This window comes from Thermobia domestica, chromosome 8, assembly GCF_964235325.1.
Source record: "Thermobia domestica chromosome 8, izTheDome1.hap1.1, whole genome shotgun sequence".
NCBI classification, from domain to species: domain Eukaryota; kingdom Metazoa; phylum Arthropoda; class Insecta; order Zygentoma; family Lepismatidae; genus Thermobia; species Thermobia domestica.
The window spans coordinates 26498574-26570662 of NC_137461.1; the positions used below are offsets into that span (position 1 = coordinate 26498574).

Here is a 72089-nt window from a genome sequence, read left to right on the forward strand (position 1 = left end):
ACAGTATTTTCCATAAATCTCCAAATATTGCATTCTTACTAAAGTAAAAATTGCTTTTCGCTTAAATTAGACCAAGAACACCCAAGAGTTGTCAATGAGAGTAAACTGTTAACACTTTCTTGACTTGGTACTGATGGAGCAGACATTTCAGCACTATTCTGTGAATATCTTTATTTCTCCAGGTAGAGCCCAAGTATCCAGTATCCATTTTAAAAAGATGAGGACTACATTGCAACGATGGTAGAACAAGAAAAAATACTTCCCCATCACAAATCCAACCACAGCATCTCAGTAGAAAGACAAATCGCTAGCATATCTTCAATATTACTATCTTCTTTGAAAGCAGGTAACTTCTAGTAAACATTCAGTAATAATAGAAAAATATATGTGTATCTGTCTCCTTTTTTGTGTGTATAGAAATGAGGAAACTACAGAAAGCAAATTTGGCAAATATATATGTCAAATCTAATCGCCTTCGAACCCCGTTTTTGAATATTTGCACGTGGTAGAAATAGAGGAGTGTTCATATTGTATGTATAAAAGAAAATAATAAATTCTCGGGATACCGAATATTAGTGTCAAATTCATAGTTCTCTAGGTTGTTGAGACGAGTACTAACACTCCAGACTCTGTTCAAGTCCTATTTTAGCCGCCATCGTCACAGTGATTTAGGTGGACGTGAAAACTAACATGTCAAAAATGACGAATACCAGTGTCAAATCGATGGCTTTTGGGATCGCTATGCTGTTGATGATAGATCCCATGATATTTGAGCCCAAATTCAGGCACGAAAGGGTAAGGCATCTGGTCAAGAAACTGATCGGGACAACGAATAAGGCGTTGTATTTCGGTATTTACCTATTTACCTGATAATGATAGGACTAAAGCCAAAGGCATTGCTTTTCCTTGTTTATTTATTGTACTCATGTAATTACTTGCAAATATGACATATTCAATAAACCTTATCCTCCCAATGCTAACAAAGCGTATTTCAATTACTAGTATATATAAAGGCAATCAAGGAAGTTCTGCCGCTTTCTCACCCACCACATTCCAACATCGATATGTCTCTTAAGACATAAATGGAAGATCAAAAATTGTTCTCATCAGCATCGACAACCTTCTTCCAACGTTCGGAAGGCTAAACCTAAGGTGATTGTTCAAGGAATGCAACAGATGATAATCTGACGGTGCAATGTTCGGGGAGTATGGCGGACGCAATAGTATTTCCCATCAAATTCGTAGAATGGTGTCCCGGGTCAATCTAGCAAAGTAGGCTTAACTTTGTTCTGTAACAGGAGGAAACCTTTGAGATTCAGAAGTGCTGGCTCCAGAATTTTGAGTTTTTCTTGAACACTGTTCAACTGCTGACAGTACATAGTTGGATTGATGCTCTGACACGCTGATAGCAGTTCCCAATGCACGATGCCGCGAGCAGTCTACCAAACGCACAGGAGGGCCTTATTCTGGTGCAGTGTTAGTTTTGGCTTCCTTTGAAACCCTTCATGGGATGACCAATGATGGCGAAGTGTAGTTTCGTACAGGTATCACTTCTCATCACATATCAACAACCTGTCCAGAAATAGCTCCTTCCTCAGACGAGACAGCAAAGAAACACAGGTGTCTGCTCGCGTTGCCTTCTGGCTCGGAGTCAAATTACGTGTGACCCATTGACCCAAGTTGATGGAGGTGCTGCCGAATGGTTCCTCCACTCACATTGACTTGTATTCCCAGCTTTCCCTGTTCACCTCAATTGCTGCTTGAAGATCATTTTATACATTTGTTGGTGTTCTGGCACGTGGTGCGTCTTCGAATGTTTCATCACCATCCTTAAACTTGTTAAACGACCACTGCACTGTATGGGTGGGTAGTCATGACATCCTCACCAAAGGCTTGGCATATCTTCCTTCCCACTGCAGCGGCGTTTGACGCAGTATGAACTCGTACAGCATATACGCCCTTACGACGCCGTTTGGAGGTCCCATGTTCACTCTGTCCTTACGCAAGTTCACCGTGTAACTTAAGTGCCACAACCAGGTAGTATGTTGGGTATACCCATACCAACAACTGACCTTCGCCTTATCTCCATTCGCATTCAACTCACGGTGTGAGAGCCAATTGAACACAGACCCTCACGAAAAGCGACAGAACTTTTTTGTTACCTTTACAAAAATAATTATTTAAACATGGAATAATAAAGTACTTAGCTATAAAATTAAATAATCTTTATTATTTTTAATTACAAAAACATCATACAATAAAATGATAATGATAACATTCGCAAAGGATAATACACTAACTCAGTGACAAAGCTGTGCTGGTCTACTATTAAGTCATTGGCCTAAAGACCCTCTAATAGTTTAGAATATTTTAATTCAGGATTATTAGGTAATACAATGATAGCATTTGGTGCATACTAAGGTTTCTCAAACTCTACTTTGTGTTTATTATAACTGTTGTCATATCAGTTCCATCAGAAACATAATATTGGTGTATAAGTGAAAAAGATAAAATAGTAAAAATGAAAGAAATTCTTACGAATATTCCAATTCAAATACATATAATCCTAATTCCTTATCGTTATGGTCTCCACGTACTGTATTTTATTCTTTTGCCAAGTATATAGAAGTAAATGTGACGATATTCTGTGTGCTAAATACCATGCATATTCACTAAATATTGAGATATCCACCAATACGTGCAACTAATTATTTTTTTTTTCAAATCATACTTCTGGTATTAATATAAAGCACTTTCCTCTGACATTCTTATTAGTAGTGCAGATTGTTCAAATCGACATAGAACTTCATTATCAGTGCAACTTGAAAATTCATTCTTCCGTCAGTCTATTTATAAACTATATGTTTTGCCAATCAGTAATTTGGTACGAGTTTCAAGGAAGTTCTTTCGATACACACCTATCTTGTTAGTTGCTAGTGTTTTAACTTTATGCCAAAATTTTAGATATTGTATCAGTCGTTTCTGTTTGATTTCAGTCCTATTTATTGTTTATTTCAATGAAATTACTGTTAGAAATAAGGCTATAAGGCTGCGGATACATAATGTTACGGAATAATGACACGTGTCTATATAATGCGTGATCAAAAAGTGAGATGAATGTAGTTACACAGCTTCACCTATCGACGTTTTACCTATTTTAACTAGTCAGCCCAATACCCTGAATCTTTGTAACACTCAGTGCGAAGTTTGAACGAGTTTCGACATGTGAGTTGACTTCAAGAAACACAATGAAAACGTCTTAAGAGTGTCTGTCCCGCGTCAACGTTGTTTTGTTTTAGAATGGAAAAAACTGGCAAAGAAGCTCACAAAATGTTAAAAATCAGTGTATGGCAATGAAGCGGTGACATGGAAGACTGCTTACAAATGGTATGAGCAAATCAAAAGTGGTAATTAGTCGGTTGAAGACAAGTAACAATCCGGACGTCCTTAGACGTCTCAACAGAAGAAAACGTGCAGAAAATGGCACAAAGGTCAATTCAAACAATTCATTCATTTCATTCAAACAGGTGAATCACTATTCGAGAGCTTTCGGAAGATCTAAACATTTCGCACGGATCCGTGCAAAACACTTTAACGGCCAACTTGAAAACAACAAGAGTTAATGCGAAATTTTTTTTCCACGACTTTTGACTGACAAACAGTAGGCACAAATGATTCATTCAAACAGGTGAATGATTATTTGAGAGCTTTCCGAAGAACTAAACATCTCGTGCAAATCCGTGAAAAGCACTTTAACCTCCGACTTGCAAATGACAAGAGTTAGCGTGAAATTCGTTCCACGATTTTTCACTAAAGAACAGGAGTTAGTAAGTTTTTCGCCGAAAAAAAGAAGATGCTAGGCACAATGACAGCAGTGGCGCTTCAAGCATTAAATCCATTAGAAAGAACGATGAAAGACCTTTGAATCTATTAAGAGAATGTTAGTGATACAAATGATCATGGCACAGGTGGAATGTCCCGAAGACATACAAGGAACTGTCTAGTTCCAAATCCTCTCAAACGAAAAGTGAGCCATTGGTAAGCAACAAGGAAAACTTAGAGGATGTGAACCGTCTCTGGAAATTTGAAAATGAAATGAAATCTTTGAGTTTTACGTCCCACGCTTATGCCGGTTAGGCTAAAGGAGACGGTGATAATGAGTAATGAATGAAATGGTGGAATGGTGAAGGAAGTGGGAGAAAACGGGAGAACCCCAAGAAAACCCACGCACACGCAATTTGTCCACCACAAAGTTCACTTGGCGGGGGCTGGGGTCGAAGCTGGGACCCCAAGCACCAGAGGTGAACGCTCTACCACTGGGCCACCGCGGACCACTCTCTGAAAAGTTGTGCCAAGAGTCTACAAAGGACGAAATGCGCCGAGAATTTTGATAAAAATTAGAGTAACCAAGAAGACAACTACATCCTCCTGAAAAATTACAATTCTTACATTTAAACATGATACGGGTTTAGACAGAAGAGTTTGTATTACAGATGTATGTTATCTCGATGACGACGGGAAAAAAGAATTCTTAATTGTGCGGATAACATCCCTTGTGTATACACCAAGTACTAAAGAGGCATCATATACATAATTCTTTTATTGTTGTTAACCTTCGATATATCTACTGAAAACTACTTCTTTCCGTATCCACCAGCTCCATAACCAGGACCTCCTGCATAGTTACCGTTATAAACGGGCCCACCTCCATAACCAGGCCCACCTGCTCCATAACCGCCTCCGTAACCACCTCCGTAACTGCCTCCACCTTGGCGATAACCTTGGCTTCCGGAAGAGTGACCTCCTCGGGAATGACCGCCTTCTTCATGGATAACTGTTCTCCTATAACCACCCTGGTTATGGCCTCCCTGGCTGTAACCATGACCACCGCCTTGTTGGTAGCCTCCGGTACCGTAATATTGAGGACTCCTCTTCACCTATGTAAACACAAAGTAAGAAAATACATAGAAAAAGAGTATTAATATACTGGGACAAGATAAAACAGTTTTACTTGCATATCATTTGAACTAAAGGATACAATAAATATTATAAAATTTGATGCGTTGTAATCCAATATGTAAATCAAATCGAATGTGTAATGTATTTATTCTAAGTTGTTATGGCTGCTACGAAAATATTTTATGCAAGTTACTTAGTGACTATCTAAACAAAAAATCCTCTCTTTATGATCTTGAAGCTTTGCTGGCGTCTACTATTAATCCAATGTTCTTGGGATTGCTGCCAGAGTGAGTGTTGCTGTGCTGAGCTTTCGCTACCATAAGATGTTGCCGCTGTATGGTAACGAGAGCTCAGCACAGCAACACTCATTCTGGCAGCGATCCCGAGAACATTGGATTAATCCTCTCTTTTCTTCTCTCGATCTCGATTGAAGTACAAGACCAAGTACTTATCCACACTTTCGCCATAATTCTCTTTAGTTGATGTGAACTTCACTTCACACCCGCATATTATAATGTTGTGAGTTTAATCTTAAATGCTGCAGTTCTCTTTCTTGTGTTGCAAAGAGAACAGAAACACTCCGCTTCCAGTCTGTACCAAGGAAGAAGAAAGGACACTGTTTCAATTTATTTTGTCTGATGGTGTATCAGAAGCTAAAATTCGTCGTGGATTTTTAACAAAATATTGGGACAGTGCTGTACTCCATAAATACTAGTGGATAGAGAAATTTAATAAGTCTCGAACAAGAATGATGCACAAAGAGACAGGAAATTCGCTTTAACACGTACTTGACAATGAAAGACAATTTAGACAATAGTCACGGAGAGTGAAAAATGGAATAATCATTATGAGTCTGAATACAAAAACCAAAGTATAGAATATACACCAGGACTACTAATGAAAAAAATATTCAAGACTCAAACTCTTGTGAGAAATGTCTTGCTAATCGTGTTGGGTGACTGAAAATGGCCTACACTAGAAACCTATTTGTAAACCTGAGTAAGGTCAACTGCTAGGTACAGTGATTTGCTTGTCAAGAATGTGAAGCCAGCAATTTGCACCAAACTACAAGTTCCACTTAACCTAATGGGATATGAAAGCAATGTTTCTCTTTATTAGGGTCAAGTAGGAGGTTCGCCAAATGCAAATACTGGTGTTCTTTTTAGTATTGCTAACCTTTTGTGCGAATATTTATGATGTGTTTAAACTCATATAAAAAAAAAGATGACTATATCATTCACAATAGCACTAATTATTATTTTAAAGATCTTGTAAGTTTGAGTATATTCGTGAACTCACTAATACATCTCTCTAGTATAATTTAAAAATTTGATTCAGTACTACTCGTCCATTTAGTAATCATTTTATATTAAAAATGACAATTTTATATTAAAATCCATTTGTATTACAAAGTTTTCCTAAACTCCGTAAGCATTTCTCTGAAAGAAAACAGTAAATTTAATAATCAAAATAGTGCGCAATCCTACACTCACCTTAGTTGATTTCAACATAACATTAATCCACGCCGAAATACAGACCCCATTGTTTCGTTGTCGGACGAAGCGTAAATCATCGCATAGCATATGAATTGTGAAAGGTCAGTTGCGTTCATGATATAATTCCACGATTCAGGTATATAACTCACTTCCTTTGTGAGAACTTTGACCTTTATGAATGTCCAACTGAAAAATTTTAAAGATGTAATTTTTCGGAAAACGGGAAGGTCATACTAGTAGTGATATTGTGCTTACCATTTTATGTGTAAAGGTAGTGTTCAGGTATTCTTAGACAGTAACTGCAAAAGGTGAAGCTCGTCTTGTTAAGAGGCAATGCTTTCCAATGTTCCTGTTTATGGAGTACTTCTATACAGTATGCGTAAAGAACTGTAAGTTCGTCCATACTGCTTATATGGTTACTTTTTTTCAGAAATTGACAATTATATGCTTTTGTTGAATAGTTTCCGGAATTTATAGGCAAATTAGCTTTGACGCTGTCTTATTATAATACATGTAACCGAGCAATAAATAATGGTAATACGATGCTTGACAATTAAACGCACATTAGACGCATATTCCACCTTGCCTTGTTGATCTGGCATGTTAAATATCTCCTTTCAACCAAGGGAATAATAGTGTTTGTTTTCATTGCCTATCATCTTGAATATTAAAACCAGATCAAGCGAAGAATTCTGTCCTTTCTACAGTAGATTCAGGGTTATCCAAGTCCCGGTTAACTGCGGCTCAGCGGGGTAGTCTAAAAGATTTGTTAATTCAAAATTTACAGCGTTCATTGGAAATCTCAACATCAAAGAGGCCAAGGAATATCCCGCAAAACAATCACTGATTTTCTCAAAGGAACCTTTTTATAGTATTGTATTGTAAAGGAATCAGTGTGTTTGTGTCGGGGCTCACATCGAAGACTGTTATTATTGATTTATTGATTTTATGCGTATGTCTTTTATCATCGAACAATGATGTGGGCTACCTGTTTTTGTGTATTTTATTTGTGTTTTGTGAAGTTTCGGTGTGTTTCTGAAAAGGACAGAGACCTTCTATTATACGATTATAATTACAAATGAGAAATAAGTGTGTTACGAACTTGCGCTCTAAAAAGCCAGTAACCTGCTGATTGATGTTTTGCTGTATCAGCATTTTGTGGACGTAATGTGTTTTATGAAATTGTGTTCACTGTTTTCTAATAAAGTTACGAGAGACATCATTTTGACTCCTCCCAACACTTAAACCACATCTTTCGTGATGTCTGGGACTCGCTTCTGAGGTTATCTAGATTAGTCGCCGAGCCCGGGGGCTTTCCTTAAATAGGCCATGTTACTTCCGCATTTGGGATTTGGAGTTGTGATAGAGAATTGGAGTTGCTTTGGAGTCCTACTTCGAACCGGCAGATGGCCGTTGCATCTTGCCAGTAGACCAGAACCTGACCAGAGAGAAAGAGAGACGCCCAAGATCAGGACACCAAGGAGAATCTGACGCACAACCTGACGCCATAATGAAGGTATTCCTTTCTTTACCCAATATTCCTATCCCAAACCTTGTATCTCTTCTTTTTATAGATATTCCTCGTAAATTTCTCTTGTATCCCCAATGATCTTATACTTCAAAGGACAGCCGTCCGAGCCCAGTACCTGTCTTACGAGCTGAATTCCCCACTTTTACTCTTCTGACAGCTTGTGTGTAGGTGGAGTTTCTCTTCATTTTTCCTCCCCCACACACCGTTAACATTTAATATACTGTAATACACAATTTATGTATAAAATATTTTGTCGTTTACATTACGCAATTCTGTACTTAATAACAATTGATCTACATATTATCCGAGTTGTTGGGCATCCGAGGTTAATTCGGTCCCAATTACCTCGGATAGTCGCGAGTCTATTGCATTTCGAAGTATACTATTTCGATTTGTTTAAGACTGGGAAATATGATGTTTTCGTCTCTCCTAGTCTAGTTTCAAGTGTAATTTCAGTCCTAGTCGACCTTCTAGTACAAATTCCTTCCCGTCTTAAAATATCTATTATAACCTGGAACCTGTAGTTTTACGTTCAACTTAGTTAAACATATACTTTCTAAAAAATAAAATTAAAAGGCATATGTTTCAGTAGCATGGATGTACGAATTATGAATCAAGGCGTGTTGAAATATTTCAAAAGTACTTATTATTAGTGTAGGTATAAAGTGAATTAATATCAACGTAAGGGGAAAATTGACTTTTTCCATGTATATTTTGACAATTATTGTCGTATTTCTCAGAATACGAGATAATCACTTCCCTGAGTGATAGTCTTAAAATAGAGCTGCACTTTCAAAATGGAAACGGAAATTGCAATATAAATCTACTTACCAGATTCCTTTTACCATATAATTCGTTACTGTTGGCTTTTAGCAAATTAATTATCATTTGAAATTCAGGATGTTTTCCGTTTGACTTGTAACACTTTGTTATTTGTTTTTTGAAGTTTAGCGTCAATTTTCAGCACTCAGATTATACAGAGTTTGACTTAAAGCTGTTAATACTAAACCTCAAATGTAAAATAAAAGGAACTTGAGTAATATATAGAGTATGCCTTTCAAGATTATTACTAAAGATGAAGAAAGATTATCAGAATGCTTGTTGGATCAAGAGATCCAGTATATTTCAATCAAAAACATTTGTAGACCTTATATCTGTAGGACTACATATAGTGTAGCAAAGCCAAAACTATAATTAACTTAGTATATTGTGCTTATTCCGTAGGACATATGAAAACTCTATTTAAAGTTCTTTAAAAAATTTTGTGGTCTCTGATCCAAAAACTAATTATTGGCCAAGATTGTAATCTTTTGATGAATTTTTTGATCATTCGTAAAATCCTTGCCCAAGATCAAGATGGATCTTTTGATCCATTTTTGATCTATCCTAAAATTCTTGTTTTTCTTGTGTTATTGCCATATTTACGTAAACACATGAGTAATTTACATTGATAATTACTGTGCTAATTTACATAATTTTTATTTAAGTGGTAACATCCTTGTGACATATATTAACAAATTTTGCTTTTATGAACTGATTAGCAATTCCCTGTAACTAAAACTACATACAGTAATTATCTTTATCTCCACGAATGATTTTCTTCCTTTGATTTTGTTTCTAGATGTCGCAATGTGAGGTATTCTGAGTTTTCATGCGCCATCTTTGATTTTGTTAGTCATTTGTTTGTCAAGGGAATTATTTCTTCTCTATTCTTTAAAGCAAATTGAAATTTTAATGGTTTTATTTTGCTGATTTCTTCTTCAGATCTCTTTCTATGCCCACAATTCACGTAAATTCGGTTTTGTTATCCATAATATCAATATTCAATAGTCAAAATTAATTTAAAACAATAACATATCAAACTCAGTATCAGATTCAACTTATGATACTAAGAGATCATAAATATACACTATCCAACTTTAAGCATTGTTTAATTTACAATCAGTTAATAATATAAAAAATAAGAATAAAAGAACAATACATTTAATACGAACAAGTTTACATAACTATAACATTTATCGAAGTGAATACTCATTGTTTAAAGAAGAAATACACCATCCTCCATTACTGTTTGATTCACCTATTTCTTTGAAAATATCACGATATACGTGTAGCGCTTTTACTTTGTTTAATTATTTTAAAGGTGATTTTTATAGTTTGTACAAGAAATTGCAGGATGCACAAGGGTTGTTTTCATGTTATGTGTATCAAAATTTAAATTATGTTCTGTGTTATTTTTACACAATATTGAATAAACCAATTAAAAGTAATGTCCATAACGTATCAGTAAATTATATAATAAATGATTGTATTCAAGTTGGTTTACTACAGAAGTAATATCTATCATTAAAAGAGAAACAATAGAATAGAAAAAGAAGGGAGTCTAAAATTTGTCTTTTTGCCCTTTTCTTTAGACATAACAAAATGCATTGAATAGCAAGTTAAAGTAAATTCAGGATTCTATTATTATTTATTATTATTATCCAATTTCACTTATCATAGTCAATCCTTCATACTTACCAGAAAAGTCTTGATTGTTAAGAAAGGAACTTCCTAACGATATATTACAGCCCTTCGAAGGGTTCGTTGCATAGATGACTTTTCAGTTGAGTGATATGTGGTCAGCATAGATGTTTGCGTCTCCCCTGTTTGATGTTTGATAACAAGCCAATCAAATAGTTTCCTATCGTTGTTAAAATCGAAATGCTTTTTCTCCACTAAACCCTGAACAAGTAATTAAGTTTCTTGGAGATCAACACTTCAGTTGTTTGGTACAAAAGAATCATTATATTCAATTATCCGAAATTATTTAAATTTTGGACAGAACATATTTACTAACCACATTCGTGAAGTGTAGGCTCTCTCATGTTTCAACTTAATCTTTCTATTCGCTTTTGCTAATATGTTTTATATTGCTCATAAAAAACTAAAATCTTTAAAACAAAATTGGCAACAGAAAGAATAAATTGAAATAGAGGGGAAAAATGCAGTTTTTAAGAATGATTAACATTATGTGATAGTAAATGAGCACTGTTATGTGTGGCTTTTCCTTTAGGCATATGAAGATGATTTACTTTCATTCTACATATTCTGGTATGAGTACCTGACTTGAATTATAGGCTTAACAAACCTGTTTCCAAACCAATCAGAGCGTGAAGGTCTGTATAAGGTCACCCACCATCAATAACTATTTCCGTTCACTTTTCTGCAGACTGAGGAATATCTCCTGAGAGTATAACATTGCGCTTTTCTGGTCTTTTCTTTAAGTTTGTACAAATCATTACTCTTAAATTTATAGTTACTAGCGTATACTTGTTCTTATTTAACATTGTTATTGATTGTATTTCACTTGCGTGCTCCGTTCAATTATCGTGTTTTTAATGTTTCCAGGATTGTATTTGTGTTTTCCTTATTTATATTATTTTGTCAACTAATACTGTATTTCGTAGTAACGTTAGAAGTTCTAAAAAAAAAGTAACGGTTGTAAATTCTTTCATGTCGTTTCTTTCTCCGATTGATGAAAAACCCAAGTTCCAACCTAAGCTCTGGAATCTATAGTAGAATACCAGATTGAAATAAAAATTAATGCATGGGATGCACAACTATTGTTTATTACAACTAATAGTAATTACATATATATTTTTAATATAATAATTGTAATAAATGATGAGATAGATAATCGTTACTGCTCAAGGTGGAAGTTTATAGTATTATTTTCCATATCCGTATCCACCACCACCATAACCTGCATTATGTCCGCCTTGGCGATAACTTCCACCACGGTTAGAGTGGCCAGAGTTGTGATGGCTGCCTTCTTCGTGGATAACTGTCTTTCGATATCCTCCTTCACTTTGGTGACCATTGCTGTGTCCATAATTTGAACCTCCACCATAACTACTGTGTCCACCTCCATATTGAGGGCTTCTCCTAGCCTAAATAGATGAAGTAAACCCATTCTTAATCACAAATTACACCTGCTTAAACCATACATATTATTATGTATGCGCTTTCCAAAATTGTCATGTTTTCGTTTTATATTTGAATATTTATGTCTCATATACTGATATCGTCTATGCAAATTGCAACAATCTGAAAAACGATCGCTACAAATCTGATTTGTTTGGTCCACAATGTCATTACTGATTGTTTTATTTTATTGTAAACACTTGTTTATTTAATTTTAAGCTTGCTGTTACTAATTTTAAAAAGTTGTTATCAATTTTCAACTCAAATTTTATTAAAACGAGTCGATGAATTATAGTTTTCTGGAATACTAAATGAATCACTGGGTGGAAAGTGCTTTAAATTTTGTATGTATGCATTTCTTTTTATCCTTTTGTTATTATTGATCGATTGATGAATATACAAAATGTCTACGTAAACAGTGAAGGTTGATAAATGTAAAGAAAACGAATTAATTTGAAGTTTAATTCAATTTTAAGTGTTATTTAATCGAACTGCCATTATATATTGAAAATCATATTCTTTTCTGCAGTAAATAAATATAAACGGTAAGATGAGCTTGTGGAATATCGTTGAGGTGTACCATAAAATGAATTTCTAAGAGCCTAGCCCTGACTACTTTCGTACCATGAATGATTCCCAATGTTAGAAAAGGAAATTTTTAAATTTATTAGTTTACGTTTGTATGAAATAACTATTTTATTAAATAATATGAAGTTTCCTGAATCTAGAACGCTAATACTAAGCTTATGTTCAAACTACGAGATGGATGTTTTCAGATACGTATTCTTAGCTATTGTTATACAAAGCAGTCATGTACCAATACGCCGCTGTCTTAAAGTAATTAATGAGTTAATTGAAGTATATACATCGAATTCTTGATAGTAAATGAAGTAATGTAGGTACTTGCTGTAGAAAGTAAAATGGTGCTAAGATAACTGATGTATCCTATAATCCGGATCGTTTGAAAGCAGACAGCCGTAATATAGCTCTTGTACCCTGGTATTTGAAATAAACGTTAATTTTTGGAACTGAGATTTGGAATCTGTATGACTATTGTAATGTTTGTTAAATGCTGTAAATCTGTTTCCCCGCATGATATCCGGACCGGCTTGACTGCTGATAATTGGAATAGAAGTCCGAAATACAATTTATAAAAGTTAAGGTTTTCTTAGGGCAATGAATAACTGTTACTATAGAAAGAGAATGGGTAGTACTATTGAGTGTTTTAGAAAATTTAATCCACAAACTTTATATTAGTTTAATGAAGCGTGGTCACCCAATTAGTAGAAAGATATCTGTTCCTTGCTCAGTTCAACTTTAAAATATCCTCTCGCTCACATTAATATATCTTAATAGTAGATTTTGAATGATATGAGAATATAGATATTATCTTTATGTAGAGAAAACTCCGAAATGCATTTCATATGAGTTTTGACTGTATACGGAGAGTTTTGGAGATGATCATTGGACCTATTTTTCAATCCCACCGACCAGATTAGAAACCCTAAGCAACTTGTGTTTGTTCATATAACTGCATTTACAAAGAAAATTACATCTTTAAGTTTTATGGTGGCTAGGCTAAAGAAGTCTGTGATGATCAGAAGTGATTGAAATGGTGTAATGAAGAAAGTGGATGGAAACGGGAGAACCCCGAGAAAACCTATGCGCACGGTGTTTGTCTACTATAAAGTTCACTTGACGCGAACTGGAATTGAACCAAGGACCCCATGCATCAGAGGTGAACGAACGCTCGACCACTAAGGCATCGCGACCCCCTACATTAACAAAGAATATAAACCGATGGTGTTACTGGCTCAAAGTCAAACGAAACAACACACCAAACTACCTAGCTAAATTGTCCCTAATCTACTGCATTTTCCCGTCTGAATATGAAAGAAACGTCCAAAATAACATTTAAGACTTTCTCCATAATACTATCTCAATCACTGCTAATCTTGTCGCAAGTTGTTATACACATTATCAGAAATCCAGAAAACATTGTTGTGGCCCCGTGTAACATACTTACTGACGCTCTCACCTTTGGTGTGATCAGTCTCGGATTCGATTCCAGGTGGAAATGCTCGACCGTCGGAAAAGTGTGAAAGCCTTTTCAGGTCAGTCACTCTGAGTGAGGATTTCTTCCCTTTTCCTCATTCACATCAGGCATATATCGGTCTGATACGTAATATAATGGTCCCAGGTTGCTTTCGTCTATTCTCATTCCGCTCTTACTCCACAATTACCCAGGTAGTGTGACCACAGAGAGACGCCACGCTTCATACGTGACAGGCTAAAATGGGCATCGGTGCTAAAGGCCAGAAATCTAATTCGTAATCTTAATCCTAAAAAATGTATAAAATATACTCACTCAATTAATTTGGGTAGTATTTAATTTTGTTTTCCTTTTGTTTATTGTTTAGGCACTGACGTCATTCATTTACAATCTTTGTACATATAAATACATTGTTCTTCATACATATATGTATTAGTTAATGTGATTTGTTTTGAAAGTTAATTAAGACCTATTTGACGACATAACTTATAGTCTTCTTCTCTATATGTTTCGTTCGGTCTAAGAACTGGTCAATTTATAATATGGAATGAAAGTTTGGCAAACGAAAAGAAAATATCATTTTCATCTTTTCATACTAATTTATTTCAAAATAACTTTCTAAGATTTCTGAAAGTTTTTGAATTAGTTCAGCAGCACGTGTACTATTTTCTTATCTTTTTTCTTTTTCTTTTCATTTTAACATAACAATTATAGCAAATTGTGATACTAAAGTGCAAATGTTGTAAAATGGAATATGGTGTGAATACGTAAACATTACGTAGTTATTAAGATTAAAAATTAACTAATTGAAAACTTTCCGGCAATATGCTTAAATAATGAACGTTTTGTTGGAGTTCCAGTGCGTAAGAAATTAAGAGACACTTATGGTGTTCGCATCAGATGTATTTTAGGAATACACAGTGATCACATTTAATACACGCGTTTCTTGTTTTCTAGAAAAGATAAATCTTCTTCACAACTGAACTTTCCCAATTATGTTATGGTGTTAAAGAGAACAACAAAACGAACTTATCCCCAACAGAAATCAAACTGATGACCAAGCGCATTAAAGTATCAGTTCTTGAATAATCAACCACTTGCCATTTTACGTTCCAAAATTATGCCTTTAGGCTACAGGAGACGAAAATCAATGAAACTGAAAGATGAACTCTAGGTATCCCAACTTACTGGATCAAAAGATCCAATATATCTCGGGCAAAAAAATTTTTGTAGGCCCCATATATGAAGAACTACATATAGTGTAGCTAATCCTTATCTATCACTTAACTTATTGGATCAAAAGATCCAATATATCTCAGGCAAAAAAAATTTCTAGGCCTCATATCTGAAGAACTACATATAGTGTAGCCAATCCTAAACTATAACTTAACTTATTGGATCAAAAGATCCAATATATCTCAGGCAAAAAAAAATTTCTAGGCCTCATATCTGAAGAACTACATATAGTGCAGCCAATCCTAAACTATCACTTAACTTATTGGATCAAAAGATCCAATATATCTCAGGCAAAAAATTTTTCTAGGCCTCATATCTGAAGAACTACATATAGTGTAGCCAAACCTAAACTATCACTTAACTCAGTATGATGTGCATATTCCATAGAAAGTTCGAAAACTCAATTTAGAAGCCGTTCAAAAATTTTGTGGCTCCTGATTCAAAAATTCATCAAAAGATCTAATATATTTCACTAATATAATATATCAATCAATAATTTTCTTGTAGGCCTTATATCTGGAGAACTACAGATAGTGTTAGCAAACCCAAACTATCACTTAAGTCAGTATGATGTGCTTATTCCGTACAAGATACAAAAACCTGATTTAGGAACCGTTCAAAACTTTAGTGGCTTGTGATCCAGAAAGTAATTATTGGCCAAGAAAGTAATCTTTAGATTTATTTCTTGATTCGTTCCTTTTTTTTCAGTTTAAAATCAATTATTGGCCAAGATCTCAATCTTTTGATCATTTTTACTTAACATTCTTGTTTGACGTAACAGATCATCCCAAAATGGGGGGCCCTTCTCGAACAAACTCAGTAATGTTTTTATTTTTTTTTTAAATAAAGTAGTTATTTTATAGTTTGTTAACCTACAAATATACATGTGGTCTCGTATATAAATTACAAAAGACTAATTTCGTTTTATCTACACGAAGAAATAGTACTTTTTGTTGACGTCGAGTTCACAAGAATGTATCAAGAACAGACATTTTTGCAACTAATAGTACAAAACTGTTCCCTGGTTGGGCAAACTTGTCAGATATATATATTTCCTTTAAATCGGTGACATGAAAGATAAAATTATATATGATATTCTACCAACATATTAATCTCATCTTAAATTTAATTTCCTAAGATCTTCAAATAAAGTGGTTCCAAGTAGTCCCAAGAGAGGCTCCTCAGACCTACTACATTATTTTCTTGGCTATTTACTAGTTGATTTGTTATATCACTAGTTACTGCAAATTATCTAAGCAACCGTAACTAACAAAAAGCAAAAAGTAAAACATGACTGACAACTTTTTTTGTTTAAACAAAACTACCTAGTAGTTTGAAGGAGCTTCCCTTGTAATTTCTAGGGTTAATAAAGAATTTGCGGAATGAGAATGTTAGACGAAACAGGAAAAAACCGAAAAGCTCAGGTTATGTCCTCTATCACACAATTACTTGTCCTAGGATAAGACTAGTGATCTCTTGTACTAGATATAAACTTTACCTCTGAGCTACTATGCTTCTTTTGTCGATTTTGTTATTGTTTGGTTAAGATGAATTACAAATAAATATACATAGAATATGTGATGCAATTCCTATTATTTATTTTATCTTTTAATTACAGACATATATTTACTAAACTTTAACACTTTCGCCATAACAATAGGTCGCCGAACAAATATAGCAGTTCAAGTTGGAACCTTTAATTATTTTCCATATCCACCACCACCATATCCGCCAGTTTGATATCCACCCCCACCATATCCATTATGTCCACCACCTTGCTGATAACTCCCACCACGGTTGGAGTGCCCAGAGTTTGAGTGACCGCTTTCTTCGTGCATAACTGTTCTTCGGTATCCTCCTTGATTATGGCCGCCACTCTGACCATATCCTGAGGAACCTGAACCATAGCCTGCTCCTCCACCATATTGAGGACTTCTTTTAGCCTAAATGGATGAGCGAAAGCAAATTCTAATGAACTAACAGTCCCTATTAAGAAATTCATTTATACATCATATGCCCTCCAAAATTAATGAATGTACGGTAGCTTCATTTTTTCGTAATTTCAAGAATGAAATTTAATAGTGTATCGTTTCTATTAAAAACGGTAACGCCCAAAGTTATGCCTTTCAACTGTCATTCAGTATTTCATCGGCATCAAAGATTGAGGAACAGTTGTAATATATCTAAATGGCGATACAGGAGAGTGTACTCATTTTTGAATAAATATTACACAGTTACTTTGAAACAATACCTTGTAGTTTTAACTGTAAAATGTGCATGTTATTTATTTTAACGCTTGTTGCAGTTAGCATGCTGTTATGGTGGGTGGGGTATCACGTGTTCACGCACGATGCTAATGTTAGAAACAAGAACTGCATGGTATTTCATTGGCACTTTAATAGTGTGGTATGGAACAGTTTAGTTAGTTATGAGTTATGAGTAAAATTACGTCTAAAGGGTTTCGTCAACAAGCAAATCTTCCAGTGCTTGGCACCGAACAATCCAATACAACCGCATAAACGACATATGCCTTTGCTCCTGTGACCGTGTATGTACGATATCTAAGCATAATCTTAATTTTTCCATTTTTTAAGAGGAGGTTATAGGGAATGTAATTCCAATATTTACATAAACGTGACAACCACTTTTATGACCGAAACTACGTATATTAACCTTTGAAAAAGGTGTGTGGTTTCGACAAGATAAGGTTACATCCCAAGACTACAAGATATAATTATTTTTGGTTATTTTATATGCATGTTCGAAGATGCACCTTGACCTGCTCAATCTCCTCATCAAAGTAGGCCTATGTACTAGTACTTTGAGTGGGGATATTGCGAGTGAGTTTATGTTAACAAATTCCATTGTTTATACCAACTGAAGATAGCTATTCGAAAAAGCTACACCAAATAACCCAGAAGTTATTAGAATTTGTGTCCAGCAGGTTACTCCAAGCTTCTCTAGACTATAGGGCTTTATCTCCAGACTATGTTATGAAAGATGGGCAGACCTTTCCAGATATGATTTTCACTATACGTAGAACAAATGGCGTTCTTTCTCTTATCAATTGATAGCAAAGCGGTGCTGTTTGATGTATAAACGTCTCTGTAATGTTCATTTAAAAATGTCAACTTTTCCCTGTGTCACCTATGCGATATAACGGAAATCTTTTATACCTAACGCAAATGGTATAAACTTTCCTTCTGTACAAAATGAAAAACGGGAATGTTTTTTTGTGTTCTTTCCTTCAGTTTGAGGTTTCTAAAGGTATGACTCGTATATAGCTGATCCAATAAATTGACGTGGTGCGAGCATTTCTCTTTCGAAATTATCCTTTAAAATATTAGTATTTTACACTTACAATTTAATTGTTATTTTATTCTATCTTTGTTAACTTCATTGTCTGATCTGTAGGTAATATACCTTTAATGCAGAAGAACCTGGTCCAAAGCCAATTTCAGATTTTGATGATCAACGTCATGTCCGTTTATTTTCTCGGAGTTCCACGTTTGCTTCTCTATTCTCGTTCTGTCAATTACTTCATGAGCTTTAGTATCGTTTAGGATAAAGGACACAATCGTGAGGAAGGAAACTACGAGATAATGTTGGAAAGCAAGCCTCCTATTTGTTTTCTTTGACGTAAAAAATATTCGAAGGTGAGTATCATTGCATTTAACTAATGAAACTTTACTGCTGACATGCAGTGCAAACTTTTAAGCACTAGGTCAAGAGCTATAGCAAGAAAGGTGGAAACACTACGTCTAAAAAAACATGAAGGACTGTGCAGTGATCGTATATCTCACAGCGAAAGGTGTGTCCCCAATTGCCGTACATTAGAGAAAGAGATTGACTATGGAAAGTTTGTAAATATCAATAGTACACTAAGTCGTTCGGCTGTTCCTTCTGATCGGGATAAATTTTGCCTTGGTTAACAAGCAAAGAAGTAAAAAAACATATGCACTGAACATAATGAACTACATCGCAATCGTGTTGATGAATTTATTCGAGAGAACTTATTATCACAAAGCCAGAGCTTGATATATATAACAGAACATATCACGGAACTTAGAGCAATCGATCATGCTTGCTCTGGGAAACCGGAAAGTTTGTAAATGGTGGTTGTCGCAAAAGCTAACTCCTGACACATGATAAACCAGAACTGAATTTTCAAACAGTTGCTTCAAGCGCCATGAATGTAAAGATGTTGAGTTATTAAATGACACTGTCAGAGGTGATGAAAATTGGATGCATCATTTCGGCCTTGAAAACAAGGGCACTTCCATATAGCACCTCCATAAAGTATCGCCTGCAAAAAATATTAGGCTATGGAATTGGGAGGTAAAATAATGCAAATAGTTTTCTGAGACATTCACTCTATAGTACATATTGCATTCCTGTTTAAGGGAGGTACGGCCAGTTCTGATCAGTAGTAACACTCACACAAAACTGAAAACATAGATTCAAGAGAATTTGTCCATACATGAAATCGATCATTCAATGAGATAATTCTTGCAATCACATAGTACAATGACAAACGAGAAGATTCAATGCCTTGGTTTTACTATCATATATCATGCTTAATACAGTCCAGATATGACTCCATCAGATTTTCATCTTATTACACAAGTTGAGAAACACTTGAGAGCATTTCATAATTTATATGACGATGAGCCAAATAAGAAGCCAGGGGTGGTTGGTCGTCAAGAGGAAACATTTTATAATGATGATCTTATGAAATTGGTCACACACTGACAGAGCGATGATGTGCAACATATTTGTTGTTTTCTTAATATCAATATTTCTAGTAAAGTATATGAATTTCTTTGATAACGATAATTTCAATGGTTTTCACGTAAATACATTAGTGGCATTACTTTTGAAGGATGCCATCGCTGACTTTTATTTCATTCTATTTCTATAAATAATAACTGCTTCGTTGATTGTGGTTTGATATTCCTTTGAGCACAGAGGTTTTATGAGACTCCATTTACTACCTAAAACGAGATCCACAATCCACGTTGAACACCCCTTTCAGACATTGAACATGAAATGCGTACCATACAAAACACACGTATTACGTGAACTCTACATGACGTAATGGACTACGTTAACGAAGAAATGGTATTAAATCAGATTCATGTGTAACTGTATTCCTTACATGTTATTTCTTTCAACGACAAACCGTACTATATACCCTAAAGTTATAGTGAGACAGAACTGAGTGTGGCTTTACCCACATCTGTATTTGTCAGTATGCAGTCAACATAATATATAACAACAAAGTAACATTAATTTAATGCACTATGAAATTCAGACCTTTTAGTAAAGTTCTCTACTTTTTAATACATTATAAATCTGTGTTCATAGTTAGTAGGTAAACTTTTGTACTGAAATGAGGCACAAAAGTATGAGTTTCGATATCGATACATATGTCAATCTTGTGAGCAGATCGATCATTGTTCTTTGTCGTCGTAGTTATATGAAAGGTTTAAGGCCTTCATATTTATACTTCATCATGTATAATGTTGATTTTTTGTGTGGCTTTTCAGGATAAGATACGCAACAAAAAGATTTATGACTGGTATTTTTAAGTAACTGTTTAGTTCAATGCAAACACTGACTATATAATTCACCTCCATTGTAAGTTTAGCATTGCCATATTCCATTAGATATTACTCTTCTGATAACTAAGATTATGAGTAGTCAACTTGAGCACAAGATTCAATTCATGACGACAAATTGTCTACAAATAGAAATTCAAGACAACAAGTTAAGAATAAAGTTGGATAAATAAAACTTTTCTAAAACACCTTAAATATTATTTATTGGTTACAAAACGATACAGTATGTAACAAAAAGTATAAAATTGAATTAAAAATTAATGAGATCATCCATATACAGTCTAATATTATGAGCATTAATTGTTATACATTTAAGTATTAAAAATTATTTGTACTTCTCTGCTACATGTACTGTCAAACTACAGCTTCTACATAATATGGTAATATTAACGGAATAAAAAATCAGTTTTCAAAATTGGAATATATAGGAAGTTACACACTATTTTCTAATTTATTTTGTTAGTGTGAATTTCTTTCAAGGTGGAATTGCACCATAATGTGAGAAATACCATTTAGACTTTGCGATTGATATGCATTACAAAGGACTGAGTAAATTCCCCATATCCAGATCTACCATCTTCTTATAGGAATAGCATTTACAGACAAATATTGAAGTAATTGTAGTAATTGTACTTCTGAAAGTAATTGCTAACTTCTTAGGAGGATTACCAACATCTCTAAAAGTTGTGTTTCAGTAATAATTATAATAAGAGAATGGCTATTGTAAGGATTAAAGCAGTTACTTCCTGATGACCAAATATGGTGTCACAGGAAACCTTCTCGCTCCGATCAAGCCCTTGAAGAACCAATATAATGCAAGCGTGAGTGGGAAAGGGATGGTCTCTAAGACTTAATTATTGTTGGGAGTGGAGTCATCAATCAATGAGTTACATTAGTTAATGCCCATGTGAAAATTGCTCTGTAATGCACTATTACTATACAGATATCGATTTCGTAAATGGCTGGATTAAAGACTAGACAGAATCATCAATATATGCATTAAAAATGTCTCCCTTGTTATAAGATTGAGTAATTTTAGGGTAAGCATGGGCTTTTCGCTTAACCTAAAGAAGTGTTACTATACTCAACAAACATTTTATTCTGTTTTTAATTATTTGGATCAACTTTACATTTCAATGTTGATTACATTGTTGAAGGTTTTTAATGGATAGAAACTTCAAAAGTTAAAGTTTTAGAGAAAACTGAAAGTATATGATCCTTGATTGTATAGTTTAATATGACCTAAATATTCAGTTCTTATGGATTCCGTGAGGCATTACAAAAGGAATACTGTCTGAAGCTTATATGTCGGTAGGTGGAAAGTATTTGATAACAGGTGATAGAGACTTGAGACACAAGACACGTGTTTATTTTGTGTAGACGTATTTTGGTAGAAATTCACATAAGTAGTATGTGTATAGCAAGTATGATCGTGGTGTTAGGATATTTATTAAGAAATATTTGTACATGCATAATTTTTCTACTGGTAAGTTACAGGGTAGAGTTACTATGCCTCCTGTATAATGTATAAAGTTGGCACAGAGGTACAACTCTGTTTAGTTTGTATAGAAATAAATGTAAGACCAATCAGACCATTGGTGTTATTACATTTTTGAATTCGGCATTGCTTGGTTTGGTGATGAGATGTTTGTTGGAAGTTAGAATACTTACTAAATCTAATTAAACTTCAAACATTTAAAAAACAATTTAAACCCATGAGATTCCTCCTAATCTATTAGTAAAATACTATTTCTCAACATGTAATTTATTTCTTTCCATAACCAGGACCTGTCCCGTAGTTCGGCCCGTAACCGTATCCGGGTCCGCCACCGTAACCGTATCCAGGTCCATAGCCTCCTCCGTATTGTGATCCATACATAGGGCCTGCACCATAGCCAGCCCCGTATCCATTGTTCCGGTAACTACCTCCACCACGAGATGACTGTCTGTTCCTGTTATATCCGCGCTCCGAGATCTTCACTTTTCTACGAAAGTTGCCCGAATCACGTCCACTCTGATATCCGTAGCCACCACCGCTATTTCCATATCCATATTGAGGGCTCCGCTTCACCTAAATGAGATCAAACAGCGGGTGTGATTTTGTTCTAAAGATATTTGTATCATTAACTGTTGATATATTTAACGCGCTTTCCATAATTCATTCCCTCAGCATTTTATCCACTTAATAATGTATGAAAGAGGTTATACCGTGATGAAAATATAGCGCCGTTCTTTCCGAAATGTGTTCCAGTTTATTCCCGAATCAGAAGTAGAATTTCACAAAAAATTACACTCAAATCAGTGAAGTATATAAATTACCGTAGTTAGCATGCATGATATCAAGTTTTAAGACTAAGCGATTTTGCGTTCTCGACTTTTACAATATAGCATCGTAACTGATCGTAAGAATTAAAGGTCTGCTTCTGCATAAACATTGACGTAGAAATGAAATGGATGGACAGCAATGAGTTCGTGAATTAGCAGATCAACCGGAGAAAGGTTAAAGGAGGAGAGGTTTTGTTGTAAGTTCCCAATGTTGATGATAGCTAATTTTGGACGAATATATAGAAGATCCATTGTTTGCCATTAGTACAAAAGAGGTCATGAGAACTGCACAATTTGATTTAATAATTTGTTCTTCTGTATGTTAGTTTATTCTTGAAAATGATACGGATTTTCTCAAGATTGTGTTGTAGTTTACAATCTTGGATTATCATCACATTCATAATTTTATTTTCACCTTGAAACCGAGCTTCAGTAACACAATATACACTACTAAAAGTATTGTATTCCATCACTTTTGGGTATGTATTTCCGCATTTATCATTTGACACAAAATGTAGAGCAGGAGCAGTATTTTCAGAAGTAAGAAGCAATCCATTAGTCACAAACGATAAGCAACTATTGTCATCATGCTTAGTTGCATATCAAACATCTTCCTCCTGCTGCAGCGAAACATTTTCTGACGAGCCCAGAAAAATGAAGTTAAGCTTGCAATTCGATAAGATGACAATGTGTAAATTCTTTCTATTATATCAACTTATTAACGGAATAAAAGTATTTAATCCACTTATATATTCTACATGCATTTCTTAAGTTCTTGTACTTCAGAAACACACAAGGCTTCTGGAACCTGCCTTTAAGTCTGACCGGGTTTCACTCTCCTAAGTTCATCACTCTACAGACTCTGTAAGTCATGTCGTAGCAGCGTTGTACCTATTCAACATACAACTGTACAAATTCAATTTTACGAGCTCAGCACCAGCAACACTTTTCTGAGTTTTCTTTATTCCACTGATTTCTATCTTTTACCAAATATAAATAACTTTTCTTTTACAGCAACTTCGGAGGTAGATCTTGCAGCTTTTCGCTAGTTCTCCTACATAAGTTTGAAGAGTGTAAATCATCTCAATTCAAAACTTATCAATTGATACATCAATTTCACTTGTAAGTTCATGTACGTTTTCTTTCATTTGTCGTACATATAGTTGGTGGTATCTTTTTGTAGTTTCTGTTTCCTTTTTCTGCATTTTTATGTTATATAAATGAGTATTATACAAAAGTTTTATGATTAAATGTTATATTACAAATTTATTAATGATCTCAAAAAAGTTAATATAAAACTAAAGTATGTGTATTTTCTATTATTCTCTATATACATTAAAACGAATTTAATAGCCTCGTCCAATACTGCTGAATATATTTTATTTTTGGTATATGAGTGGATTCTAGCCTATGTTATAGTTTCATCACATTTTCGGAAAGAGAATGGAAAGAATAAAAAGGTGGTATGTTAAAACAATCGAAAATGATCACTACTAGTATCTAATCTACAGCGTTTTGGGTCACTGAGATGAATAGTAACAGTACTAATGGCGTTTAAGTCCAAATTCATTCTCGTTGGGTATTCTAAGGAGTAAAGGAGTTCAAGTAGTTTCTAACAAACTTATTCTTTTCCATATACCAGTTTAAGAACGGGCTATTCAATTAGTTGTTTGGATTTAGGAGTAGTAGCACATCGTACCATATTTCAATTACCATCCTTCCGGTATTGTCATTTTCATGAAATTAAATACAGGGTGTCCTATTTAAAACGCAGGTTGGAATCAGGAATAGGGTACGTTTTGAACGGAATAAAGTAAATGTATAAATGATACACCAATTTTTAGCTTGATGCATGTAGATATTTTCAAATATCAAAGCAGCTAATGCAGGCCACGTGTGTACTTACGGTGTTGACAAATGCAAGTGAAAGTTGTAAAAAAAAATATTTACAAAACATATTAATCGTATGTCACACATGTGTATGGACATCCAGTGCACAAGTTTCAGCGCAAATTTGTGGGTTGGATCAGTAGTTATCGTAGTCGAAGAAGAACGGTTTATTTCCACCATGAACTTGTCCAGAATTCTGCCATTAATGGCATACCCGCGATAATATGGTTTCGGAAGTTTTACGCTACGCACTCGCAACACTGTCTGTGTTTAAGTGCAACAGCATATGTGTATCACATGGAATCATTGAAAAAACTAAATAAAAACACTGAAAAAATTAGGAAAAATAGCGTAACTTACATGTACCCTGCAACCCTCTGTGGAAGGAAGGGAAGCGTAGCCTAGCAATAGATGTTGAAAATGCCCGCTAGTCTCATTCAAAGATTCACACGTCTTAACATGTTGGATGCAACTTCACGGACAGTTGACAGGATCATTTCCTCAGTGGCTCTGCGGATGTTGGTTTTCAGGTATTGTACAGTCCTTGGGTTATTTGTATACACGATTTGTTTTCAATATCCCCATAACAAAAAGTCTGAAGATATCAAGTCGGGGAGCGACTGGGACACAAAATTTTACTTATTATTCTGCCACCGAAAAACTCAGTCAACATATCCATAGTTTCATTTGACGTGTGACATGTATTCCCATCTTGTTGTACTCAACAATCGTGTTCATCAATTTCAAGCATGGAAATAAATTGGGTGATTATGTCACGATACACGGTACCGTAAATTGTGGTGTTGAAAAAATAGGCCCAATTATCCGACGTCTTGAAGTTGCACATCACACACTTATCTTTTCTGGATGAAGTGATTGCTCGTGTAACACATATGGATTATCACTTGACCAATATCGTGAATTTTGTCTAATCACATACCCGTTTAAATGGAACCATGTTTTATCACTAAAGAAAACTTTGTCCAAAACATCCATTCCTTGCTCTGTGACGAATGAATTAAACCAACGACAGTATGTGATACGTGCGACCTTGTCTGTCTGCTTCAATTCTTGCACAGCCTGTACCTTAAATGCATGTAGGTGCAGCTTTTTTAAGAATGTGTGTGCCGTTGTTTTTGGTAAACTTGTTTGTGCAGCAAGTTTACGAACTTGCTTTCTAGGAGATTGCAAAATGCGATGCTCCACGTTCAGAATCACCTCTTCCGTAAGAACATGCGGTTGTCTGTTGTGTGGTTTATCATGTACAGATAACGTTTCGCGAAATGTTAATAATCGCTGAATTGTTGATATTTCCAGCACACCCTTATTTGGAAATCTTTCTTGAAACAATGCTATCACATTAGCACACGACGTTGATTCAAAAAAAAAAGTTCAAAATAAACACCCTCTCCTCTGTGGAGTTCCTCATGGTAACAAACGAACCTCTCACTACGACACAACACGAAAAACACCACACCAAGTAAGACGATGAACTGCACACTGCCTGTTTACTTCTTCCTTTGCCTATATTTAGCCTCTTCTTACAGGGTTGCAGGTGCACGTAAATTACGCTAGTTTTCCTACTTTTTTCAATGCTTTTATTTAGTGTTTTCAATGATCCCGTGTGATAAACAGTATCTAAACATTTTCTGAAATTTAATAATCATTCTATGAATATATTTCAGCTTCATTATAATCGTTATAATAAAATCGAAAGTGGTGTAAATCTATTATCACTTCCGGTTTCAATGTGAATTGAGAAAATATGACGCCATACAAACCAAACAACTTGATGTGTTATATACATGACACTACTAGTTGTTATTTTTAAATTTGTTAATTACATGTTGGATTTAGTAGCGTGGTTTATTGACTAACCATTTTTTTTTACGTTGAATAGATCTGGATGCTGTAGCTGAGTAGTAGAGTATTCATTCACCCCTCGTGCTAGAAATTCCTATTTGGATCCTAGGTCCAGTGAGTTTGTATTGGGCAACATCGTGTTCGTGTATTTTCTCGGGATTACCCCATTTTCTCATTCCACCAAATATTTCATCATTATACACTTTCATCAATCATCTATCTCTTTTAGCACAATGCTCATAACGAGGAGTCGTAAAAGTTTACTCCCATATATCATACCAAAGCCTTTTTTCTCCTCATTTCTGTGACCAGTAGTAAAGGATAACGTAAACAAAAGCAAGATAGATACTAGAGCATAAGTTAACACGAATCTTCTTTCATAAGCTGATACCTGTTCACTGCGCTCAGAGAGCCATAATTTCTATGGCAGTAGTTTAGGGACATGTTAAACGGTATGAGGAGAATAATAAAAAAAAAGGAGAATTTTTGACATAGCTTATTAAATTTCTTACAAACATGAAATTTTAAATATTTTAAATTCACTATGATTACAGATTTCATTAACTATGAGCTAACGTCTAGCATATAACAAGCACGAAAAGAATCTCGGAATTTTTAGTTACGAGAAATAATTCTATCCTAAAGATAACACGTGTACGAACAAAAATGTGACACTGAGTATGATCAAATATATCATTGCATATCTTAGTTGAGTAAGACCGTTGGTACTTTACTTCCACATGTTTCAAAAATGATGCTGCCTTAATATTATATCCCAATGAAAAACAGGCGTTCTGCTCGTGACTTTAGTTTCGTGTTCAATTCCTACTGGTCTGAATTTTCCACTTTGAGCTTAAGGCATTAGACTACTGCAAAATACTTTCATTAAGTGAAAAGAAATCACGTCTAAACGGTCAGATATAACTTTGATAGAAGATAATATGCTGACCACAGATATCGCTTGGGTATATTGCGATACGCGTTTACCTCTGATGCGTGCGGCCCCTGTTTCGATCCATAACCAAGTAAGCTTCTGGCGGACAACATTGTGTCCATGGGTTTTCTCGTAGTACTCCCTGATTTCTCCCACTTTTTCATTCTACCAATTCTACCATTATAATTCACTTCCTTTGATCATCATCTCCCTAGCATAATGGGCATATACGTTGGACGATAAACTCAAAGATTTCATTTCATATAACACGATTGTCTGTTGTAAAACCAGGAAGTTTTATTGTGAATTTCAGGATAAAATGTAAATTTAAAGTTTATGTAAAAGAAGTAAACGTATCACAGAAAAATAATTATCTTTATATAATTTCAAGTCTAATTGAATATGGTATATTTTGTCAATCTACAATACTGTTAGTTTCCCAAGAACTTTTTCATATTATTGCAATAGCTCTACAAGATGAATACATAGACTAGTCGTTAATGGGCTCTGCTTTGATGAGCGTCAAAGCTTCAATTCCCGGTTAGAAAGCTTTGAAATATCAGCGCATTACAGTTATCTGAATTCCACCTTTTATTTAGATTCGCATAATTCATAGCCTAAGGAACGCACTACAGCAAGTAGTTTTTTTCTTTTTTGCAAACATTACACCAAGCTGAAAACTCCAAACTGATTACCAATAACTCTGGAACCAAAGGTTTGTAAGGAAATGTTTTCGAAGTGAACTAAGTAAGTCGAAGTCAACTTTCGTGCAAAGTTCAGTCAAGATCAAACTAGTTCTGTAGATGAGCATCGAGTTTCTAACGTAAGTAAAAATCCAATTTAAATTATTCAAACTATTTACTGCCATCGTTGTTAAAAACAGGAAACACAGATAACAAACTAGGACATTAGTGGATGCAAGTACACAACCACCAATGGAAGGTTCTTAAAAACATTTTTTCTGGTTGATCGAACAACTCTTGAAACTATAATACTTTCACTTTCCCCCCTCATTAGCTGCGATTTCCAGATTATGGGAGATAGATTCATCAGGTAACGGTAGAGACTCGGAGTGACCAAGAATAAAACTGTGCGTCAAATGCATATCGTACCCCAACCACACAATAAAGGGAAAGCAATTGAAAGTGCCAAGGAATTAAACTAGTTGCTCAAATATACGTTGCGCTTATACAATGATCATTAAAACATAAAATCATACGTACTTATATTTGAAAGTTAGCTGTAGGAAAGTACTCATATAATATTTGGAAGAACCACTCTTGAATAAAAGTAGAGGACAACGTAGTAGCATGTCTGTCTCTTCAACATAAATAGCATGGAGTATCCAGAAACTTTCCTAAATTTTAAGAGTTCATATGTATCCACTGCGAAATTTGACAAGGATACAAAATAAATTCCAATGTGGCAAATAAAATTTGAAAACAAATTATAATCCACTGCAAAGAAATATTGTCAAAATTTGACATGGGACATGCATTGGAATTTTCTTCCAAAATTTCATAGAGATTTAACCTAAATTTAAAAGTTACAATTAAAATTTATGTGTGCATATACAAGCCAACAATGCTGCTAAAATGTAAATGTATCTTAGTCGAATTTGAAAATAGGAAACAAGAGTGTAAAAGTGTTAAAAATAATGAATGAGAAAAGAATAATTTTAGATGTTATTACAAGAGGAAGAAAACTGTTTCGACAATAGGTAAGAAGAAACCATCGTGAGGACGTGCTAGAAGGTAGATGGTACGAGAAAGAGGCTACAATTGATGAAGGAAAAACAGATAATTCGTATGTGAAGGCGAAGAGTTTAGCATGTCGAGACGAAGGAGTAAAAAAACGAAATTTAAACATAGAAGTCATTGACAATCTTCAAAGCGCGGATCAAGAGATAGTGTGCAAGAAGCTAGTGTCAGATTGCGACAAATGATTTGGCAGTAATGGCAGAATATATATGTATGTATGTTGTTGTTGATGATGATGAATAGTGAAATTTTGGGAGAATATATATGTATGTATGTTGTTGTTGATAATGATGAATAGTGAAATTTTGGGAAGAGGTAGACTATCTAATTTTCCTAACAAGGATAAATTGTCAAATTCAGGTTAAACAACTAAATATTAGACATAGAAGCCATGGATAATCAACATTTAAAACCTGTAACACATGAAAAGAAACAGTTGTGGAAATAACAGTTTCCCATGTCAAAAAATTCAGAGAGAGCCCGATGTTTTCTGCGTACAATAGTCCCAGAGGTAGTGAACGGCATAATTATTCAAGGATCAATTTTTCAGAAATTACCAAAGGATAGTCGAGGTCATTAAACTGAAGTGCCCGGCTTTTCGCACACATTGACAGTAAATATTACATTCTTATTTAATTTGAAACTATTCTTTAAGTTTGATTTTGAAGAACGACAATTTAGATACCTACCTGTATTATTTTGTAGTCTCTTGCAAGAACATTTCGTTTTATTAACAATGATTATAAAACGAACTCTTGTAATTACCGACTATCCATTCCAATTCATAATTCACATTAACAGGTGATTCTGATATATAAAAACGTTAGAATGTTTCTTGATATAATTAATCTCTATGTATTCTAGACATGAAAACAAAGTAAGCTTATTATTTTGAATGCAGAATAGGTATGGATATCTACACAGTTTCAGCATTTCTAATTCGTATATATATTCAAGTAGGTGATTATAGACAGTGCTTCTTTCAGTGGATAGCTTGGTGGATTGTAGATCTTTCCAGCATCCAGTTTTTGATAGTGCTGAACGTGGATTACCAGTATTTTTGCTGCACTACTTTCCATCCCCTCCTTACGTGTATTGAAATTACCCTCCAGAGAAGTCTTCTGAAATCATCACTGGCTATAAAAGCATAAGTTGTTTACCAGTTAAATCAATTCTTGAATTTGTTTTCTAGGATTATCCTCTTGCAAATACATAGGAATCATTCTTCATAAATGTTTGTTGTTAGTCTTGTACGAAAGAGGTGTGGTTTGTAATTTAAGTATTGTGTATCAACATAAAAGTACAAAATTACAAGAAGATACTAAAAACATTGTCAGACTAGTACCTCGCAAAATAAAGTTTTGCTTGCAGTCTCTTTACAAACAGTTTGAAAACACGCATTTGAATACTTTAGTAAAATGTGCCAAGTGGTTAAAGTAAGAATGTTGTTACCTTCAATTTATCTTACATAATTTACTTAAAAGGATTAAATTCTCTATAACACGTGAATAAATCAAACTACAAAGACGTAAGTTAGAGATAAGGAAACAGTTAACAGTGTGTAGAAATAAGAAAACATTCTTCATGAATATTTTTTTAAAAACCGAAGTAATCTCGGACTCCTGTCTTATTGTTCTGGCTACGGACATGCTGTGATTATGAAACGCAGTCAGAAATATGTAGTGTAACTCTGACAATTCTTTAGTGTAGAATGGTGTTATAGTAGTACTGTAACACGAACCGTCAAACAGTGATTGCCCTGGTTTTGTAGCGTAATGTGTTGTGATATTTATATATTGTGTGACACGAGACCTCATGAAATTTGAACCTAACTATCACGGTCATGTAGTAGACAGTACTATAATATTTACACTGTGAATGTGACACGCGCCATAGTTAACATGGAAAGTGACTGTCATGAGTGTCTACTATAGACTGACGAGCTATCTGTACTGTGAGCATGACAGCATGATAACCACTTAAACTAATAATTTCCTACTGAATGTTTTATGACATCACAGATTACTTCTCGCCTTCTTAGTGAGAGGGAAACGAGCTAGTAGGTAATTGGGCTTTGGTAAAAGACAATGGTAACAGAGAAGCAAGCATATCAATAGCGTAGTCAACGGCTCTGCAGTTATATATTTGTGTGTACACTATTGCACCTCCGCTGCCAACACTTACTTACCCTGCAATCCTTATGTTTGTGAATTTATCTCTGAATCATAGATATTACATTTGGATAGCAATTTCTTCCTTAAAACCTTGTCTTTTCTCAATCGTAAATCTATGAAAATATACGTTTTAATCCACATAAGTGTGATATACGAAAGTGAAGATTATCTCCATCTTTTGAATATTGTTATGGTATTTGGAAATTCTTTTTCTTGTTACGCTATTTCGAGCAACTGGCAAAGCTATTAAAGTACAGTAGGAAGTACTGGCGTTAGTGTGTAAAAATAATATATGTATATTGCAAACAAAATTCTTATTTAATATTTTACTTATGATTGTTAAAATTGTTTGTTGGCATTTTCAAACTAGAAGACAATATTGTACCTGGTACTCCGATACTTTTACCGCCTAGCAGCCTCCACAAAGTTTAACCTGGCACGTGTTCTTGCCAGAACAGGAGTTATCCAATTATCATAAATCATATCTTTTAACATATATACGAAGCTGCTGTAAATTACGTTTCTTTCTTTAGTAATAATCTACCGCAATAAATGTCCAAATTTACATCTCAACGTCTTGATTTTCTATAGTTTCAGACACATTTGTTATGTCTTGTATTATTTATCAATATACCTAAAACAGCTCAGTTAACAACCTGGCATCGCAATAAGAGTCTCTTTAGAAAAAATAAGAACTGGCGCTTGTAGGGCTATTTTTTGATCTTGTATTCCCAATCAAATTCTAGATTTATCTAACAACTTCCATAGTTCCCAGTTTTCTTCATCCATTCATCTCTTGTAGTACAAGGGAAAGAAATTGGTCACTTTATTTCTTCTCCATTGTTCGAGTATTATTCTTTAGATAGGTATGTAAATGAGAAACTGGCTAGTGAGGAGTATGTGTATTGAGGTAGCAATTGAATGAATTACGTGCCTGTCTAAGGTTCTTATGCCTCTCAGAGTATTAGTGTTGTGTACTCTGTCTGTTCAGGATAAATGTTATTACTATAACATATATCTTACCAACTCTTTTAGATTAAAATGCTAAACCTTGGAAGTCAAGTATAAAACTAAATGAACAAATAAACAATGCTATAAAAATAGTTAGAATTTGACTTCGGGTAGAACACCCAGATATCATGTACGCACACGTACATTTTGTCTCATAAAGATGTCTCCTCCATTCTCTTTTATAACGTAGAAGTTACCCCAATGACCACTTGCGACATTCTCAGTGAAACGTTGATCTGTTCTTATTTTAAAATATTTCATCCCAACTCTAGGACATTTTAATAAATATTTATAATTTTAATATTCTCTTGTATTCGAGAAGTTAGTACGCGTACTTTACATGCGCGTCCTTTATAGAATAATTTTTCGTTGTAGCACAAACTTTCCATCGTGAGGCAAGCGTGAAACAATTTCAATTAAAATATGACGAAAAACCAAATTTAAGAAGGAAGAAACATTGTGATTGGAGACGTTACCTGACCACATATCACTCAACCAAAAGCCGTGTTGCAACATTATTCCTGAGTGGGCTATATTATCAAATGTTTCAATTTAGTTAATACAAAGCCCGTGGCTTTCTTAGGCACTGTTATTTAAAGCCATAGGTCTGAATACTCTATATTAACTTATTTATTTATTTTTGTGAAATACTTTTAACAATAAATTCGACATTCATTTGACATTCACAAACCCTTTAACTTCATTCCGAACTAGATTTCACACTCAAATGCGTAGAGTATGAATGAATTTTGGAAAGCGCCTACAAGACAAGCACACAAACTAGACAACAAACTTATTTACAAATTCAAGTACTTTAATTTTTACATCAAATTGCAAAAATATTGTTTTACTTACCGTCAGAACACACCACAAAATTATAATTGAGCAATACACAGTAGCGTGCAGATTTACAATAGGTCGTCATTTTTGTCCTTAAAATGTTCTCTACAACTTGTGCATTCTTATTTTCTTGGTGTTTGTATAACAATTAAGTGAACATTGTTCAAATGTATGCAAACTGATGGGTACGATGCAAAAGATGGAAACTATGCGAAAGAAAAGACGCAACATCTTGTGATAGAATAGGGTTAGCTTACAAGAGTAGAATAGGTTTTCTTAGTAAAGTACGGAATGTTAGGTTAGGTTAGAGAAAAGTAGGATACATTAGCAGAGTATGATGGGTTAATTTATGTTAGTAAACTAGAATAGCAAAGTAGGTGATATTAGTGCTTGTATGTTGTATATATTGTACAAATGCTCTAATTTTGTTTCCCCAATGATACGAGTTCCTATGGCACATCTAATGTTTTCGTATTAGCAACTCTACACAGCTATTTTACATTGTTCTTAAATATATTCTTTCAGCATTACGTCTCACATTTATGCCGTGTATACTGAAAGAAATTGTGATGAAGTGAATGAATGAAATGGTGAAATGAACAAAGTGGAGGAAGCGAGAGAACCCCGAGACAGCCTATGAGGATATACTCAACCGACGAAGTTAATATTTAAAACAATCATCTTTTATATTAACCAATTTATCTGTCCTACAGTGCTTGTAATGGTTTCGCACAAGCAACTCTACACTAGTAAACATAAAAAACAGCTTCCTTGCATTGCGTAGATATATTTCGCCAGCGGTAAGTAATTAGCAATGTATAAACTTTATTTTAACCGCAAAATTACATTTTTTTTCTGACGACCTATTGTAAGTTGTTGCACCTACTGTTGTCACATTAAAACAATTTACCTTCACATTTAGTTTTACGGTAAACTTTTCACACATTCATTATTGTATGCTATACTGCTTTATTATATTTTGTCTTTCATTTATGAATATTACAGGGCACCAGGTAACTTATGTCTTGCTCAGCACAGTATTTGAATAATAAGGAAATAGTCCACAGTCTGGGAAGTTTGGCAGTAAAAATTTAGCAAATAGGGAAAAAGCAAATTTTTGAGGCGAAACGCTGAAATGCGTTGAGTTGCGGACCGAAGTTTATTGGCCTGTTTTGGCTGAGAAGAATCGATAAATATCAGTCATTTTTTAATTTCCTATAAACTCTTTTCTTTATTATCTTGGCATAGGACACTTCCTGTATACCCGTTCTTGTCTCTATGGTCTTCCGACATATCTGTCTCTATAGTCTTCTAATTAGTACTATTCAATATTCTACAAAACTCAGTACGTCAGGAATATGAACAAAGAAATATCGAGAATAGTAAAAGCATCCGTGCTCTTCAGTAGAACTTTTACACCCATGGATTTCCCCGCAAGACCAATCCTAACGCTCGACAACACAAAATTGGAATTAATGAGCCAGTATGCTTCATCTTGATATTGTTTGTACACACAATAACTCTTGTTGCATGATCTGAACAAAAGCTACGAAGACTATGGGATGGAATAGAGGTTTGGATATCAAAATTAAAACAATGATTCAAATGAAGCAGTTAGGATCAAAGAGTGAAGTAGGATAAGTGAAAATCTATAGATAATAATGTTACTGAATATATAAAGTACGAATGTGAAGTAAGATCAAGGTTAAGAATGTAGAAAGAAAATTTTATTAAGAAAAACACTTGATATTATTGGTCTTTGATTAAGTTATTAACAAAAAAAAACAACTGATGAATAATAAATGATGCATGTACTTCATGGGACAGAAACATACTCTATATTCAAAAGAAAATGGAAAATGGAAGGTGTTTTCAAAAGCTAGATGTCGACAGAAATATAGAGAATCAGTTGGGTCATAATAAAACCAACGAACAAATGCTGCACATTTATAATCGGAAGTTTAATTCATATTATGAAACATATTTCTCTTAATTCATTCCACAAAAGGATTTGTTCCTCTGGATCGAATTCTTTCATTTCATTTCATTGAAAATTGCTTCATATGTAGTTCTTCAGTTTGATTTTTCCAGATAATGATTCATTCTCCTGAATTGAATTGTTTGATTCTGTTAGATTGTAATAATTTCGAGTTCCATTGTCGTCCCTAATCATATTTCATCTGAAGAAGTCAAACTGATTTTTACCGGTGGGAAATTATTGAGAAGTAGGACAAGAAAGATTAATTTCCCTCTCTTGTTCTACAAAGTCAACCAATTGTACTTGACCGACGTTGTCTTTTCCAATCCATCAACTGATTCTACTTGTTCGTTTCCCGGCAGTATCGATTTAATCCCCTTCATGGATCCATCCATTGCACTGATTGAGTCCGGTTCGTTGAGATGGTACTGATTTTTCACTGAAGGACTAGTTTCAATGTGTGTGAGGTTTAAACGAATCGTTCTGGATTTAGCCAATCCTACAGGAAATCGTTGAGAATTGTTTCAATTTAGAAAAAGAAAAGAAAATGATTGTGACATTGGCTGAGAAAGAATTGTATCTTGAGGAGCCTCACAAAACTCAAGATGGAAGATAAAAGAGGGAAACCCGAAAGTCTACAATTCATACACAACAGATATGATTTCCTAAAGATGAAAAGTTTTCCAAGGGCTGTAATACACCAAAACTTCTCAATTTGTGGCACGTAACCTGCCAATAATGACAAAACACCTATGATGATGGTAATCATCAGTAACCGTATTTAAGAAGTTATGAAAATTGGAATACTAAACGTTCTTCGCAAAGTCGTGATGTATCAAGATGAAATCTAAGAATACAATTAATTAAGAATTAGAAGATGATTGAATAAAAATAATAATTCTTTCTCTAACAGAAGTATTAGAAAATGGCTGAATGCAAGTCAAATTATATTACTAGGGGAAGTAGTAAACTGATCCAATAACGTTAGTTGAAGGTAGTTTACTATTGCTAAAAGTACAATCAGTAAAAATGTGGAAGGAAAATATGTTTTTCATATTGTTTAGTGAAAGTGATGGAGGTTAAAGTACTACATAGCAAGAATAATCAAAAGTAATTTTCATTTTCACGTAAGCTTTAACGTCCAAATTCAAATTTAATAGCTATGGTAAATGTCTGAAAAGTGACATTACTGACAGAGAAGTAGAGGATCCTGATAAAGTATTACCATATTAAATGGGATGTGTAGAATGATTTTGAATTTTAATGTAATTGAACCAGAAATGAACACCAAACTCTTCCTGAGATTTCAACTTAAAAAGACAGAGGTATCTTAGGATCTGAAATGGTAATCTCTTTAAGACAGTCTTCCCTAGAAAGAACAGCAACCATAATTTCGAGTAATATTAGTAGAAATGTAAAACAGCAGAACTTTAACACACCAAGTGTAAGTGTGAATTGCATTTTACTGCTATTCAAGTATCAGGTTTACTGACTTCACATAAACATAAGTTATAACACAGAACTCACAGCTTTGTGGTGATTTTCATTTGTATTATTATATGAAGTGTAACAAAATTCCGGAAGAAAGTATAAATTAATGAATCTGAAAATAGCATAGACATTTCTGATAATAGCTAAAAAATACGTCTAAAACCATCTACATATGGACTGCATATGCAGACTTGAGGAATAAACTCAAAATTGCACTTGCACTCAGGTTAGCAAAGTATTTCATAAAAGTAAGTAAACAACATGAAGAATCAACGACTATGAAGATAAACTTCAAATACCGCTACATAACACTTTTAAAAATCTCCACTGTACGGTCTACTTCCTTCCTCCCCCGAAAACCAGGGTTCTGGATAGGCCTAATCTGATTTAATCTTCATGGTTACTTTGAAGTTCATGTTCAAGTATTACAAAAGCGCGAAGACAAAAGTGTATATATACAAACTCAACCAAAGCTTGAAGTAGTTGACATAAATATTCCACACTAATAAGGTATGTTCAACAGAAGATGCAGGATAAAATATTATAATAACTCTTCTAGTGAGAATATGCTATATCAGACATTAACGCCTTCAATTTGCATGACGTCAGTTAATATCCAGTGGATGAAATTTAATCCCAATTTTTTATCCTATGCTCCTCATCCAACGTTATTTTACACATTGTTCTTCGCTATATATTTAACTCATTGGCTACCTTAGATATACTTGTGCCAAATAACTTCATACTCACTATCTAGGCTCTTTGAAACTAATGGAGTTCTTCCATTTGACATGCTTCAGCCAATAGATTTGTTCTATTCTGCCTAGCTCCTAGCACGTTCCTAAGAATGGCCAGGCACTTCATATAAATTCTTAGTACCTAATACTACTTGCACATGTTATATATTGCTAACTACAGGTGATTCCATAATTTTATAACGATCTGTATTTTGAGGAAAATCATTTCAACATGAAGTAGTATAATAATAATTTAACTGACAAGTGCATTCGCGAAGTGTTCCCTCAGGATTCGTATAAAATTGATTCAAATGCAAAGTTCTCCGCTGCCCAATGTGTATTGTACTAATTTTAGTCACCCATACCGGTAATTTGTATATTTATGGTCCATATTTTCAAATCTCAATAATACACTACTATAACGCTAGGACACAAAATTGCTTTTAAGTTCTTAGATGCAAATGGACATGAATATGGGCACATGCAAAACAAATTGAATCAAGTACTGCATCTCTGATACATATTACTCACCCCCGGCTGCCATCTTGAATCCACCATATTGAATTCAACTTTCGGTTTTTCAAGTGAGAATAGGTGCAAGTAATGCATCAAACTCACGTACCATTTTCTTGGAAATTCATTTTTATAGTGAGTTTTACCGTAGCTTGTACGATTTGCAAAGTATTGCATGTTAAATGTCAGACACTTCACGAATGTTGAACCAATAGAAGGTTGTGCAGGACCCCGTGTGTATATGTAATCTTTTATGTGATTTACCGTTGACGAAATATTCTGTGAACGTTCAAATACAAACACACAGACATGAATACGGAAATGGTAGACCCTCAGAAATATTTGGTTGTATCTTGATTTACATTAGGCATTTTGACCGTAATACAAACATGTAAGTAATAACAATCTCTCATAGAAATATAATAAGATTATGACATCAATGTTGTAAAGAATTTTCTTATACCTACAATAGCTTTCCACTGAGAAATTGTTTTTGGTTTGTCAAGAGCATAAACATAAGCGTAACTGTTATTACCCTGCAATGTCTATTCGCGAAGTGCCTCGAGGGATTTAACAAATAATATTTTCCAAATTGCACAAGCTACGGTAAAATTCACTACACCATTAAATTTCCAAGAAAACTGTACATGAAATCGATGTATCATTTGCACCTATTTCCATTTGAAAAACTAAAAATCGAATCCAATATGGTGCATCCAAGATGGTGGTCGGGGTGGTAACATGTGTCAGAGAAGCAGTACTTGGTCCAATTTGTTTTGCATATGCCCACATTCATGTCCGGTTACATCCAAGGAAACTAAAAGCAATTTTGTGTCCGAGCATTATAGTAGTTTATGATTGTATTCCGGATATATATGAAGATCCATAAATATGCAAGTTGCCGGTATGAGCAACTAAAATTTATTCAATACACAAGTTCACTGTAGAGTCAATCCATGCTAAGTGATCGAGATAAAAGGAAAATTGCCTCTCGACCTTTTCTGGAAAAAAATATTTTTTTTCATGAATATTTATCCTATATCAGGGTACTTCAAAACCACAATTAATTATTCTTTAGAACATCCCACGGTGACGAAGCGGCAGGTGCCATTTTGCGTTTTTTCGATTTTAGGCGTTTATATTGTTTGAATTTCTGAGCATGTGTTTGTCCTATCAAATTGGAAATTGCTGGACATCTCAACTAGTGCAGAGTTAAAACTTTGATCTCTTAACATTTTTGCCTAAAACCACTTGAAGGAAGTGAAATCAGGGCTTACAGAAGCAACATTTTTGGACATTGAAGACATGTTTGAGAAGAGGAAACAACTGACGTAGAGGCCTGAATTTGTGTGTGCATGTAGTCCAGGATCATAAGTTAATACACAAAATTTACAGACGTGTAGCTGTTCCTAAAGACCTGGAAAAAATCGTACAGTTGGGGAATTACGCCAATTTGGCATGTTTCACTGTCCAATATTTCCAAAGGACCTGGACAAAAAAAATGAAATTTAGGGAATAACTAGATTTAGTATACCAGAACCACAACTAAGCGCGTTTTGTGTTATTGAGCAGAAGGGGGTCAAAGTACTAAGGAATGGCGTCATACTCTAGGAGGTGTTTTGTTAACAAATTCAACTGGAAATTCGTTGTTGTGAAGTAAAATAAAGTACTATGAATGGTTAGTCCAGTCAAGGCTCTAAAGATCGTTTCTTTCCTCTAGTTGTGACTCATTGTCTCATCACACCCACTGCAACACTGGTGAAGAATGCCGCTATCAGCAGAAGGCGAGGAAAGTCAAAATGCACACTTGACAAAATGTCCGTAAGTACCCATTGTTCTTGCTGTTTGCTATATTAATAATATTCAATCCTATTTATTCTTGTTTTAACTGTCAACTCATGTAGAAGACTTGTCCTTTCGTTTGATCTTCATTCTGCAGTCAGTGTTTACAGGGATTAAGTGTTCACTGACTAGGAAATGTAGATCAAACGAAAGGGCAACAGGCTCCCGCATGAGTTGACAGTTGAATCAAGAATAAACAGGATTGAATATCATTGATATAGCAAACAGCAAGAGCAATGAGAACTTACGGACATTTTGTCAAGTGTGCATTTTGACTTTTCTCGCCTTCTGTTGATAGTGGCATTCTTCACCAGTGCTACTGTGGGTGTGATAAGACAATGAGTCACAACTAGAGGAAAGAAACGAGCTTTAGAGCCTTGACTGGACTAACCATTCATAGTACTTTATTTTACTTCACAACAACGAATTTCCAGTTGAATTTGTTAACAAAACACCTCCTAGAGTATGACGTCATTCCTTAATACTTTGACCCCTTCTGCTCCAAAACACAAAACGCGCTTAGTTGTGTATTATGCTATACTAAAGGACTAACTATTCCCAAAATTTCAGATTCTTTTATCCAGTCCCATTCGAGATATTGGACAGTGAAACATGCCAAATTGGCATACTTCCCCAATTTACGAGTTTTTTCATGCCTTTGGGAGCAGCTACACGTCTGTATATTTTTGTGTATTAACTTATGATCCCGCAATACATGTCACAAATTCAGATCTCTACGTCAGTTGTTTTCTCTTCCCAAACATGTCTTCAATGTCCAAAAATGTTGCTACTATAGGCCCTGATTTCACTTCCTTCAAGTGCTTTTAGTCGAAAATGTTAAGAGATCAAAGTTTTACCTCTGTACGAGTTGGAGATGTCCAGCAATTTTCAATTTGGTAGGACAAGTACATGCTGAGATATTCAAAATAACCTAAACGCCTAAAATCGAAGAAACGCAAAATGGTCGCAGCCGCTGGGTCACCATGGGTTGTTGTAAACAATAATTAATTGTGGTTTTGAAGTACCCTGATGTAAGATAAGCAATCATTAAGAAATTACATTTTTTGGTGATGGTCGAGCGGTACATGCTTGATTACTTAGAATGGATTGACCCTGTACGGAGAACTTTGCATTTGAATCAATTTTAAACAAATCCCGAGGGAACACTTCGCGAATGTACCTTGTGAGAGTGAGGTTTGAATCTTAGATTTATTTGACACGAAAATCAGCATTAGAGCCAATTCCAGATTGTAACAAGATCTTTTTAAGATCATATGGAATGTCGAACTTTCCAGGTTGGTACTTTTGAGGACAAAAACAATTGGCTTTTCATTTCAACTTCGATAAAGATTTAAATTAAAAGAAAATTTAAAGTTTTGTTTTACTTACCCTTAGCGGAACTGGCTCTTCGAGGGTCCCTGCTGAAATTATAAAGGAAAAACAAATATTAGATAATCTGTATTATTAAATAATATGTCTAATTAGAAAAAATAAAGCTTTATAGTATTATCAAAAAAGTAATAATGCTCTATTTGCTTAAGTAATTTTCCCTCTTCTTCGTTACTTTACTATCTCCAGTAAAAAATCAGGCGCATAAAATTTGATAGTTTGGTTTTAGACTACCACCAATTCAATAGGCAGGGATCGAGTTGGAAATAAGTTACTACATTAATAATGTGGTCACGTTTTCTCTTTTATCACAATAAATGATAAATAAGTAGAGTACTAAAAGAAGGAAAATTCATACCGCACTGAAAACAAAGTATTTGTAAGATACATGGAGCAAATAGTATTCAAAATTAGGTTGAGCAAAATACGTAGTGGTACAAATTACATTTGTAAATACGAGAATTTTCCGGTATTATGCTCATTATACTTAAGAAAAGCATAGATATTCCCGCATGCCATCATCGCTAAAGTTATTCCATATATTTTTACTTAGTACACTATAGGTAATGCTGGATTGATAACTTCATCAACATACATAGGTAGTACAAAAATATATTTACTCCTTTCTGCATGATTCTTTTAAGCGAAAAAAAGATAATCAGTATTGGAATTCCTCATATGGTAACTTGTAAAATGTATTAAAACTTGAAATTTTGATTTTTTACTTAATTCCCGCGAGAAATAAGTACTTGACATATATGGCACACTATGCAGTAAGGTAAACTTTCCTAGAAGTGTACAGGGAATGGATCTTGCCATATATATCACTTCATGCAGTAATATCTATACTATACTATAGGGCTACTATATCTATACTATACTCTCAGTTCTTTGGGAAAAGTGCGCACAATGTTTCGACAAAAAATTATTTTCAGTGACTAAAATCCACTGCTTCACAAAACCCACATGTCAACATTTAACCGCTTAATTCAACTCATAAAGAACATGCCAGATGACAGCAAAATCCCTAATTCATACACGTCAATGTCTTACACAGCAGACGAAACAGTTATTTGGCGCCCTTGATAGATCACACAAAAGCTAAAGTGAATAAAGGGGATGTGCTATATATGGTACGGCATGCGGTAAAAGGTTAATAGATTTTAGGAAACTTCGAAATATTCTTTCCTATTTTTCATAATTGATGCTGCCAGTTTAAAATAAGTTGTTTCCAAAATTACAATACATACTTAATAGATTTTTTATTAACATTATTATTTTAATGTATCATTCCATGAGAACTCAACCTACTAGCAACGCAAATCGTAAACAAAGAAAACAAATAATACAAAAAGCAAAAAGAAGCAATAATGTGTTCGAGGAAGGAAGCGGTGACAACACAAAAGTTCTAAGTGATAAAATAGAACATATTACACGTTCTAAGTACTTTCACATATGAATCCACTCTATTCTTCGACCTAGGGATGCGCACGAGACAAGTCGAGACAGAATTTTCCTGACAAAATTCGAGTCGAGACACAGCTCTTCCAATAGAAAAAAATATATATTTTTCGAGTCGAGACATCACTTTTACAGCACATTTTCGAGACGAGACAGTCTCAAATCTTGTTTTGTGTGCATCCCTACTTCGACCTGAATTCTTTATATTATTTCATAATATAAATATAATCTTTTCACTAACAATTTAAATTTATATTTTCTATATTTGGAAACAAAATATAACTTTTCTTAATACTGAATAACTTTCAGCGTAAGAAAAGTAGCTCCAGAATTTTGAATTTCTCGCTCTCATATCAAGGATTGCATAATACATTTAAGCTATTAAATAATGCCATGCGGACGTAACTAGCGAAATCACACCATGAATATTCTGAGTAAACTACGAGATGAATGTCTAGTAACGGCAGAAACAATGAGAATATGTAATATGATATGAATGATCATTGGGTGATTGGGAAAACAATATCTAAACATAGGAATCTCCAGTGAATGTGAAAGACACATTACCCACGAAGAACTGACAATGAGTAAAATGTTTGCTTGATGCGTTCCCAGAATTAAATAGGCAACGGGTCTTGATCTTGCAGTCAAACATGCAATTGAAGGAAGCTGACATTGGTTTCTTCAAGGAGTGATACGTGATACAAAACGAGACTCGAGTCCGCCATTTTGACTCAAAAACGAAAAGACAATAGGCGTTATTGTGCTACAAATGCAGAAGCTGCTTTGGTCAATTATAAATTTCATTACACTCCCCACCCCCCTCATTCTGGACCTATCACACTTTCATATTTTCCTGCATTGAAAAATTCATGTAGTATGATAACATTATGGAGATAGTTAGGTGGCGTAATTCAAGAATAAATCATTCTACCAGAAGACTGTAGGTAAGTTACAACTCTGGATACAGAAGTGTTTTAAAACAAGGGTAAATATGTAGATAAATCCTAATGCGTTAGTCCAGCTGTAATTTACTTGATATGAGACTCAAAATCTTTCACCCTCAATTCCTACCTTTTCCACATTCCCTAAGGCTTGTTTTTTTTTTTTTTTTTTTCATAAAGCCTTGCAGGGTGTATATCACTTGACCAAGCAATATGCACTCACTCCTTAGAAAAGATGCACTTGTGAGCTTTGCATATTTCGGATTGGTTCAAAATGTCCAAAAGTATATTTGTCGCTAGAACAAAAACATTAAGGAAAACGATAGCAATGGTATTTAAAAATAAAGTCGTGTGATGATATCATAAATCATCGCTGATGCGAAAAGTCCAATATATTATCAACTTTCTTCCAACAGACACTAAATTGGCGTAAATCCTCTCGTCTAATCAGGAGAAACACGGTTCGAGCCCACAGGCAACCACCTGATCATAAAGTTTGTGCCGTATCCAGAGTTCTTTCAGATTGATGCTCTAATAGATCCTTTGTATTATTAGGACAAAAATATCTATCAGTGTAATTTTTTCTCTTTTTATACTTGAAATATATATCTCAATATATTTATCTCAATATGCTGTTATAGCATACAATTTACTATACGTTAGTCTTACAGTATTTCTAGTTATCCCTAAGAAGTTTAAAGAATATCCAATAGTGTTCGAAACTGACACCAAAAGGTATTAAAAACACAGAAATGATACTTACCTAGAGGCATTGGAGTGGAGCTGACCTCAGTCTGGAAAAAGACCAAAGAGAAATTCATTAATAAAGGTAATTGAACTAGTAAAGCCAGTAGTGTTATTTTGCAAAAAGTACAAATGAAATGAGAGTTTTAAGTAATTAAAGTGGGCGTAGTGAGCTTCTACCATTCAACTCAACCTACATTTGTGTGTCTATATGCACGTCTGTCCGTTTCACGATGACTCTCGTAAAACTTATCTAATTTCAGTGAAACTTGGTAAATATCTTACTTCGCTCTTCAGAACAGTTTACTGAGAAATGAAAGTTAAAAACCGTGAACTGTTTAAATGTTCTGAAAATTAGTTCTGACTGCAGTAAACTGAGGAGTTGGGTTACGCGGCAACCGCAGCTAAGTGAATTCCTCGAATAATCCGGAAAAGACATAAATCAACATGAAAATACTTTAAAACAATTTTTACTTACAGTACGGAGAACAATAATTATGTCTTAACAAATAGCAGTTTTCTGTACTTACAAGTTTGTTGCTTTACTTTTTCACAAAAAGACGCTTAATTGTTTCCTTCGCGTTAAAACACCTCTTCTCTATTTAGGACTGAAGGTTTTTTTAATTATCCGACTAAAAAAAGTAGGTTTTCAGTTTGACCTGAATACATCTATATGTATGTATGTATTTATGTATGTATGTATGTATGTATGTATGTACGTATGTATGTATGTATGTATGAATATATGCATGCATGTGTCTGCATGTATATATGTATGTATGAATATATGTATGCATATGTATGCATGCATGTGTGCACGTGTCTGTTTTTATTTATGTATGTGTGTATGTTTGTATGTATGTATGCAAGTATGTATGTATGTACATATGTCTATCTGTATGTATGTATGCATATATGTGTGCACGTATGTATGTATCTTCGGTTGTGTACGGTTACATCGAGAACCGTTGGTTATATTTTGATGCAGTTTTTACTAATTGAAAAAACAATTTCCAAGTAAGGTTTGTAGGTATAAACTATTTGAAAACCTAATTATGTCTAATTATATAGTTTTCAAAAATCAAATATTTTCTGAGACGCCTGAGAAAATTTATCCTAAATATGATGCAACCAGAAATTCAACAGAATACAGCATGTTGCATATAATCAAGGGTGACAAACCTTTTTTAGCGATTAGTGACAGATATTGCTCCTATACTTCCATGCCTTAGTGTTTACCTGTTGTTCAGACATTGAGTTTATCTGAAGTTTTCTGTTTATATAGTTTCAGGCTTGCTTATGTCACAATGAGCTTGTCGCGCAAAAAAAGTACATACCGAGATGAATTAGCGAACAAGTCTCCAACACAAGTTCAGAACAACGTACAGGAAACATCCACCTAATGCTAACTTAATTAAGGAATGCTTGAAACAAGTTCATTAGAAAAACATTAAAGCAACAGATGGTTTCAATATATCTAAGACTGTGGAAAACATTCCTGCACCAGATTACTAACCAAATTAGTACCACAGCCCTCACACCAAAACCCAGTGTACGAAGTGTTACTTAAATGATCAAAACACTTTTTTTTTAAGATTCATATTGTCATTGTTTTTTTGCACCTGGGTTATTGTTTTGTATGTGCTATACTAGTTAAATATTATTGTTGTAACATTTGTCTAATGTGTTATTATTATTATTATTATTATTATTATTATTATTATTATTATTATTATTATTATTATTATTATTATTATTATTCATCCATCAAATAGTTCTTGACTTTTTTCCTTCCAGGATAAACAAGGTAAATATATAAACAAATCTTCATTGGGCTTCACTTGTGGCTAAGCGGTTAGCGTACTCGCCTTTGGAGTGAAAGACCATATCAGATTCCTGACGGTAGCTCATGCGGTTCGGATTCTACTTTAAATTGTAGCTTCAAGTCTTATATAGCCTCGCTGTTGAACGGGATGCTAAATTCAAAATAAAAATCAAATTTTGATTAGTAAACCAAAGTCCTCCGAAATTAGTGGTTGCCGTACTAGCTTAGTAATCATGAGGAATTTTCTTCAAATTCGATGAGTTCGACTTAGCCCAGACTAACCTCACAATGTTGGCTCAGTGGTAGAGCGTTCACTTCTAGTGCTTGGGGTCCTGGGTTCGATCCCAACCTCCGCCAAGTGAACTTTGTGGTGGACAAACACCGTGTGCGTGGGTTTCCTCGGGGATCTTCCCCATTCTTCCCACCTTCTTCATTCATTACTCATCATCACCGTCTCCTTTAGCCTAACCGACATAAGCGTGGGACGTAAAACTCAAAGATTTAATTCAATTTCATTTATCCTCACAATGTCAGTTTCACCAGACAAATATCCAAGATCGTTCATTTAAATAAAGACTGTAGTTTTTCTAATTATTTTTCGTTATTTTTGTTTGTTAATAATTGGATTGAAAATTGATTTCAAAATATAAATTGGTTATATAAATAAGTAAAAACTAAAATAATAAATTTGTTATTCCAAATATTACCAATGTCAATCATATTTTATTGATTATTTTACATTTTAATTATGTTACTTTATAGTAGAGATGCAAAAAAGCCGGCTTTTTTGAATCGATGTTTTTTTTAACATAAAAACCCGGCTTTTTGGGGAAAAAACGAGAATTTTGGAAATTTTGGCTTTTTTTCATTTTCATGATTTTTCTATCTAAATAGCTTTCTTATATCATATTCTATAGTTAGATAAGAATTCCATGACCTAAATGCGATATTTCGATCTGAAATTCACCAAGATGGATGGAGCACATGTTTTACGAATTAAAGCTAACATGAAGAATGTAGTATTTGAGGGCAATTTTAGAGGCTATTTAACTTTATTTTAACTTTAAAAAACGAGAATTTTTATTTTAAAAAACGAGAATTTTTATTTTAAAAAACGAGAATTTTGGAAATTTTGGCTTTTTTCATTTTCATGATTTTTCTATCTAAATAGCTTCCTTATAGCATATTCTATAGTTAGATAAGAATTCCATGACCTAAATGCGATATTTCGATCTGAATTTCACCAAGATGGATGGAGCACATGTTTTACGAATTAAAGCTAACATGAAGAATGTAGTATTTGAGGGCAAATTTAGAGCCTATTTAACTTTATTTTAACTTTTGAGTTATCGACATTTTTTTTCTTCTCTAGATCATTTCAATTTGTCATCCGTGTTTCATTTCTAAGAACTTAGTACTCTAGCTTCTAGCGCAAAAGTTAAACTTACGTTTTTCTATATATTCGTCAAAGCGTACGTTTTCAATATACCCGTCAAACCGTACTTCCACATTTCTGTTATAATGTAGTTGTGCAATGATTTAGCAATAATTTTCCGGATACAACCTTGAATACCAATTTATACAAATAATCAGTAGCTGATTTAGAAAAGTACTTTAGGAGGGGTTTCTCTGATTGTTTCGTTTTCTAAAAAGTCCTAATTTTATTTGGGAGGTGCTTGAAGTTTATGAGTACAGGCATAACTAATATTTCGTTTTATTTATATGTTTAGCAATAATCTTCCGTATCATTTTATACTGAGAATCAGTGGTGGATTTAGAAAAGTATTTTGGGAGGGGTTTTTCTTAATAATGTTTAGTTTTTCTAAACATTCGTAATTCTTATTTGACGGGAGCTTAAAGTTTATGAGTAAAGGCATAACTAATAGATATTTCGTTTGTTGCAGACATTCCGTAACTTTGGGGAACAGGTTTCAGTCTAAAAGACCGCCTTCCTAACCTTCGCAAAACCGTCACTGCTGGTAATTAGTAATAATAACGATTTAAAAACAATAAGAAAGGAAGCCGGTCAACTCACAGTACACGCACTATTTCTACATTCACAGATGGAATGAAGAAAAGCTTTGTCAGAATGGTCTTCCCGATAGAAGCGCAAAAGCTAACCACTCAGTCATGTTTGTTGTGCAGTTGTATTTAGCTTAACTTAAATATATTCCGTAGTCCTTTTTTTGGGAGGGGGGAGTTCCGTAATGATATGTTGAATCCCTCTTGTTAAAAATTAAGAAAACTTGAGGATTGCGTAAACCGTGATGGTGGTTATATAAAACTTAACTGTAGAATTTCAAGAATATACAGAACCAAACGCTCTAGATGTGCAGCCTAATATTTCTCTTATGTTTAATTTTAATTTTATTTTGTTTCAAAAAGAAGGTATGGAGTATTTTGAAGTAAAAATACTACATACAGTTTTGTTAGTTATTTATGTATTTTTTAAAAGGAAGTGTTAACTTTTAGGGTTGGCTGGTTTACATCAACTTTTTTTTTTAATAACTGGTTCAAACCAAAAAAATAAAAAGAACAAAAAATGCGAATCGTGTGAACTTCATGGTGACGTTTCCACATATCAAACCACCTGCATTAGTTTTATTTCCCTTTCACCTTTTAATCAAGGTGTTCCATGTTCAATTCTCGGTGGAACCACACCCCTTCTTTCATGCGTAAACCAAGTAGCGGTTCGAATGTCACTTTAAGCGAAAGTCTTCTCCTTGATAACCTCGGTATTACGTAAGGATGTTAAGCCTAAACATACGAAACGAAATCAAATTGTATATTGGGGGCGCGGTGGCTCAGTGGTAGAGCGTTCGCCTCTGGTGCTTGCGGTCCCGGGTTCGATCCCAGCCCCCGCCAAGTGAACTTTGTGGTGGACGAACACCGTGCTCGTGGGTTTTCTCGGGGTTCTCCCGTTTCCTCCCACTTTCTTCATTCCACCATTTCACCCATCTCTCATCATCACCGTCTCCTTTAGCCTAACCGGCATAACCGTGGGACGTAAAACTCAAAGATTTCATTTTTCCAAATTGTATATTTCTGCATGCCTAAATGCCTCTTGTTTTATAAAGAAGCCAAGATTGCTTAAATATATTGATAGAAATTGGCAAAATTTATCGATTGCCTACGTAGCTTCCAACATTAGCTTGGATTGGACTTTCAATGATATCTACGTACTAAATTTGTAATTTAATACCTCAGTTTTAGAGTACTGATTATGATACGTTGACCTTTAAATTTTACATGCAAAGCAATAACAGGATTTTCCCGTTATTGTTTTACATTTCAAGTAATGACGGGATTTTCCCGATGGCTAGGGTGGGAGCTTCTCAATTTAAGACATTTACTGACCGGACTTCTTTAAGCTTATGAGACTTCTTCCAGCATAACCCCACTATTGCATAACAACATCAAGGCGAAACAAACTTATTTCTGTGAATATGTAATATAAACACATAAAACAAAATATCTAAATCAAAAAACCTGGTTTAACCAAAAAAGCCTGCTTTAAACCAAAATAGCTTGGTTTAAACATCCCCCAAAAACGGGTTTTTGGCATTTTCAAAAACAACTATGGTTCTTGCCAACTCTGCTTACTTCTGTATATAGGAAGTTAAAAACTTCTTATTATATACATTGCTTAATTCTTCGGAATTCATAATGTAAATGTGTTGAAGTAAAATGTTTAAAATATCTTTTCGAAATTCATGGTTTATTTTCGAGGTTTTATATTATTATCAGCATCAACCACTAATTAAATGACTTTCTGTGTTATAGAGAAGCGAAACAAAGTCTGCTTTATCAATTTAAAGCAGAAATTTGAAAAAAGCCCAAAATTTCCCAAGCAAAAAAGCGAAGCAGAAAAAACCGAGCCCTTGCATCTCTACTTTATATTAAACGTTGGTATAGGTTAAATGTAATGACTAAACAAATATACTTTCACACAACTCATCTGTAGAAGATATTAGTCTTGATATCAAAAGAATCACATAGTAATACGACCAAGAAAACCAAAAAAAAAGAAAAAAGAAAAAACTTAAAAGCCGCAAACTAAGAGGATAAAGTTGAAAAACAATTATTTGAGGAAGAATAAGATAAGCGTCCGATGAAAAAAACTATATGTAGGCCTGTACAACGATAAAAAATTGAAAAAAATGGGAAAATATATTCAGGCCGAATTTCATTTGATGCTAAAGCATGAAACCTTTAATAAGAATAGTTGAGTTGTACAATATTTTAGACCAGTGATATGCAACCTTTTTTCATATTACTTGATGATACTTTCCTGTTTTGGCGCATATCCATAGCACGTTTTGTCTCTCCCAATTCTCCAGGTCATCTGATTTATCCTTGTTGCCTAAACTTGGGCAATGTCATCGAGACTATCACCAATCATCTCATCGAACCAGGAAAAACTATGGATTCGACACTGTCAGTCGTATTTATTATACTTACAAGTTCCGCTGGTTTTACCCACATATGGTGCTAGAGATCTTACCCTCTACCATTTTTTCTTTCGTCTTAAGATTATAAATCATATATCTGCCAAGTTTGGTTAAACTTGATCCAGATGTTCTATGGTTATAATGTAACACACACATATAATTACTCTACATTTTTATGTATCTTGTTGCCCCATTACCTCCTTTAACACGAAAATACTCAAAAACACTAAGACCTAAGTCCGTTCATTTATAATTAGGATCGTTTATTACCAAGTTTCAACTTAATACATTCATGGCCTTCTGAGATACTCAATTTTTGGCATAAATCATGATTTTCTCTTATTCAATCTTCGGTAATTCATTTTAAACAAATTTAATATAATATTACCCTTCATGCAAAGTATCATTTCAATTATTTCAGTAGTTATTGAGTGATGCGATCAGACAGAAACAGTCACTTTTATACAATACTTCTACTATAGAGTGGACACTAATATTGGTCACTTTTAATTATTTTTACGAGTCATTCCTTCCCAAGACTCAAAGGCACTTATTGAAAACTCCCAATTAATCTTCTAAACCTTATTACATCTAAAAGAATTTTTTTTCATTGCATAACCAAGTCATGAGCTGATGCAAGCCTTCAATAACGTGCCTCATATTAATCAGTTAACAATAGACAAAGTAATATAAATTATTCAGCACTAGCAGCGTTCACCCCGCTTCGCTGCGGTCACCCCGGAACGCAATAAACTTTGTTACTTAGATAATTTTTACTTTTTCGCTTTCAAGTGATATGATAAAAACCATAGAAGATTGCAGTAAATGTTAACATTATATCGCCTGTCATTTATGTTAACCCGCCCCGCTTCGCTGCGGTCACCCCGGAACGCAATAAACTTTGTTACTTAGATAATTTTTACTTTTTCGCTTTCAAGTGATATGATAAAAACCATAGTAGATTGCAGTAAATGTTAACATTATATCGCCTGTCATTTATGTTAACCCGCCGAGTGACACGGTCATGCGGGTTGCATATAAATACGTTTATTTTTACCTATGATGAACTAACAAAGGATTTGTACGTTATGGACACTTGAATGGTCAATTATCTCAAGACACTGGTAATTAAAAATTAAAGTGATATGATAAAAACCATCTAGGGTCCAAATCCTAATAACCCCCCAAAAATGAAAGAAATTGGTTCAGCCGTATTAGCGTGATGAGGGAACAAAGGATTTGTACGTTCTCTTTTATATATAAGATTATTCAGAGACTTTTGCTTCTAAACTTCCAAGCAGACACAAGAACCTGATATAATAGCATACACAGCTCATAGGAGTAATGTAAGAGAATAGTGATACGCTGTAACTACTGTTCAGTGCTGTTCTCTGGAAAATCAGCGCCCGTGGCGAGAGTATACAACGGCGCCCTCATACATATATTCCAAGTATTTTTTCCTTTCCTTTTTCCGTTTTTCTCCCAAATTTTGGGCCCAATTACGGGCCGTCACCCCGCTCTCCCCCCCCCCAACAGCATGGTGCTGCTACTGTTATCGCTTATAAAATTGTTTAATATTGAAATATGACTATTTGAAATTCACACTGAAATATGTGCATCATATAGATATAGAGAAGTAGAATTGAGTTGATTTTGAGTTTACCCAGAGGCTGTATGAGATGTGAACCAACCTACTGATTAACGTGGAATCCGAACCACATGACCCTATAGAGAAGTAGAAGTAATTGGCGGCAAAACTACTATATTGGAGGGCGGAGCTTGACTATAGCGCATCAGAAATTGGCACCACATTATGAATATTTAAAACCGGCAGAAACACTGCATGACAAGCATGATTGCCACGACAATTAATGAAATTACTATGAATTGAATGTCTAGTCTGCCTTAACCCTATTGAATAACTTCACTAAATAGACTATTAGCCACACCTTGCAGGTTGCCACTAATTAATTTTGATGAATCTCGATAATAACTTTATCCTAGTCATTGTTCGTTGACTTAGATGCTTATATAGATCAATGTCAATAATTTTCTATTCTACGAATAGAACTACATCCACTGGGAGAATAATGTTGTCTATTTTAAAAGACATTAAATATTATTTGCAAGAGACCACAATAATCTCGTCAGAGCACTTAGAAAATATATTGTTTAAATATTACCTTAAATCTTCTTCCTTCTCGCTGAACAATGGGACCATGTGGAAATAACAATACTCGTCAATGTTACATTTGCGTATTTCGCAGGAAAAATTTAATCTTTTTCACATTGCTGATTATGCACTTCATACCACAATCTGGATTCCACTTCCCATTGTAAAAAGGCGTAATTTTCTTTTCACCACGTGGGTTTGATAGGTCTCTATACTATTATCTTCAGAGCACCAACTACATGCTCTTTCTACCAAGACGCCATATTGCATAGTATAGCGTTTAAAGCATAGTTTTAGTGCCAGTCAGTCCGCCTGCTTCTGCGATTGGCTGATTCAAACTATATTCTTTATAAGAAGTTTATGAAGAAACTAAGAATACTTAATATATACGAGAATGCTACAATATTGGAAGTACATTACATTTAATATTGTTGAAAATATATTACTGTTAATTGAAAAGAAATAGGGATATAACAACTAACACACGACACGAACGCCTTCGCGTGGGAAAAGAGAAAAGTAAACATCTAAGCCAAACTTGCCTGATTGTCGTCCATTTTGGATCCTCACAAAATGAACAAGAGCCAGAAAAATATTATCTTATTTGAAAATATGTAACTACCAAAGAGGGGCGTTACAATGCAGAAACAAAAACATGAAAGATAGGCAATGAGAAGTGAAAGAGATTTATTTGCTGCTTGCACATTGGGACTGGAAAAGAAAGAAAAATGAAACAAAATAAACGTTCAGTGGTTATGCTCTTCAGGCAAAAAAAAACAAAAAAAAACAAAAAAAACAAACGAAATGAAGTGTTTAAGCCACAAAAACCCAAACATTGTTGAAGTAAGAATTTTTGAACGAAACTTTAATGGTCCACTAAATGAATGCCTTAGATAACAGAAATGTCCAAAAAATGTTTTTGAATGATTGGAAATGCAATGTGACACCTGTGACTCAGCGAGGAACAGACGTAGTTTACAACTTTAATTTAGTACATGAACAATTACTATTTTACCAGAGTAATTACTGACCCTTTTAGATACAGGAAAAATAAATTATTATGGAGTTAAATACTTACTTATCATAGGGATAAATAAAATATATCCGGAAGCTGAAAGGCGCTCGAGAACTCCATGAGCCACATGCAGCTACTGATAAGAAAAGTTGAATAAAATTGCTAAAACCTGAAGAAAAGAAACGAAACAAAGCTTGCTACAAAGGTTTATGTGTGGCTTATAAAGTACAATGGGTATTTGTGTAAAAAGTTTGAAACTAACTTTATAAGGTCAACAGGAAATCAATGTGACACTGGGAATTTGTGGGTTAAGTTTTACGTCCCACGATTATGCTGGCTAGGCCAAAGGAGATGCTGATGAAGAGAAACGAATAAAATGGTGGAATGAAGGAAGTGGGAGGAAACGGGAGAACTTCGAGAAAACCCTCACACATGGTGTTTGTCCACCACAAAGATTAGTTGGTGAGAACCGAACCAAGCACCCCATGCACCAGACGTGAACGCTTTCCCACTGAGCCACTGCGGCCCCTCAGTCTAAAAACGACTAATGGTTACTTCAAGTTTATTATCATGTGCATGTGAATCATTATGATCAATGCATGTGAATTCTAATAATTTTTAGATTCTGAGTATAGGAAAATACGAAAAAGGCTCCAGGAAACCCATTTGATACGATGTTATCCACTACAAATTCCATGACTAATCACTACACCAAGAAAAATTTTCAAAACTTAGGTGTATACTACGTTAACATATTAATGCGAGATATGTACAAGAGGAAAGAAAGAAATAGTTAAACTAGAAGCAACTGAAATAGGGTTCTGAAGGAGATTTACAAGAATCAATTAGACGGCAACCAGAGAAATGTGCAATAAAGCAAGCTCAGCTAGAAACAAAACCAATAAACGTAAGCAATAAACCAAGAAAAGAACGAAGTTCATTGCACGTTAATGTGCAACTCCGACACAATATCTTCATAGAAACATCTTTAGAGGCAAAATGCTGGGCAAGAAACACAGAGGGCGACAAAAGATATCCTACTTAAAAAGTATGGTTAGTCAAGTTGGATGTAATGGATTTACGTATATGAAAAGTGTTGGCCAAGAACTAAACGTTATGGCTGCAGCGATGACGCTTAAATTTTAAAAATAAATAAAACGACTTTTTAAGACATGTAAATTTTGGTTACCTAAAATTTCCGTCGTTTGATAAGTAGCTACTGTACATATTTAGCAAAATGGGTTAAGTTGATTTTCACCAGCAAAGCTATATGAGATGGGACCTGCTGATTAACGTGGAATCCAAACCATATGAGGTCCTGCCTGTAATCAAAATCAGGACTCCCACGCCAAAGGTGCGCACCCTAACCGCTTAGCCATGAAGAAGCTCTTTAGCTATATGAGATTACCTAAGCTTAGATTTTATTACGTTCAGTTTAATATGGAACTTGTCACGGAAAGTAGAAAGAAAACTAAAGGCCACGGTGGCTCAGTGATAGAGCGTTCCCCTCTGGTGCGTGGGACCCTTGGTTCAATGCCAGTTTGCGTCAAGTAGACCTTGTGGTGGGAAAACCCTGTTTTCTCAGGGTTCTCCCGTTTCCTCACCATTTTCACTCATTTCTCATCATTACCGTCTGTTTTAGGCTAGCCAATATATTCGTGAGACGTAAAACTCAAAAGATTTCAGTTTTTAGAAAGAAAATTAATCAGATATTAGAAACTTTGATTAAAAGCTTCGGAGATTAAGGAACATAAATAAACTTTGAAAACGCATCATAAAAGCAATGGTGATTGAAATGAGGTGGTAAGGATTAAACATAGAAGCAGGAGGGCATAGATAACTAGTTCTCAATACATGGAAACTGTTGTTATTGAAAACATGAAACACAAATATCAAATAAAAATTATGATAGGAATGGCGAAAGATGTAGTCTATATACAAAAAAATAAGCTATTTTTGTGGATTATTTAATAGAGTTCAACAAATTGTCAAAAAAAAAATAGTTCGCATGGGGTATTGCATAATCTAATGACAGAAAAATAGACAATACACAAAAAATGACAAAAAGTTCGGAGATTGTCGAAATGAGGGTGGGAAAAATGGAGATAATTAGGTGGGTAGAAAGGAAAAAGGAATGGGAAAAAATGAAATGAAACCTTTAAGTTTTACGTCACACGTTTATGCTGGGTATGCTAAACAAGATGGTGATGATGAGAAATGAATGAAAATGGTGGAGTGGAGAGAGTGGAAGGAAACGGGAGAACCGCGAGTAAACCCACGCACACGGTTTTTGTTCACTACAAATCTCATTTGGCGTCAGCTGGCATCGAACCAAGGACCCTCCGCACCAGAGGGGAACGCTCTACCACTTAAAAAAAAACTTCCTGACTTATTTCCTACTTTAACCATTTTTCAGGACTACTAGAAACGACAGGGACACGAACACAGAAACATCGAGCACAGTTAAAATTCCACCCTTGCTACTACAGAGGGACTCGAACCCATAATGGGCTTCACCTCACGATCATCAGCCTAATGCCTCAGACCGCTCGGCTACATACCACTGAGCCACCGCAGCTCCGCTAGTTTGTGTGGAGTATTGTAATCTATGAGCAGAAAAATAGACATTATGCAAAATGCGAAAAAAAAATGGAGGCTCTCGAAATGTGGGTGGAGAAAACAGACAATTATAGAAAACAAATAAAATGGCGAATAGATAGAAAGAATAGAAAAGAAAAAAATTAGATGTAATTATAGAGGAAGAGAAATTGGTTGGGAAGTTGAATCAGGGGCTAGAAGATACGGTGGAAGGTTAAAAAGAAGACAAAATAGACCACTATTGGTGGATGGTATTGAAAGAGAAAATTCTTACGTGAAGACGAAGAGATTAAATGAAGACCGTGTGGTACATATGAGTTAGTGAGTTTGCGGGAGGTAACCTTCCAATAATGACAGAATACCTATGATCAGTGGCATATTTAGGAGGGGCTTTCGGGCTCAAGGCCCCTCCCGAAATAAATTTGATATAGGCACAACTTCTTTAAAAATTTGTCGGCACCCAAAAGAAAAAAATATATAAGTGCTTATTCAAGTGTTCTGCATAACCACCCGAAACAAAATCATAAATACGCCACTGTCTATGATGATATTTGAAGATAAGCTTAGGTTTAGCTAGGCTCAGTTAGCCTAAGGAAGGACAAACTTTAAGAAATGATTAAGTTGTAAGCACAATTTATTTCCTGACATATTAGTCTTCCCATGACGAAGTAACGGATTCACCCTAAAATCTGCAAATTTGTGCCTCCCTTTATTCCCAAATAGCACATAAACTTGTTTCACTAAAAGCCCAGAAAAGAGAGAATTATTGTCTGATATTTTGAAAGCGAAACAAAGCTACTTACCATCAAAGATATTGCTACCAGAAGGCAAAGTGTCACACAAGTAACGGCGACTTTCATCCTTGTATAGTGTTATTTCTTCGTTGAAAATCAATGAATGACGTACTGTACAAAAATGAGACCCTTTTCAGTGTTGCCGTCCCCTTTATACTGTGGTAGACGTTCGAACTGCCTTCAGCCATAAAAGAGAAAAAAAGTGTCTTCCCAGAGTCCATAAGGTGAAGGTTATTGTCACACAATGCTTGAGACAATTAGCACCGTGGATGAAAATAATTGCAGTCAAAACGACTCCTTCCTTCCTGTTTATTTCAGGTTTACGTAAAAACAAACAAAAAATTGTAAAAAACGAAAAGTGTTGCGTTTATTTTGAAGACCGTTTACCGTAACTGATTTGGTGTTGCCAGTGGTTAAGGAATTTGTTTATTTTTTGCAATTTGTTTTGATTACTTATCACGACACAATTTGTTTCTATTTTTAACGAAAAGAAAGCAAGGGTACACACAGTGGCGCAACCAGCTATGACCTCGGTGGGCCCAGGCCCCGTCCGAAACTAAACTGGCCTATCTTATACAGCAGCGCTGCAGACAAATTTTGGTGAAATTTCCAATCATTCATTATTGCTTTTCATTTGTTCGATATCTTTAAAAATGTGCAAATTCACACACACACACACACACGCACGCACCGTGCGTGAAGGGTGCTTTTAATCTTCATTGGGGCATGAAACATCACGCGAAATATCGTCTTAATATTTGTGAATTTGAATTTTTATTTTAAGAGCCTGACAATAAAAATAATACAAAATTTACCATTTTTCTTTTTGTTGGTTATTCATAAGTGAAAGGACATAATGAAACTTCAAGTTATCAGAATCTTAGATAATGTTATTCTACAACAGAAAATATGAACCTGAAGAGTTTTCGGTGTTGCCAGAATAAGAACGCCCCTAAAATCTAAATCAAGGCAGCGACTAGAGGAACGATCTCAACTGCATTTGGTTACGTATCTTGTTGTTTGGTTTCCTTTGAACTACTTTTTAAATAACATTGTAATTTAGTTTTAATAATTGTATGTTAAAACTGTTTTGTTTATTACAAGCTAAATACAACTATTATTTAAAAAGTATTTCACAGGACACCAAAACAACATGATACGTACAACATTGTAATTTAGTTTTAATAATTGTATGTTAAAACTATTTTGTTTATTACAAACTAAATACAACTTTTATTTAAAAAGTATTTCACAGGACACCAAAACAACATGATACGTAACCAAATGCAGTTTAGATCGTTCCTCTAGTCGCTGCCTTAACTTAGAATTTAGGGGCGTTAATATTCTGGTAACACTGTAATTTCTATGGATATCAACACTGAACATTCTTCAGGTTCATATTTTCTGTTGTAGAATAACATTATCTACGATTCAGATAAGTTGCATTTCATTATATCTTTTCCCTTTTGAATAAACAACAAAAAGAAACATGGTAAATTTTGTATTATTTTTAGTGACGTAGGCTCTGAAGGCCTTTTAGCATGTTAATAATAGGAATAGCTATTTTTATTTTAATGAGGACACTTCAGACTTTCAATTTTGTCTATATCAGATTATGCATCACGTCGTTTGTAGACTACTGTACTAAGTAGTCTTGGCCCCTCCCAAAATAAAATTTTGGTTGCGCCTCTGGATACATAAAAGAGAGTTATAGGATTCAGGTTACTCTCATGAGGACAGGGGGCGCCGCAAACTGAGATTACGAACTATGCCGAACACGTGTGACGTCATGAGGTAAGCACAGCCAAGCCAGTGATACCAGTTTGTGGGAAATTTCCCGTAAAATGCGAAATTCTGAGCACTGGCGGGAATGAGGGAATTTTTCTTTAAAATAGGCTAGAAACGGGAAATGGAAACATTCTCAACTTTTTTAAATACGCTATAGACGAACAAATATTCCATCATATATTGTATCAAATATTTCATCAAAGTGGAATTTGAACATTTATGATACCAAGTTGTATGCAACTTTTGGGTTGGTTACAACATTTGACACAACTGCTCTAAATTAGAACTTGTTCTATTTCTATCCAACATTATATCAAAGAAAACAAACGAAAATCGCTATGCGGTGGCACTAAAATTGAGTATGTGGACACGGAAAGCAATTGACATTATTTTGATGCATACTAGCAGTAATCTGTTTTGTATAACTATAAAAGTAAAGAATATTAGGGCTAAGTACCACAGGCGACTTCCCAAAATTGGCGTAGATTGAGAATATTCCGTGACTTTTTTTAAAGAAAAAAGCAAACATTTTTTCACTTTTCTTCATTTAAAAGATTTCTTAAGACGTTCTGACATGTTATTACTTTGGCGCGTGCTCAGATTATTACGTACAGATTGACAATATGCCTGTATATGATTTGTATGAAACGATCATGTGTTATCTTGTTATATGTAGTTATTTCTTCACGAAATTAATTCGTAAAGCCTTCAAAATTGTTTCTCAGGGTAGGAGTTGCATTCATGAGTGCAGATTCACTTTACGAGGACTTTCTTTAAGGGTCTCTACTTCAGCGAAATTAAACTACCGCTAATTTTAGTTTTTCTATAATATCTTGAAAACTAATAAAAATATTCGAAAAGCAGAAACGTAGTGAACTAGACAATACAATTGTGCATGTGATACTTTTACTACAATTCCCTATCTGTTTTTGGTATGCCGCTATTTACATAACCCACAAAAACTGTTAAATCTACCTACAGTTGCAAATCGAAAGCAGATAGATGAGTTGTGATAACGGTATCACACACAAAATCGTATTGTTTAGTTTACTACGTTTCTACTTTTCGGGTATTTTTTATTTATTTTGAGGATATTACAGAAAAACTCTAAAATTAGCGGTAGTTTAATTACACAGTAGTGAAAACCTTTAAGGTGTAACTACGCATCGAACGAATATCATTTGAAAAGAGAATGCAGGAAAAGCATCTTACGATAGGTGGCAATTAAAAGCGAGGATGATATTTAACCGATTCAGAGCAGGAGCACAGCATGGGACCCACAAGTTAGCACAGGGTTTTGTTCGCAACAGGCAGAGGCATCAATAGCTGAAGGTGAGAGCCAAAATGAGGGTAGCGAAAAACACTTGGTGTTGCATAAAATCAAAATAGGTTAGAGTGCGTAATATTTTCGCATTTCTAAATATAAATTAGAAGTTTCCTACACTGAAAAATTCCTCGTGAATAAATATCCTACAGAACCCTCGTTAATATGTACTCTCTCATTTTAACTGTAAAACCTAACATTTGGTAACTGTTTAGTAATGGTAACACTAACGAAGACTGAAAACAATGTACCCTGCGAGACTCTAACCCGCCTTTACTCGCTAACGCTCGCTCGGCAATACTGTGTGAATTAAATGTTATTAAGCTAATCTAACCGAATGTTAATAGATAATCGCAAAAAAGTCAATTAAAAACCTTTTGCCGTAAAGTTAAACAATAGCCAAACATTTTTATGACGGACTATTTATTCTTAATCAGTGCCCCAAAGCTACAAAAGTTACTCGAAAATTAACTGAATTAGAAGAAATTTAAGCCTCTGACTAATAAATAGAATGTAGATTCATACGTATTTACTGAACAAGAAAGGAACCATGAAAATAAGATTTATTTGGGAATAGCAATAAAGGAGGGAAATGAGACAGAAGTAACTGTGAATAATCACTCCATTCATTTCTACAACCTTATTCATTATAGTTACACCAGCAGGTGCCACCATAAAACTCACATATACGTTCATGTGACCTAACAACTGAATCAAGAAATATAAACAACTGAGCAATGATATTCACCTTTATATTTGATCGTTTATAATGGGTGCGAAAGTTTTACCCATCTTATTTGACCAAATTATCGTCAAAGAAAAGTTTGATACAATATTTGATGGAAACGTTTGACGATGTATAATAAGCTTTAGGTGTAAGACCCTTAACACTGAGCTCTTTTGTGATACAGATGAACCTCAAAAATACAAAAAGACTTGAAAAATCAAGTTAATGAAAAGCAATTCCAAAATACCCCTGCTTTTCGGACGGTGACGGAACAAGCAATGTGCTGCAACACAAAAATCGTTAGGCCAAAACAACTTAATTAATTCTGGCTTTCCTGAACATAACATTCACTTCTAAACCATAAAGAACGACTTAGTGTTCGTTTCAAAAAAGTGTAGGCCTACACAGTATTTTTTTAAAAAAGAATGTTTTTTACCTTATCATGCATAACTATAAATAATACCTTTTTATACTACGAGAATGAATTCCATTGTACATCATAGTCCGTCTAAAGCGGTATTTTTTAAAATTGTTTACTACTAGATGTAAACGATATCTATTTAAGTTACCGGGAAATTTTGCATCACATCGGGAAATTTTGTGGCTTTGGACGGGAATTTCACTGTTATAAAACTGGCATCACTGAGCCAAGAAAATACTCGCGTCTACTTACCCGGTGACGTCACACATCCAACGATTGGGCTGGCGCAACCTGTAGTGTATATACGAACCTTGGTTTGACATCGAAACAACTTATCCTATACCCTATTTGGAATCAAACGATAAATGGGGATGATTCTGTAACAAAGCGATATAAAGATCGTTATTCACAACCATGTTATCCAAATTACACTGAGACAGGAAAGCAGATTGATCAAGATGATTCTCGATCTATTAAGAGGAAAAACAATAGTTACAACAATCAGTAATCATACACAAGAACCTCCTTTCTCAATAAAGATCAGAATTGATTTAGGGTTTTAACCGGTTCTCAACCTTCAAACTCTTCTCTAGCTCCCTCTAGGTTGCAGGATCTGGTTACAATTAATAATTTTAATCAAAAATATAGGGATGCAATTAGAAAATGCATAACATTTTTTTGTGTTCCTTTGGAAAAAAAATTTGATAAACATTTAGAAACTTTAATATCATCTTTATATTCTACTTTAAATTTAAATTAGTATATAGATTAGTATATAGATAGAATCGGCAATCACTATATAGTTTCACAATTTTACAGTAGCATTGCCAAAGTGTAAATAATAATATTCACCATATAAATCATTTAATTCACATCTTCAAACCGGACCTAATTTTCCTTCAAGAAACTTGGTGCAACTCAAAGACAGTTTTGAAAATCAAAAATTATATAATTGTTAATCAACCTCGATCAGATAATTATGGATGCACTGAAATTGGCATTAAAAATACTACACGTTTATACTTCCGAATATTGATAATTCATCACAAATTTAAATGCTTGGAGTAGTAGTAAATAAATTAGAATTTCTCAATGTCTATATCCCTCCTGATACTCATCCAAATAATAATTTTTGAAATAGGCTATTAAACAATAATTTAAATATAGATTATACAGGAGGAGATTTGAACATACATCATATCATATGGGGCTCAAATAGCTCTGATACACCTGAGAAAATATTTCTATCAAAATTAGCAAGTTCAAATTATCTATACTTAAACAATGGAGTGCCTACAAGGATTTCTTCAACAGGTCATAGTGTACCTGATTTAACATTAACGAAAAATAACCTTTATATGGAAAGTGTATGGTGGACATATATTACACCATGCAATAGTGATCATTACCCTATTTTTAAAACTCATTCATTTCTTTTTTCAGATATTAATAGATCTGCATTTCTTTTAGGTTTCAATTCGAAGTTACAAAAGATACTTACAAACATAAATTGGAATCAATATCAAAAAAATAATTGATGAAAAAATTTCTAATTCTCCTTCTGATCAGGTATTAAAACATCCTTCACAAATATTTTACCTTGTTAAATCGATGGTTACATCTATCACTAAAACTACCGTAATCAAACATTTTAATCACTCTCTACAGGAAGAAAACATTCAAAGAAAAAAAAACAATATGGTGGAATCAAAATTGTCAACCAAGTATAAAAGTGACTCAGTATGCTTTTCGCAAATTTATTAAAGATTCACCAAGAGAAAAATTTCTCTATTGTTGTTTTCAAAAGAATAATTAAAAGCACCAAAAGACAGAACTGGCAGGAACTTTGTAATAAGTTATCCAATATAACTTCGCTTCAACAACTTTGGAAATTTTGGAGACAAAATACTAAAAATATGTCTAATTTAGATACACTTATATAACCTAGAAAGTTAAATTGGGTAGAAGAATTTTATCAGATTTTAACACCGCCTTTTATTAGTAACTCACGATTTATATTACAGAATCAACTTTTAGATAATCATAATCCCGCCTTAGAACAAGATTTTACGATAGGGGAATTAGAAATATTATTTAAAAATATAACAAAATCCACTATACAAGGTGTTGAGGGGATTACATATTCTCATTATAAAAATTTACGAACATCAGATATCAAATTACTTCTACAATATTTTAACAATATATTTAATACCAGTGTCATTCCTAAGGAATGGAAAAAGGTATTAGTAATACAAATTCCTAAAACAAAACAGTCCATCAGAACAGCAGAAAATTTTCGTCCAATTTCATTACTTTCATGTGCATGTAAAATTTTCAAAAATATCATACTCAATCGTTTGAATTGATTTCTAGAATTCAATTAAATTTTTAATAATAATATAACTGGTTTCCGAAAAAAACACTTCTACGTATGATGCTTTAGCAAAAGTAATATTGGATATTCATTATGCATTTTATACCAAACAATGTCTACTAGCAATTAGCATTGACTTATAAAAAGCATATGATTCCGTAATTTTGAATATCCTTATCAATATAATTTATATATAACGAGTAAGATTATTCGCATAATTCATAATGCATTGATAAATAGGAAAATATATATCAAAATTTGTAATTTTTATAACACTTATTGTACTACATCACAAGGTTTCCTACAGGGTAGTAAATATTAAGTCCTATACTCTTCAATATACAGGGTGTTTCAAAACAACACCGACAATGTTTGGGAGGTGATTCCTTTCACCAAGATAAGACAAAAAGTATAGACCATCCTGGGTGTACAAATGCTTCCTTTCGGAGTTATAGGCTGCCGAAAACATGAAAAAATTAACTTTAGAAGTTCATAGCTTCAAAACTATGGGACCTACTGTAGTCGGTTCAAGAATTAGGAACTAATATGTGGGCTATCCTAATATTGAAGTTTCAGAATCCTGCGGTACTTCTACAACAATTTTTATAGAGGTAGTTCAAGAGTACTTTAAATTATATGCCCATAGACAAACTCCCTTTATAAAAATTGTAGCATATAGATGTATTGCTCGAAATATTCCTTCAACTGAAGAAGATATATGGGAGCTTATGAAAACAATCAGCTGAGTTTACCTACCAAACACAACACTCATAGCCTAAGAAGACTGAAGAGAAGTCGGAGACATACCTCAACACTATTAATAGTGAAAAAGAAAGAAAGAAAGAAACAACATATAAATAGTTAGAAAATCAATTTGTAATTAACGTATTCGTTTCTGAGGGATGTATTTACGAGGGAAATAAGTAGGTCAATTAATATTAGGGACAATTGAAGGATTCTGTTGTAATTATAATGTAAGATAATTTATCGATCAGTTGTATGTATCTCTAAGAAAAGTGGGAACTTTCTACTCATCTCTCACACTGTTCACTTTAATAAACAGTTCTATTGTAGAGGACTCGGCTTAACAGCTGCTTCATAGTTAACTCACCCGATAAAGTGAAAGAAAAAAAAAGACGTAATTAATTGTTTTTCTATTCTCTTAATATAAGTTTATTGGGCTAAACCAGGGTACCTTCTGCTCTAAATTAATTAGTCATATGTGATTAGCTTAGTCAACTAGTCTCTGCTAATCAGAGATTCTACATACCCTTCTGATAACCATGCATTAGTCACACCATTAGTATGGTGCTAATCATACGTCAAAATGATTCAGCATAAGTCCCACCATGTCGCATTTACGCTGATCCCAAGAGTTTGAGTATTTGCACTTTACCCTAGGTAGCTGTTTGAAGTTAGTTACGTAAAATGTACAGAAAAATTTGGGCAAGAGAAGAGAACTTAACCAACCCCTGCGGGGCTTCTAACCCATTTCTACTCCTCCTCCTCCTGCTCCTCCTCCTATTATTATTATTATTATTATTATTATTATTATTATTATTATTATTATTATTTACTACTACTACTACTACTACTACTTTTACTATGGATCCCCATAGTAAAACTGCAAGCTTATTTTAATGAAAAAACTGTTATGAAAACTTGAAAAGATAAAAAAAAGAGTCCTAGAGCAGGGTTTGAACCTACGCCAAAAATGATTTTCAATATCCGCACGTAAGTTTGATTAAATCTAATATAAATAAAATAAAGAGTTTGTTTGTGTGTCTGTTTCTGTTGCGGCCTGGGGACCAGACGACTGGACCAAGAGCTACCAAATTTTGGTTACGGGTACCTTATTCCAGGATTGAGACCAAGACGAAGCGTTAGTTTTTTTAAAATTTGAACCAGGGGGGTCTTTTGTAGACATGTAAAAATAATCCAAAATGACTGATATTAGTGTCAAATCCATTGTTTTCGGAGTTGCTGATCAATGGTGACACTTCCATTAGCGATGACTTTCAACTTCAGCCATCATTGCATGCGATGGGGTTCACCGAGAGGGGGGTTACCGAGACATGTAAAAATAATACAAAATGTCCGATATTAGTGTCAAATCCGTAGTTTTCGCGGTCGTTGAGACGAATGGAGATACTCCCACTGGTGTTGACTTCCAAATACAGCCCCCATGCGAAGAATGGATATTTTCAGATAGCAAATTATAAAACCATATCGAGTAACATTAAATTTGTAATTTTAGCAAAATTTATCTGATGGATCAGGTTGAATTGTGCATTTTTATTCATATTAGTTTCATTTCTTGTATTCAGTTTACTGTATTTTCGTTAATGTTTTACTGATTTTTTAATTCTGTATTTGCTTTAACTGGCAACAGTGCTTTCGAGTGCTCTTTCAGTGTATGTCGGTGCACGGTCACAATGTGGTGTAAAGGTCCAGCAGGACCAAGTGTTCTATAAAATATTTGTTATTACTACCAAGAGGATTCAGGTATAATATACAAGCCTTACATTAACGTGTTCTTTATCAATGTAAGTCACATGTTTAATTTCATATTAAATGTGTCCTTTTGAATAAGAACGCAATCAAGTAACACCTAAACATTCGCTAGTCATATGATTTGTTGTTCCTTCACGATGTTCCGAGCATAATCTGTGCAATGGATTTTATAATAACATACAGTTCATTAGTAGTGTATGTGATATGTGTGTTTTACAAGTAAAGCACATAAACATATCACCCCTTTTTCATAAGCAATGTTTCACGGGAAAGAAAATTTATTTTAACTTTCTGGTTTAAAGAAAAAAAGGTCTCACGGCTATTTCCTTTAGACTAAAGGAGACAAATCGTTAAAGAAAGTAACTTTTTTGAATTGTCCCACCAAGAAACGCATATTGGATTACATGCATCAAAGGTACACGCTCTATCCACTAAACCAGCAGAGAGGACTTTAAGTTCAACTCACGCAAGTCAAGAACAGTTTTAAGTATTTTTAACTAAGAAATTGAGAATTTAGCTCAAAAAGAAAACTGATAACTCTTGATTTCTGTGGAGATTTTATTGTTCTTTAAAATTAACCATTATTATTATTATTATTATTATTATTATTATTATTATTATTATTATTATTATTATTATTATTATTATTATTATTATTATTATTATTATTATTATTATATAAGAGTCTAAAGAGTCGATCGACATTGGTAGTATTAAATTCAAAACCCAAAATATTGAGAAAAGTGGCAATGTCTTACAACCAGTGGCGTATTTAGGATTTTGTTTCGGGGATGGCTATGCACAACACGGGAAAACAGGGGGCAATTGCCCACCTGAGCTTGAGAATAAAATGTATTTTAATGTGTGCATAAATTGAAGTTTTAATGGCAAGAATTGCAGACTGGTGAATCTTATGAGATACGATACAAATATTTAGCAGTGAATGTATTTTTATTCTATTCATAGAAAACAAAGAGAAGCATCCTCTTGGCCTATCTAATTTCCCGGGCTAATTATTCCCTCCTCTAGATTTTCTTCAAATATTTACCTTTCTTCATATCTAAACGATGTAAATATTTCTTTGCTATCATAACTGAAGTCCCGTTATGTTGATATCGGTGCAACTTGGTATGAAACACCAGTTTCGCTTATCAGCTCATCTTAGTTTTGGTGTTACTGACAACGGCCGACTTGAATCACAACTAACAACGGTCAAAAGTATGATAGGAGAAACGAAAGAAAGTAACTACTAAGAAAAAGAAACAGAAGAGTAAAATGGACGAAGGAAAGAAAAAGAACTCAGTTCTTACATGGAATGAAATTTCACAAATACAGTATTATTTCTAAACAAAGAGAGGAAAATGGAAAGTCAATGAAATTCTTAGAAATGATAAGAAGGATTATTGTTATACGGAAATATGTGAAAAGATAACAAATTTATTTTGCAGTGGTTTGAGCTCAATAGCCCTCCTAAATACGCTACTGCAACTTAAAATGAACAAATATTGGGAGAAATAACAGAGCATTTCTTTCAAAAATTAAACTGTTTTAACTTTATGACAAGGAATCTAACTGCTAATCTTTGTTTTATGGTTATTATGTATCTTCAGAATATCTTTTCGTTATAATCTTTAATTGAAAGAACCAATCTTTCATGTTGAAATATGACAATAAGTGAATACGATATTCTGCATGTCAGATGTGCAATTTTAAGCAAGGTTGACTCATTCTTTTAAATGATAGTTAAAATGAAGTTTTAATTTGCATAGTTCTGTGAATGGTATTTTATGAAATTGAATAATTTTATTTGAATCTTGTTTTATAAATTAACTTGAACCTTGTAATTTAGTATATTAACCAGCTGACAAGGATCTTAACCTGCTAAGGCAGCAACTTTAATATTCATTCTATACAATTTTTCTGTTTCTTTTAAGATGATTATATAATGGTTCTAACATAGTGTTGTACTTTTGCCAATGAGCTGTTCACTGTACTGAAAATGAAATTATTATTATTATTATTATTATTATTATTATTATTATTATTATTATTATTATTATTATTATTATTATTATTATTATTATTATTATTATTATTATTATATTTATAGAGTGTGGGAAAAATATCGAAGTGGTTTAATATCTCGCGAAATACACAGATCAGCAAAATAAAGAAAGAACGTGTTAAATAGCTTTGAAAAAGCTGTCCAATGATACCAAACGCAACTCCCTTATTCCCACTCTTTTAGGGAGTATTGGGGTAAATTTAAAATTTTCAATATTATTCCCATTTCTTATTCCACATTTGGATTCTTCAGCAAAAGTGACAGTGATTTGATCCAGAATTGAAAGCTGTGTCTTCACAGATGGCGCTTAAGTCGGCACAGAAAAAAAGAGGGAGTACCAAAACATTATGAAAATCCGAATCGTCAGTCCCGTATTTTGTGGCCATGCAGTTAGCGTACTGGAATGCGGAATCAGAGACCTCCTCAGTTCGATTCCCGCGCAGTGTAACATTTTTATGAGTATTTTTGTACCCAAATTATGAATTCATACATTTTAACTTCGATAAAAAAAATAATATATTTGTCCATAATTTATTAACTTGCAAGCAAATACAAATGGCAACAAAAATGTTTTGGTTTGTTTTTGTTGTAAAAAAAAAATCCCTATGAACTCTAGCCCTATTAGTAAGAACCAGTCGATAAAGCTAGTTTGCAAAACAGTTATCGAAATTTCTAATTTATGTAACTTGAATAAAGTACTAACTGAAGTTAAAACTGTGGAATTATTATTTCTATTTGTGTAAATAGCAAAAGAAAAACTTGCTTTGAGCGGGATCGAACTCAGAATCTGTGCCTCCGCAGTCCAGTACGCTAACCGTATGAGCACAAAGCACGGCACTAATAAATAGCATTTTCACAATATTTTAGTACCTCTTTTTTGTGTGTCGATTAAAGTGCAATTTGTGAAGGCATTGTTTTCAATTCTCGGTCCAATGACTTACATTTTCTAGAGAATCGAAATATGCAGTAACAAAAGGGGGGGTCGCATTTAAAATTTCAAAATTACCCCCGTACCCCCCGAAGGAGGTGGGAATAGGATGTTGGGTTTTGTATCATTGGATAGCTTTTTTCAGTAGCAGATGGGTTTTGTTGGAAATTGTCTGAGAGAGACAATTAAAATCTCACTCGATTCAGTAGGATCTAAGGACGGTTTTAAAGTTGGTTTCATCACTTGCTGATTTGTGGTTGCCGAGATATTCAAGATCAAAGTTGAAGGGGAGGGAGAGATAGAGAAATTGTGAAAATCAGTTCCAAAGCGTGCCGCATGCAGCAGAAGCCAGCACAACGTTGTGAAACAGCGAGAAACGGTCAGTCACAGTTTAAATGAAAAATCAAAATACTATTTTTTTCTGTTTTTTAAACTGTAAGGGATTCCGTGATATGAACATCTTGTTATAACAATCGCCATCCCCATTCTTCCCCTTCCAAGTAAAATTACCATCAAATCCTTTCTAAGCGCTATCTTATGTCACAAACTCTATGTACTGACTAATTTCAAGTTTTTACTTCAAGCAGTTTGTAGTGTGCAAAATTCACTCCATGTATTTTCTATCAAAACGTATTTTACTGTATTTTTTCTCTTGTTGCAAAAATAACACTTCTAAGATCTTTTCGTTTATTCACAAAACTAAACTTTTCTTTATTGATGCTATTTTTTTTTTATTTTTTACAGTATAACTGGCTAAAATGTTGTTGAAGATCACATTGAAAAAAATAAATAGAAGGGATTTTCAATTCAAAACATAACCTCTACCGAAAGGAGAAGTAGATACTAGAAAAATAATTTTAGTCAGCAATGAAAATTAAATAAGACCAAAAATTAGCATCAATAAAGGATTTCGCCTTTATGAATAAAAGAAAAGATCTTACAAGCATTTTTTATAACAAAATAAAGATCACAGTAAAATACGTTCAAATAAAAAATATATGGAGTGAATTTTGCTCACTACAAACTTGAAATTAGTCACTACATAGAATTTGTGACATAAGATAGCGCTTAGGAAGAATTTGATGGTAATTTTACTTGGAAGGGGAAGAATGGAGAATGGCGATTATTATAACAAGATGTTCATATCACGGAATCCCTTACAGTTTAAAAAACATTAAAAAATTGATATTTAGATTTTTCATTTAAACTGTGACTGACCGTTTCTCATTGTTCCACAACATTGTGCTGGCTTCTGTTGCATGCGGCAAGCCTTAGAACCAATTTTCACAATTTGTCTATGTCTCCCTCTCCTTCAACTTTGATCTTGAATATCTCGACTACCAAACATATCGAGTGATTAGACCAACTTTAAAGGTTCATTCCCGTTCTGCCTACAGACCCTCCAGCACTTTAAAGAAAATATTTTTAATTATCTTATCTCTAGGCAGAACGGTAATTCCCGTTGTGCCTACTTCCCGTTGTGCCTACTCTTTCGAGACGGGGAATTATGTGCAGGGAGGAATTTTTGTAGGGAATATTTCTTTAGTATTTCTAAAAGCTTCTGTAAAAACAACCACCACCTCTACAAGTTTCATCATACATGGAAAATTGGTTGACTCAGTTGCAAGAATGTTAGACATTGTATGTGAAACAAACATTAAAAAAAAAAAAAAAAAAAAAAAGATCTAATATCAAGCAATTTCAGAACAAAATTTTATTTGGGTTTCCAGTAGTTTACCTCCAGCATGCTAAGACTTGCAGTACTAAAAAATGCCACAGTTCACATCCCCAAGACATGTCTGGCCAACTATTAAACAAACAACGCAAGAGGATGCATAAGGCGGCCTTTAAAAAGAGTGTTTGTCTCCATCATATCTCTTTCCTCGAATTGATTGATTCAGTTGCCAGTAACCCGTTTGACATTGTATCTGAAACGAACACGAAACAGACTTACTTAGGCCTATATATGAAATACTAATCACTGCTAACGTAGATTTCGTTTCCCAAACGAAAACAACATATATTTGAAAAAAAAAAAATCAAACGAAAAACAGATAGTGAAATAGCGTAGAAAATAAGGTAACTACTATATCGTACTTACTTTGTGAAAATGGCGTCTGCATCGTCCAGCCATGTTTCGACTAAATAGTCATGAAACTTCTCTGCGTTTTGTACTTCCGGGGCATTTTCCTGGAGATGCAGGAACATGTCACCCACTTGCTCCACTGGCACAAGTGGTAGTGCAGCAGCACGTCTTATCCACTTCCTGACCTCTTTGTCTTCTTCATAAAAAGTGGACAACCCCAATGACTGAACTTTCCTCCATAAACA

At 34.1% G+C, this 72089-nt stretch overlaps 2 protein-coding genes across 5 annotated transcripts in view; both read right to left on the bottom strand.

The window, feature by feature from the left end:
* Positions 1-2276: 2276 nt before the first annotated feature.
* Positions 2277-57758, bottom strand: LOC145692802 (uncharacterized). 4 transcript variants are annotated; one of them, XM_081768286.1, is made up of 4 exons: positions 57624-57758; positions 44778-44808; positions 41610-41641; positions 2277-4937 (listed from the first exon to the last, which is right to left on the bottom strand). In XM_081768286.1, exons 1-4 carry the CDS (start codon positions 57678-57680, stop codon positions 4635-4637), a joined length of 423 nt encoding a protein of 140 aa, XP_081624412.1. In that variant the 5' UTR covers positions 57681-57758; the 3' UTR covers positions 2277-4634. The 4 variants fall into 4 exon arrangements, with proteins under 4 accessions (XP_081624412.1, XP_081624414.1, XP_081624413.1 ...); XM_081768288.1 differs by lacking the exon at positions 2277-4937 and adding an exon at positions 11583-11918; XM_081768287.1 differs by lacking the exon at positions 2277-4937 and adding an exon at positions 16839-17184.
* Positions 57759-71855: 14097 nt separating this feature from the next.
* Positions 71856-72089, bottom strand: part of LOC145692069 (uncharacterized) — a 1609-nt gene continuing 1375 nt past the window's right edge. Inside the window, exon 3 of the mRNA XM_081767358.1 lies at positions 71856-72089. This exon is cut by the window's right edge and continues 339 nt beyond it. Within this exon, the coding sequence (XP_081623484.1) occupies positions 71856-72089 (234 nt within the window).

What these genes read in the sequence shown, in the direction of transcription:
- LOC145692802 (XM_081768285.1), bottom strand. Translation starts at nt 57,680, where the DNA reads ATGAAAGTCGCCGTTACTTGTGTGACACTTTGCCTTCTGGTAGCAATA. An exon ending in TGGTAGCAATATCTTTGATG is followed by an intron (nt 44,809 to 57,623) that starts GTAAGTAGCTTT and finishes GTCTTTTTCCAG; the next exon opens with ACTGAGGTCAGCTCCACTCC. An exon ending in AAGAGCCAGTTCCGCTAAGG is followed by an intron (nt 22,934 to 41,609) that starts GTAAGTAAAACA and finishes GATCTCATTTAG; the next exon opens with GTGAAGCGGAGCCCTCAATA.